This window comes from Cyprinodon variegatus, unplaced genomic scaffold (genome assembly GCF_000732505.1).
Source record: "Cyprinodon variegatus isolate N-32 unplaced genomic scaffold, C_variegatus-1.0 Scaffold227, whole genome shotgun sequence".
NCBI classification, from domain to species: Eukaryota; Metazoa; Chordata; class Actinopteri; order Cyprinodontiformes; family Cyprinodontidae; genus Cyprinodon; species Cyprinodon variegatus.
Window position 1 is genome coordinate 1,006,467 of NW_015150680.1, and position 70,399 is coordinate 1,076,865.

Here is a 70,399-nt window from a genome sequence, read left to right on the forward strand (position 1 = left end):
ACAGGATGTGTCAAAGGTTCTGCTCGGGCCGCTCTCCCCATACACGTAAGCAGCTGTTATCCAAAACTTCCTGACACTCCTACCCTGACAAAAAGAAGGAATTTTAAGCCTGCAGAAAGTTGGACTCTTAGCTGCTGTTCCTAAATTTCTTACTTCATTAACTGAAAGTTCTTCCAATTCTGTTTAAAAAAGTGTTTGGAGTTAAAAACGTGGAATAGGTGTGCAAAGTTAAAATGGATTTCTGTTTCCAGACAGAAAGCCAGCTCGCGCAGTAGCAGGACCATTAAAGGTATATAGTCATGCTGTAGGCTTATACTAAAGACCAAAATCCAGTTGATTATAATAAAATGAGACTTTACTATCCAAACCTCCACCCTGATGGTGTTTAGGTTGTCATTTTTTACTCTAAATACACAAGATGCTGGGGTTCCTATTTAGCCTATAGCCCACTTCCCTGCAACTCCCAGCAAAATCCCCTCCAACTTCCAGCCAATGGAGTGACCCCCTCCTTCTCCTGGGCGTGCATATTTTTTACTCTGACTCCACCCTTTCACTAAATTACAGGGTCTGACCAGTAGATGTCGCTTCTCTTTAGATCTTAATGTCTGCAAATCATGACAGAATATTTTAGTACAAAGATTGATGTTTAAAAAGGAATTGTAGAGCAACCGCCAAGGAAAGTGGGGAAATGTTGAATGGCTACTACTGTATGAGCTGACATTAAATAAAGTGTGACGCCATCTACCTGAGGAACCGTTCAACTACCACAAAGCCAGATGGTCGCTCTGGATGCAGCTTCTCAATAAGTCCTGTCCATGCCTTTACACGGTCATGATAGCTCAGAGGATAGGGCTTAAAAGTGCTAATGTTTCTATCTACTTCTCAGCATCAGAATGCTTTCTGAGCTCTGATCATTAGAGTAAAATAAAGCTGGAGCTTTAGCTTTAGTTTACTCCGATGATCAGATTGTTTTCCCAGGGAAATCCCGGGTTTTTTTCCTCTGGGAGTCAAAAAACCTTCTTGCCCCTTTTCACATACATTGAGTTCCGCACTCACTCGCCTCTATTGCCTCAAGTTCTTGACCAACTGTATGCACACACAGTGACACAATCCCAGTCACAGTACAAATGATAAATATACACAGAGAGGCTACTTTAAATAACAAACTGCGAAAAGAAAGCATAAAAAATAAAACTAAATACGCCAGCAGGATGTTGTAAGTTGTCATAAAAATATTTTATGCAACCAGATTGAGTTACTGGTGTGTAGAATTAAAAAGAAAAATCTAATAACTGTGTATTTTTAATCCAAACAAATGCATGCATCTTTGTAGCTACAGCTCCCCGCTGAAGGATTCATAGGCTTTGAACGTTGTCCTAATTTGGCCACAAACTTCCAACACATTTTAGTGGTATTTTTTGGTATAGATCAACAAAGTATTTAATCTAAATCCAATTCTGTACCTTTATTTGCAGTTATAGGTGCAGATTTTTGTATTTATAAATTTTTGTATTTATTAATTTGAGTAGTGACTTTATACATCTAGGTACTGAAATAAGAATTATTCTTCTCTGCAAAATCAGTCAGATGTGTCTGAAAATCCTTCTTTTAGGTCTTGGCTCCATATTCTCTGGTGGATTTAAGTCTGATGTTTCACTGACTTACTGTATAAGCAGTTTTTGACCAGATTGGTTGTTTCTGCTGGGTGGAAAAATGCATCCTTCTCCTTACATTATGTTTCTATCAAAGAGTTTAATGTTTAGGATGTTTTTTTCTCAGATGTTCAAGGCTCAAAATTTCTTTCCAACCAAACCACTCCTTTATCCTTGATGAGGCTGCTCCTCCTGTTGCTGTTTGATCACTAACTGACCTCTGATGCCTTCATAAACCAGCTGCATCTCAGATTAAATTACAGCAGGCAGATAATTAGCCTAAAAAACACGACTTAAGCGAATTTCTCAATTTTCCTCAAAAAATCCACAAATTCAAGCAAAACTTTTTGTTTGAAAAAACATTTCATATCTTGCTTTTATCTGATAATTTTGCTACGTGTATTGCTGGTCTATGTGATAAATCCCCTCTACAACACTTGTTTGTCACTTGTTTGTGGTTCAATGCGACCGAATAGGAGTAGCAAGGAGCATATAATCTTTTCCAAACCTCCCTTTGTATTTTTGTTTAGAGGCTGAAGCAATCATTGTTTTATGCTTTGAGGTGAAATGGATATAAAATAGAAACAGTTGAAATAATCTGATGAACCACAGAAGGGTTCAAACTGCATTTGGTAGCTTTTCTCGTCATCATAGGGAGCGAACAATGAACTGTCCATTTTCAGCTATCATGGTACCGGTGCTGTGTTCCTCTCAAGTACAGTACTATGATAACTGAAGATTGGCAGTGCCATCACAAAACACTCCCCATCTGACTCAGGTAATGTTCAAAGATTATAAAGGGATGATTAGTGTTTTTCCTAAAAATATTTTAATTTTTGTTTTGAAAAAGTTGTATCCAACAGGAGAAAAAGGAACCTATCATCCCTGCTTAAAGGAGACTCCAAATATGAAGGTTTTTAATGCACATCTGATAAACTCTTTTTCTTATTTATTTTATTTTTTTTAATCATACAGGATCGAGTTCCTGAGGCACATCAGAGATTTCTTCCAGATTATGTTCAAGATCGAAGTCCAGAAGCCTCTAGAAGACGAGCGGAAAGGAGGAGATAAAGTTCTGATGACCTGCGTCGGTGTCGGCTATAGTAATATAAGCAAAACTGTTAAATAAAATATTTTTATTTTGTAAATGTTGATTTTTGAATGTTTTTTTTATTTCTTTCAGCCCGATAACTTAAAAAGTTATGGCTGAAAACACTCAACTGCAAAATGTTAACAGTACAGAATATCACTGAAAATTAAGACCTGTTTAGGGAATAAACAGAATGTCTGGATTATTTCCATTCATTCAGGTTAATATCTGGCACTCATTAGATCTTCTGTTGGTTATGGGTCATCCTTTCTCCAGGCTGTATGTGAGGATATGGATGATTGAAGAAGTCAGTCTTCATGGCCACACAGCTGCATGAGGGCTTCACCGTAATTACCTGACACTTCAGTCTGCACATGCATAAAAATATAAAGAGAAAACAAGAAATTAGTGAACTTTTAATAATAAAAACACAAACCAGACATTTAAGCATTTGAGCTTAATGATTAAACTGAATCCAGCTGGGATACTGACCTCTAACTGGTTGTAGAGGGTAAATCCAAACAGCTTCTTGTATTCCGCTTTAATATCCTTTAAATCGATCTCAGAGCGACTGACCACGATCCTCGTCAGCGTTGACTCTGTGGTTCCAGCTCCCTGAATAAAGCAGGACATAAACTGCTTCAGAAATCTCATTTATATGATGCACTTTGCTTTAAATGTGCAGTTTCATCATTTTTTTTGCTTCAGTTTCCTGCCGCCTTTTTATCAACAGTAAAACATGGCCTAACATTCCTTTCCACACCACCAACCAATAACAGGCTGATTTGGCACAAATGTATCAGACTTAGTTGGTAGCTGTTTGTTTTTAAATAGTTGATTTTTACCTTCATGGCCTTGAAGAGCCTCTCAGCGAAATATGCAGGGGCATTCTTGACACACTTAACTAGATGGAGAATAAATCAAGGTTAATATTCAAAGGATCCTAATAGATGAAGATGCCTTGTATTTGTGCTGTTAAAAATTTCTCACCAATGGCAACAAGAAGTTTCTCCAAATCTCCAGACATCTCGCTCTCGATGCTTTCCTGCAGAGTTTTTTTGCTAATGTTCTTGTACTCGATCAAAGCTGAAGGAACACAATAGAAACGTGTTTTTTTACTTTTCAATATCAGTGATTGGTTTATTAAAAAAGTTGATATGCCTTTAATAGAATAAAAAATCCCTTTATTGTCCCACAATGGGGAAATTGTGGCGTTCCAGCAGTAAAAGGTTATAGCAGAAGTGGTCACATAATTTGGACTTTAGAAAGTGTATAAAAATAACAGAATAAATAACAGTTAGGAAAATAAATAAGTACTGTACAGTGTTTTTACTAAATAAATGTTCTGTATCTGGAGAGTAAATCAATAAACGGCTGTGGACACCTTTACAGTAATGGCTGTGTGAAAAATAGCAACATTAGCTGTGCATAATGACAGCAGCATGTTATTTAAGTGACCAAGAGAGAAACTGCATAAATCAGCATGAATTTAACCACTCTTTGAGGTTGTTGGAAGCAGTGATGGTTATAGTCTTAAAGCTGCTGGGAGGAAGGATCTGTGATAACGCTCCCATGTGCATTTAGATTGCAGCAGTCTGTCATTGAAGGAGCTTTCCAGCTCTGCAACAGCTTTATGTATGGGGTGGGACTGGGAGACATTATCCAACAGAGAGGTTAATTTAGCTCTGGATTTAATTTAGCTTAGGATCCTTTTGTTTCCCACCTCCTGCACAGAGTCCAGAGGGCATCCAATCACAGAGCAGGACTTCCTGATCACCTTATCCAGCCCCTTTCCCTCAGCTACAGATAAGCCACTACAGCTGCAGATAAGCCTTCTGACTTCTTAGTTCTTACAATACTTCTTATTGATAAGAACTATGGCCACCGAAAAAATGACTAAATTACTATTAAACTCAATTGTGCACAGAAAGATCAGGCAAATTGGGTCAATTATAGCAAGGTTGTAAAAAATGCTTCTTGGAAATACCTTGAGGGTAAGCCTGTTTAATTTCCCTTAAAAGGAGTCATCTGTACAGATGAATGTTAAGGAATCATGCCACCACAGTGGAACGCCTTCATATGTCTCGACCAACTTTTGTCGTCTTATGCGACATTGTTGGTCACTGATAATTCACAAGGAACACAGGCAGGTATCTGATTCTTCTCGCTGGAACCCAATAGTTCCTTCTTTCTCTATCCAACCAAAAGGAAACCTTCTTTTCCAGTTAGTACCCTCTCCCTCACTACACGTGACTAAATACAAACAGCTTCTTGGTTCCCTGGGCTGTTCTTTCAGAGTCCTGAATGAATTTTCTATTAGTTCCATTCACTGGCCCAGCTAAATCACTTCTACTTAAATACATTTAAAGCAACATTGATGTAACCTAGAACATTTAAAATGTCCCTTATGCATCATTTTGTCTCTGAGCTGAGAAAAATGAAATTATATCAATAGAATAATAAGAGTTTAGCGTTTTTCACCATTTATATACTATTTATCCCTCACTGGGACAAATAAATGGGATGATCGTCTCAATTATTCTACGCTGTCCTGTTTTAAAAAAGGAATACTTAAATATAATTAAAGGTCAATCTTATTTATAACATTCCTTCCCATGATTTCCATTTTACATGGACGGTAAAAAAATGAGTTAAGCTGGATATTTATTGAGAAGAAATAACAGCTAAACCCACTTTGTCGAAGCTGAGGAACACTCCTGTGGCACAAGATGTCGATGAACTTCTCCTCATCCGTTCCCCATTTCTTTTCTCCTGCCTCATACAGCACCTGTGGGGGACAAGGTTGACCTTTTAGGGTTTCACAGGCTTTGTGGTTAAAAAATTGTCAGTGAAAGCACTAGAGGGAAAGCTACCTTTAAAAGGCAGAAACCTAAGTGAGAAGACATTAATTAAAAATATCAAAGGTTACCTTAGCGTCTGCTTTGGCTTTGGCTGCGTCCACGTTGATGCTCTCATCTCTCTTTCCCTGTAAAAGCAGATGGATGCATGTGGCATTAAATCAGTGAAGATCAATCAAAAGGGGTGGCATCTCTTTCAACAATTAACCTTAAATGGTCTAATATGTCTGCAAATAGACGTGGAGATATTTTCTCTGAATTTACCCTTCTGGTTATTCCTATTAATTTACTGTATCTTGCACAAGGTTAATTTTAAACAGAGGATTTAGATGATAAATTTTTGCGTTCCAAGCATTCAGCAATCAGCCTGTTTGGATATAGTTCCATTCTAGCAATATCTTTGGCAGGTTAATGCATCCCCACCTTCTAAATAAATGTGCTGCTGCAGGGAGTGCCGCAAACACAGCCTGGTTACAGTTTTATCTACAGTACCTCAGCCAAGATGAGAAGTCCTTTGCCATAATCTCCAGATACCTCCGACTTCAGATCATGAGTCATAACTCTTCCAGTCTCTTTAATGAAATGAAAAAATCCGATGAATTTCACATTTTTGTAAAAAACAAAACACATTCTAAACCAGCTATGAAAAATTTCTGAGAAGCTTCAGTGACTAAGTTTACTTATTGACCCACCTTTCATGTATGCGTCAGACATTGCTTTAATCTGTTTGTTGGATCTGGAAGCGAAGATTTCTGTAAGAGTACTCTCAGTGGTTCCTGGACCCTGGATGTTAAAATAAAATGCAATATTTTAGTGAAAACTAAGCCTTAATGAACAAATATAACTTATTTAGGAATAAACTGTGATCATGTGTTCTTTTGACCCCAAAAACCTGATTGAAAACATAGCCTGGTGCATTATATCCATCTGTTAAGCACATTTTGCTCTGATATTGATAAATCTCACCTTCATGGCTTTTATGACTTCATGACAGTCGTAGACAGCAGGAGGCGTTACCAGAGCGACTAACAAGTCCTCAAAGTCTCCATGGGTGTCACCTTCCAGGTCAGCCACTAATGTCTAATAAGAATGACAACAAATGTTCCCCATTAGACCCATAAAACGAAACAACTTTCTGTTTGTTAGTTTTAAATACAAAAACCCTTTATTTCTGTTTGTTCATTTTTATTTTGCCTACTCAAAGAAACTGATACTGCACACTGAAACAAAGTATTGGCTGCATTATGCTGTGGTGAAGCTGTTTAGAGTTAATGGGGAGTTGGTTAAATGTAAGTATTCTGGTTTTAGCCTCTGTTAAAGGCTAAAACCGGGTTGATCCTCCAACAGGGGAACTCTAAACACCCCGGCAGAGCTACAATGAAAGGAGTTACGTAAAAGCAACAGTATATATGTTATATAATTCAATCCAACTTTCATTATTTGCATAAGCAAAGCTACTAGAGACGAAAACAAAAAACAGTTGTAATGTGGTTTAAATGTATTAACATAAATACAAATGCATGTCTCACTTTTAGTTTTTGTGTTTGAAGCATTTTTCCCCATTTATTCACTTATTTGTGTCGGTCTATCCCACCAAAAACCAATATAGCACAAAGGGGTTTGAATACTTTTTTGAGTCACATACCCTTCCGGTGGCTTTCTGATAAGCTGCGCTGATAAGCTGACGCTGGGCGTTACTTCTTTGGGTCAGAACCTCAATCAGGGTTTTTTCTGTTGTACCTATGATGATTAAAGAAACAACAACAAAAATAAAAGATTTTGCATTATTTTATAGAAATTATTTAAAAAAAATGATTTGAACTTTGCATTATGTCTCTTAAATAGGGCCTATGTGTTTCTGAATTGTTACCAATTGTTTTAGTGATTTAGTGTATCTATAAAAGAGCTATAAAAGAGCCTGATGCCTGTAACTTATTAACTCACCAAGCCCCTCTATGGCTTTCCTCAGAGCAGCAACGTCTTCGTCTACCTTAAAATTTGCCTTTTCCTTAACAGTTCCTCTTGCATTAGACTAGAAAATGAATTAAAAAGTTAACACATTATATACAAGACAGGTACCAGTCAACTAAACAATGCAATTAAATACAAGTTGTTTTTTTAGATAAAAAAAGGCTGCTTTGATTCAATAAAAAAAGAAAAGAAAAGCTGCCTCTTCATATATAACCTACATATGTGCAGGGGCAGAGCTAGATGGGGGGCCAGGGGTGGCCATAAACTGTAATACTCTCAAGTGGAATATTCAAAAAATGTTGTGGTTAATTACACACATCAATACACTAACATCAAAGATAATAAGTACAGAATTCCCGCTCTTTTTAGAACTAGATTTTATATTTTATGGGGTGAAGAGAAAGTCATCTAGGAGTCTTTAGTGAAATCAATTTTATGTAGAATGTTTATTGATACAAGTAGGTAAGTAATGAAAATGAAAAATATTTACGCCCAAGAAATCAATTTGTTAGCAAAGGCTGTAGGAAAGTATAGTTAGTCTTTATTTAAAAAATATGGATGTTTTGCACATGTTATTTTTCCTGTTGGAACAGTGTAGATTGACCGTGAGGTTCTGGTGTTTATCTGCTTTCGGACCCCCCTCAGTCTACATTGTTTGATACCTGGCCACCCTTATAAAAAATTTCTGGCTATGCCTCTGCATATGTGGACAGCAAAGTATTTCTTTCAATAAAACTATAAGTAAACTCTGAAGGTTTAAATAAGTAAATAGGTAGGTTCAACTTACAGTTGCAGTCAGTGAGGNTGTGCATAATGACAGCAGCATGTTATTTAAGTGACCAAGAGAGAAACTGCATAAATCAGCATGAATTTAACCACTCTGAGGTTGTTGGAAGCAGTGATGGTTATAGTCTTAAAGCTGCTGGGAGGAAGGATCTGTGATAACGCTCCCTGGTGCATTTAGAGTGCAGCAGTCTGTCACTAAAGCTTTCCAGCTCTGCAACAGCTTTATGTATGGGGTGGGAGACATTATCCAACAGAGAGGTTAATTTAGTAAGGATCCTTTTGTTTCCCACCTCCTGCACAGAGTCCAGAGGGCATCCAATCACAGAGCAGGACTTCCTGATCACCTTATCCAGCCGCTTTCCCTCAGCTACAGATAAGCCACTACAGCTACAGATAAGCCTTCTGACTTCTTAGTTCTTACAATACTTCTTATTGATAAGAACTATGGCCACCGAAAAAATGACTAAATTACTATTAAACTCAATTGTGCACAGAAAGATCAAGCAAGTTTGGTCAATTATTGCACAGTTGTAAATAATGCTTCTTGGAAATACTTTTTGGGTAAGCTTGTTTAATTTCCCTTAAATGGAGTCATCTGTACAGATGAATGTTAAGGAATCATGCCACCACAGTGGAACGCCTTCATATGTCTCGACCAACTTTTGTCGTCTTATGCGACATTGTTGGTCACTGATAATTCACAAGGAACACAGGCAGGTATCTGATTCTTCTCGCTGGAACCCAATAGTTCCTTCTTTCTCTATCCAACCAAAAGGAAACCTTCTTTTCCAGTTAGTACCCTCTCCCTCACTACACGTGACTAAATACAAACAGCTTCTTGGTTCCCTGGGCTGTTCTTTCAGAGTCCTGAATGAATTTTCTATTAGTTCCATTCACTGGCCCAGCTAAATCACTTCTACTTAAATACATTTAAAGCAACATTGATGTAACCTAGAACATTTAAAATGTCCCTTATGCATCATTTTGTCTCTGAGCTGAGAAAAATGAAATTATATCAATAGAATAATAAGAGTTTTGCGTTTTTCACCATTTATATACTATTTATCCCTCACTGGGACAAATAAATGGGATGATCGTCTCAATTATTCTACGCTGTCCTGTTTTAAAAAAGGAATACTTAAATATAATTAAAGGTCAATCTTATTTATAACATTCCTTCCCATGATTTCCATTTTACATGGACGGTAAAAAAATGAGTTAAGCTGGATATTTATTGAGAAGAAATAACAGCTAAACCCACTTTGTCGAAGCTGAGGAACACTCCTGTGGCACAAGATGTCGATGAACTTCTCCTCATCCGTTCCCCATTTCTTTTCTCCTGCCTCATACAGCACCTGTGGGGGACAAGGTTGACCTTTTAGGGTTTCACAGGCTTTGTGGTTAAAAAATTGTCAGTGAAAGCACTAGAGGGAAAGCTACCTTTAAAAGGCAGAAACCTAAGTGAGAAGACATTAATTAAAAATATTAAAGGTTACCTTAGCGTCTGCTTTGGCTTTGGCTGCGTCCACGTTGATGCTCTCATCTCTCTTTCCCTGTAAAAGCAGATGGATGCATATGGCATTAAATCAGTGAAGATCAATCAAAAGGGGTGGCATCTCTTTCAACAATTAACCTTAAATGGTCTAATATGTCTGCAAATAGACGTGGAGATATTTTCTCTGAATTTACCCTTCTGGTTATTCCTATTAATTTACTGTATCTTGCACAAGGTTAATTTTAAACAGAGGATTTAGATGATAAATTTTTGCGTTCCAAGCATTCAGCAATCAGCCTGTTTGGATATAGTTCCATTCTAGCAATATCTTTGGCAGGTTAATGCATCCCCACCTTCTAAATAAATGTGCTGCTGCAGGGAGTGCCGCAAACACAGCCTGGTTACAGTTTTATCTACAGTACCTCAGCCAAGATGAGAAGTCCTTTGCCATAATCTCCAGATACCTCCGACTTCAGATCATGAGTCATAACTCTTCCAGTCTCTTTAATGAAATGAAAAAATCCGATGAATTTCACATTTTTGTAAAAAACAAAACACATTCTAAACCAGCTATGAAAAATTTCTGAGAAGCTTCAGTGACTAAGTTTACTTATTGACCCACCTTTCATGTATGCGTCAGACATTGCTTTAATCTGTTTGTTGGATCTGGAAGCGAAGATTTCTGTAAGAGTACTCTCAGTGGTTCCTGGACCCTGGATGTTAAAATAAAATGCAATATTTTAGTGAAAACTAAGCCTTAATGAACAAATATAACTTATTTAGGAATAAACTGTGATCATGTGTTCTTTTGACCCCAAAAACCTGATTGAAAACATAGCCTGGTGCATTATATCCATCTGTTAAGCACATTTTGCTCTGATATTGATAAATCTCACCTTCATGGCTTTTATGACTTCATGACAGTCGTAGACAGCAGGAGGCGTTACCAGAGCGACTAACAAGTCCTCAAAGTCTCCATGGGTGTCACCTTCCAGGTCAGCCACTAATGTCTAATAAGAATGACAACAAATGTTCCCCATTAGACCCATAAAACGAAACAACTTTCTGTTTGTTAGTTTTAAATACAAAAACCCTTTATTTCTGTTTGTTCATTTTTATTTTGCCTACTCAAAGAAACTGATACTGCACACTGAAACAAAGTATTGGCTGCATTATGCTGTGGTGAAGCTGTTTAGAGTTAATGGGGAGTTGGTTAAATGTAAGTATTCTGGTTTTAGCCTCTGTTAAAGGCTAAAACCGGGTTGATCCTCCAACATGAGAACTCTAAACACCCCGGCAGAGCTACAATGAAAGGAGTTACGTAAAAGCAACAGTATATATGTTATATAATTCAATCCAACTTTCATTATTTGCATAAGCAAAGCTACTAGAGACGAAAACAAAAAACAGTTGTAATGTGGTTTAAATGTATTAACATAAATACAAATGCATGTCTCACTTTTAGTTTTTGTGTTTGAAGCATTTTTCCCCATTTATTCACTTATTTGTGTCGGTCTATCCCACCAAAAACCAATATAGCACAAAGGGGTTTGAATACTTTTTTGAGTCACATACCCTTCCGGTGGCTTTCTGATAAGCTGCGCTGATAAGCTGACGCTGGGCGTTACTTCTTTGGGTCAGAACCTCAATCAGGGTTTTTTCTGTTGTACCTATGATGATTAAAGAAACAACAACAAAAATAAAAGATTTTGCATTATTTTATAGAAATTATTTAAAAAAAATGATTTGAACTTTGCATTATGTCTCTTAAATAGGGCCTATGTGTTTCTGAATTGTTACCAATTATTTTAGTGATTTAGTGTATCTATAAAAGAGCTATAAAAGAGCCTGATGCCTGTAACTTATTAACTCACCAAGCCCCTCTATGGCTTTCCTCAGAGCAGCAACGTCTTCGTCTACCTTAAAATTTGCCTTTTCCTTAACAGTTCCTCTTGCATTAGACTAGAAAATGAATTAAAAAGTTAACACATTATATACAAGACAGGTACCAGTCAACTAAACAATGCAATTAAATACAAGTTGTTTTTTTAGATAAAAAAAGGCTGCTTTGATTCAATAAAAAAAGAAAAGAAAAGCTGCCTCTTCATATATAACCTACATATGTGCAGGGGCAGAGCTAGATGGGGGGCCAGGGGTGGCCATAAACTGTAATACTCTCAAGTGGAATATTCAAAAAATGTTGTGGTTAATTACACACATCAATACACTAACATCAAAGATAATAAGTACAGAATTCCCGCTCTTTTTAGAACTAGATTTTATATTTTATGGGGTGAAGAGAAAGTCATCTAGGAGTCTTTAGTGAAATCAATTTTATGTAGAATGTTTATTGATACAAGTAGGTAAGTAATGGAAATAGAAAAGATTTACGCCCCAGAAATCAATTTGTTACAAAAAGGCTGTAGGAAAGTATAGTTAGTCTTTATTTAAAAAATATGGATGTTTTGCACATGTTATTTTTCCTGTTGGAACAGTGTAGATTGACCGTGAGGTTCTGGTGTTTATCTGCTTTCGGACCCCCCTCAGTCTACATTGTTTGATACCTGGCCACCCTTATAAAAAATTTCTGGCTATGCCTCTGCATATGTGGACAGCAAAGTATTTCTTTCAATAAAACTATAAGTAAACTCTGAAGGTTTAAATAAGTAAATAAGTAGGTTCAACTTACAGTTGCAGTCAGTGAGGAGGGGGAATCTAAGAGCAGGTCCAGATCATCCTGCATCACAAGTTGAGAGAAATTGCATTTTATTCCCAACAAAAACATCAGATTAAATAATAACAGGTATTTTTCAAAAACTCACCCAAACAGAGTCAGACATCTTTGTGTTTGCTTTTTGTTTATTGTAGAGTAAAACGTTTAGACCTAGAAAGAGGAACAAATATCTTATAAGTATCAATATAACTCTTTAACTGATCCGCTTTATCTCTCTTGGTTTAAGTTTTTCAGATAAAAATAAATCCTGTGCAAGATGAGGAGTGCAGGAAATAATGTAACATCGATTTCTCCATACTAGAGAAAGAAAAAAACATCCTTCCGGAGCAGAAAGGCGCAACAAAACCAAACGTGAAACACAAGAAACGCTTAAGAGCGTGAATCTAAGATAAAAATGAAGGAATGGCATCATGTTTTGTTTTGTTTCTTACCTGATTTGAAGGATAAGCTGATGGAAAAGCACGTTTGCAGTGAGTACAGACTGACTGCCACACCTTTCAGAGAAGTTGAGAAAGGGAGCCACCCCCGTTATGTGCTGAATCATAAAACTCCTCCTCTCTGGAGCAAATCAGCTTTAACTCATTGTGAGACAAAACATTTATTTTTATTAGAATAAAAAAAATCTACTTGGTTAAAATGTCAACTTTAACCACGTTGCTTAAGCAAATGTTGAAAAAATTTATTAAATTAATCTATTAATTAATTAATGGTGATTCAGAAACTGGTGATTATTTAATTGTTTTATATCCCCCTTAATTTTGACATCTTTTATTTAATAACTCTGATGTTTCTTATGTATTATTGTAATATTCCAAACTATTTTTATATGTTTTTTTGTATGTTTGTATATTTTATAAAATATTTTTTTTTAATCAGTGGTAGCAGAGTTTGGTTCGTTGTTTAAATTTCCACACCATGTTAATATAATAAAATCCCACGTATAAGATATGTGGGAAATAAATGTTGTCCTCTTTCTTCATTTCCTTCCCCTCCCTCTGTCTGACTCATTCTTGGACCTGCCCTTAGATATTTTTTCTTAGAGTTGGAGCCAACGTTAGAGCTTAGGTGATTCAATTTCACTCTTCTTAAGTAAATATTTTCGGTTCAAAAATACAATTTTTGATATCAGAACCCAAAAGTTTGCAAAGATGCTAAAAAAAAAATCCACGCGATCGAACAATAGTGACACCTTGTGGTTAATTCTCAACACTGCAGACCGGACACATTTTTTTACTAAGCTAAAATTTAGAAACTATTGGGAAGTCATTAAAACGTCCGTTATGTCCCGGTCTCCAATTTAGCATACACGCATTAGCTATTTTTTCCTTTAGTGTATGGCGGCATTCCAATTAGAATAGGAATATTAGTGCCAATGCTGTCAGTAGCGGCCTGTGGGTGCATTCGGTTACGTTTTGCCGGTGTCGTGCCGGGGTGATGACGATGCGGCGTCAGAGGCCATTAATGGTACACGAAGCGGAACGATATCAGAGACAAATTTTTAGGGATTTTATAACCAATGAACTTACAAAGATTAATAGATTATTGGCGATATATAATTTAAGACACGAACATTATCATAACGTTTCTAGACTCATAAAATGCTGCTATGTTAGGCTATCAGTCACATACTCCGGTCAGCCGGGGTAAGCCGCATGACACATGATGCGAACCTACTACCTTTGAACGTACACCCTAAGTATGGTCTGAAAGGGGATCTTCTACAATTTAAATGAAGATAATAGTATCATTAATTATATCTAAACGTAAAGTTGGCGTTAATATCAGAATTAAAGTGAACATGGGGGAAATTTATTGAAGAATAGTTGACGAAAAAGGGGGAAACAGCAAATGTGACGGACTCGCTCCGGTGTTACGTGGCACTGAGATTGCCTGAAAGACAAACTCGGGGCTTAGTTTGCTCCTTCCACACCGGGGTAGCCTGTTGTTTGACAGCTTGGTCTTCTTAGCTTCGCGTCGCTGACTGTAAACCTACCAAGGTTTTTTTTTTATTGGAAAAAACGACGGCAGCTGCATTCCTTTCTCTTTTTTTTCCCAGGATTAATTAGGTCCAACTTATTTTACTTGTTTTATTAATAAGCTTGTTTGCTAACTAGCATGGCTAACGGGCTAGCATCGGGGAGCCTCCCAACAGCTGGAGGAGCCTCTAACTGTCAACCGTTGCTTTCAGTTTGCTAGTTGAGGCGTGTATCTTCTTGTTTTGTGGTTTATATGGTGGTTAGATATTTTTACTTAATCTCTTTCGGATTCTTCACTTGTTTCCCTTCCTTCTTTGTTTACATGGACGTTACATTAGGTGTCCCTATTAAGATTCGACAAAGAATAGGACAACAAAGCTGGGGAGAATGGAAATTGGCAGGTAGTTAAAACTGTGCCATTTTGGTCCCAAAGCAAGAGAATGAGCTGGGATCTGATGGAGAACAGCCGTGCCAGCTGGACTGTTTGATTTGCGTGGGCGTTGGATAGAGAGGAGCTTGTTTGCTCCCATTTAAGATTAACCTTATGTCAGAACATAAGAGGAGACTTGGTGATAAAACTTTAAGGAAACAAAGCATTTGTTTTGCCATCGAGATGATGCTAAAAACGCTTGTGATCACCAGTCTTCTTAGCTGGGTGAAATGTTTAGAGAACCAGAGCATGACACCAGAAGAGAAGACCAACATCAGGTGAAAACCTATGCAAACACAGCTAATCTGTACATAAAAGACCTTAAATAGTTGGAATAATCTGGAAAAGGCGCCTGGTTTCATGTTATATTGTTGTTTATTTTACAGAAACCAAATTCTTGAAATGTTTGACCATGCCTATGGAAGTTACATGGTAAGGACAATGTTTTATTTCCAATCTTTTGTTTACTTGTAGCATCAGAAGCTGCATGACTAAAGATCTGTGTAAGATCACTTATGTTCTGGCTTAGTTTACTGAAGAGGGGAATGTTATTAGATTTTTTTTTTAACCTAGAACCAGTTTAGAGTGTTTCAGAAAGCATTATCTGCATAACTTGGAAAACAACCAGACTGGGCCAGAAACGGAAAGCTACAAATATATACAAAGATGAATGTAAAGGAAAAAAGCAAAGACAATATTTTGGAGAAACATGTAAAGATTGAAACTGGTGAGTTCACCATTATATTGGAAAATCTAGAATATAATACAAATATAAATAATCAATTAATAGTTTCACAAAGCAATCATCTTTAATTGCTGAAAGAGGATTTCTTATTTGGAAATGACACTCCTTAATAGATCACAAACATGTCCCATTTTTGGTGTAATGCAGCACACACTTTAAACCAGGACTGCTTCAAAATTCTTTATAATTTAAGCAACAAACAGCTTACATTAATTTTTGGCTGTTCGGGCATCAGATTAAAAAAATTGTGCCTTTAACTTTTATGCATGTGCAGTTATTGAGGAGTGGGTGTCTTTCTCTTATAATAGATAGATCTTACATGAATTGGTTCAGGGGTAATGACCCCAACTCCTTAATTAGTTGCCATCAGTTTTGAGCTTTCAAATAAGATGTAAATAAGGTCCTTACATTTGTTTTATACAAATAAATAACAGCTATAAGAGTAGAATGCAGATGGGTAATATCCTAAATACTATGAGTAGAATGATTATATGATGGTCGTGGCAACTCTAAATGCAGCTGTTACTGTTGCAGAAATATGCCTATCCAGCAGACGAGCTGATGCCTCTAAGCTGCAAAGGGAGAGTCCGTGGAGAAGAACCAAGCAGAGGCGACATTGATGACTCCTTGGGGAAGTAAGGACACCTATTTTATGGGATTTGATGCCTTAAAATATCAAGTAATGCCTCATGGTTCCTTCAAGCAACAGGACTGTTTGGTGGAAATTAATTTAGTCTATTCAGTCTGTACCGTTTGTCAAATACATTTGCAAAGTTTTCTAAACTTTTTATTGATTAAACGTGTTTGATTAATGCTAAAAAGTGAAAATACATAGTATGATTTAATTAACATTATTTTGTATTGAATATAAAAAACTGAAGAAATCATAATTTAGGGAATAATTTACCAGGGGTTTATTTTTTAAAGAGATCAGGAACCCAGACTAGCAATTTCTTGCAATCTTTTTGCAAACTCATAATTGTATATGACGAGATGAAATCTTGTGGGATTGAAATCAATATGAAGGAATAAATCATGGACATGGATTACCGTAATCAATGTGCTCAAAAGTTATGAAATGTGAGATTATTCAGCAGAAAAGTAACATGACCTCCTTTCACCATCTCATTAACTGCTCTGCATATTCTGCAGGTTTTCCCTCACGCTGATCGACACCCTAGATACACTAGTGGTATGTGTCTCCTTTTTATCTGTTTACCAGCATAACGATGAGTTTATTCCTCTTACTTTCCTTTTGGCGGTTGAGTTATTTTAACTCTTTCACACGTTTGCATTGTGCACAGGTGTTGAACAAGCTGGACGAGTTTGAGGATGCAGTGAAGAAGGCTGTGGAGGACGTCCGCTTGGACAATGATGTGGTGGTGTCTGTGTTTGAGACCAACATCAGAGTTTTAGGGTATAAAATTAAAACTGTTTTATATTTCTGAAGGTCTCTTATCATGTTATTTATCTTATTGAAAATATGTGTCCAGTGGGCTTTTAGGGGGGCATGTGATGGCGGACCTGCTCCGGCAGCGAGGGGAGAGGATGCAGTGGTATCAGGATGAGCTCCTTCATATGGCTGTAGAGCTGGGCCGGCGACTGCTTCCTGCCTTCAACACCACCAGTGGCCTTCCCTACCCTAAGGTGGATGTCACACTTTAGCTGACACCTGTGCTACAATAATCTGATTTATTTAAACCCCTTATTACAAAGTTACTACAAACAAACTTAAACTTTCAGACTTTCTCCATCTCTGTAGTACAGAGATGGAAGAAATCAGGAAATATGTTCCAAATAAATGATGGCTAAAACAAATATCTTCACACTGAATCTAAATTTTTATTTATTTATTTTTTTTTATTTTTTGCTTGATCACCCTCAAAGGTTTAGGGTTTTTGCTTAAGCATTACTAAAATTGAGGCACAGATACAGTTTCAGTTTAGAAATAATTATTCTGAAAAGTTTAGATACACTGTGCGAGGATCAATATCCAAATTTTATTCAACTTGGGATCCGTTTTTAAACTTTGTGGAGATATTGAATGCTTGACTAATTACTTGTTCAAATGCATTAAACTTTAACCTTAAGCCCCCCTTTTATTTATTTATGTATCTATTTATTTATATATATATTTTTTATTTTATGTTTTACTAAATATCAATGTTGGTCGCTATTTTGTTTTTTCTCAGTAAAGTTTTCTTTTGTTTCCCAGGTGAATCTGCGGTACGGCACCTTGAACCCACTTTCTCGCACTGGCACTGAATCTGACACGTGTACGGCATGTGCAGGGACAATGATCCTGGAGTTTGCTGCGCTCAGCAGACTGTCAGGAGAGTCTGTGTTTGAGGTACTACCAGCCTATAATTTGAGCTCTGCTAATGTTTTTTTTTTTTTTTTTGAGTATTAGTGTCCCGTATATGTGTAATTACTGAGGTGTGAGATTAATTTGCCTCCTATAGAAACTTTAAACTGACTGATTATTGATGTTTCACAGGAGCACGCCAGGAAGGCCCTGGATGTCCTCTGGGAGCGGAGACAAAGAGGAAGTGACTTAGTAGGAACTGTTATCAATATCCATAATGGAGAATGGGTCAGGAAAGGTAAGATCATTCTAGCACCAGATTTACATTCACCAGAGTCTGATAAATCCCAGAGTCCCTCCTGTTATTGGAAAACATCGATAAGAAGCCCACATTGTTGTAATTTAACAGCCTTTTTCCGTCTGCTTTTTTACAGATAGCGGAGTTGGTGCAGGAATTGACTCTTACTACGAATACCTGATGAAGGCCTACATTCTTTTAGGAGACAATACATTTCTACAGAGGTTCAACATCGTAAGTCTCCCGCCAGTAAACAACTGTATGCTGCCTTGGTTAACTGTTATTACCAACATAACGTTTTCATACTTGGCCTGTTTACAGCAACAGCCAACAGAGGAAAACATTATCAGGGCCTGGAAGGAAAGTGGTTGATTAGATTTTTAAAAAAATTATAACTAAATTTGCAATGATTAGTCATGCAAAAAGCCCTGAGAAGTCGTCTTGCTCTTTCCATTAGGACACACAGGAATTACAGTAACTATTTAGAAAACTGATTCCCAAAGTTTTGGTCACAGATCAACAAGCATGTATTCTTGAAAACCACTATAGAAATAAAACAAGACCATAAAAATAATAGTGATGAAGGATATCTATGTGTTTAAAGATATTGAAACACCACCTAACCTAATACATTGGTTGTTGATGCTGTTTTTATCGCCTTAGTAACTATAGATAATGGTTTTTTGTTTGTATTCCAAACAATAGTTTGGGTCTTGAGACCATTCTGATATTACCTGTGAGTCTGAGACATCCCTCTTAACACACCATCACTACTATGAAGCATGGTGGTGGCAGCATCCTGCTGTTGGAAGAATTTTATTTTGGAAGGGACAAGAAGGCAGCCAGTCAGAGACCAGAGGTCAATTTTATTTGGATTCATTCAGGAAAACTGATCTCCAACCAATCTGACTGAGCTTGAGTTTTTAATATAAATTGAGTGGATAAAAATGCAAGCCATATATTTTTTTAGATATTTGTTTTTAAGGAATAAAAAGAAAATAATAAAACGGTTTGCTTACCTTTATTTCGCAATTAAGTGCTACTTTGTTGGTCTCCCACACAGGATCCACTGCAAATACTTCTTTAAGGCCTGTGGTACCGCAACACACACCTTCTCATTCGATGTTTTGAACAACTTTATCATGTTTTGTCTGTAACAGCACTACAGCGCGATCATGAAGTACATCAGCCAGCCTCCTCTTCTACTCAACGTACACATGCACAATCCCACAGTGAGCGTTCGCGGCTGGATGGATTCCCTGCTCGCTTTCTTCCCTGGTTTACAGGTCTGATGCTCTGTTTGCAACGACTGGTAAATTAATGATGACAGATAAAGATTGATTTAAAAAAACAAAACAAAAAATGTGTTTGTTTTCATAGGTTCTAACAGGAGATCTAAAACCAGCCATAGAAACACATGAAATGCTGTACCAAGTCACAAAACAGCACAAGTTCCTTCCAGAGGTGTCGGCTCTATTCTTTTATGCTGCAGTATTCGACTTCTATTTTGAGCTTTATTAATATTGTTAGAATGATTATAATGTTTGTCCTCATTAATATAGCTACATATTTCCACACAGGCTTTTACCACGGAGTTCAGAGTTCATTGGGGCCAACACCTACTAAGACCAGAGTTTGCAGAAAGCACCTACTACCTCTATAAGGTAAACATCTTAAACAAAAATGTAACTTAAATCCATCATGTTTACAGTTATATGCTCTAAACCACAAAAACATAGATGATTTAATATTTGGTTTGTTAACACTTTGTCTGCCACCTCACCATGGCAACAAACATGTTGGATGTAATGATTATTACTCCTGGAATTTAAGCTGTTGCTAAAATCCCCAACCAAATAAAAATGCTCCTATCCTCCATAGTTTGAATTTTGTGTTTCTGTTTTTTTTTTTTTTTCGTCTTTTGAAGAGAGGTTAAGGATATAATATGATCTGTGCAGGCCACTGGTGATCCTTACTACCTCAGAGTGGGACAATCCATAGTGGAAAAGCTCAACGCCTTTGCCAGGGTGCCTTGCGGGTTTGCAGCTGTGCAGGACGTCCGTACGGGGACACATGAAGACAGGTGCTGTTTGGGACAAACTACGCCAATCTTTGAAGGAAAGCAATAGATGGATATGTTGTTTTTTATCCGTTTCTTTATAGAATGGACTCATTTTTTCTTGCCGAGATGTTCAAGTACCTCTACCTGCTGTTTACGGACAAGAGCCAGCTGCCAATTGACATAGATGACTACATCTTCACCACAGAGGCTCACTTACTGCCTGTCTCTCTGTCCACAACTCAGGCATCTGTTCGGATCAACGTTACGGTAAAACCTCTCGCTTTAGATCATTTGATCTTGACATAAAACTTAAATGATGAAGAAAACATTGTTGAAATACCAATGAGCTTTATTGATTCTAAAAGTCTTACATTGGATTCTGGTGCATTACTTGGTCTAGGAGGATAATGCTGCTGCTACTGCTGCTGCTCATGATGAGGATCTGTTTACACACTCCTGTCCCAGCATGGAGACGTTGTTTCCCAACAACCCGTCGTTTGCCAAAACCATTAGGGATGGTTACAAGTACCTGACTGGGGTTGGACGAGCCTTCACCCAATTACCCCTCAGGTGGGACGTTGTGCAGGAATCTCTCTCTGTGCTGCGGTTATGTGAAACTGAGGGTTTTCATCACTGTTCACAGGGAAATTGAGCTACCACTCCATGATAATGGCATGGAACCAGTGGAGTTCTTGAAGAGCATGGGCATCTCTCTCACTCCACTGAATGAGATCACCCAAGGCGACATTAATGGTCCCAAGGTATTCAGACTGAGCCTCAAAGTTATTAGAACCTTTAATTAACAATATGCAATTTAAAACTTGGTTACGTTAAAGGTCCCAAATTATGCAGCTTTTACATTTTGTAACAGAAATGTGCCCTGAAGCCTGTTTCACAAAAAAAAAAAACCTTTCCTCTCTATCATAATCTTTCCCCACCTCTTAGCTAATGGGTACTCAAAATGCTGTGTTTGAAAAAGCAATCCCCTTGTTATGTCATCAGGGGAAATTAGCTGCTCAGAGTTGTCAGTAGCAGCCATTAGTCAAGCTACAGTCCTATTTTTATATATTATTACAGGCTCCTAGGCTGTCCTCACGAACTCTGGTTATTACGGTTACGGATTGTGGGGGCGTGGCCCTCATGAGGATGGGGGTGTGGAAAGTCACAAGCCATTTAGAAGAGGGCTAAATAAGAAGATTTTTCTGTAAAAGTTCAAAAAATATCCACTGGACTTGGTTTCCAAGATTTGAAGACGTTTCGCCACCTCTCCAGGAAGCTTTCTCAATTCAAATGTTTGGATCCGCAGTGAGTTTGAGTCTTATATAGACAAGGCCTTGTATTGCTTGGAAACATGCAAATGGTAACCGATGAGTGGGTCGTTTGCTTCCATTGTGAGCCTGTAATATCTAAATTTTTTGAACTTTTACGGAATGACTATGACCTGGATGACTGAGAATCTTCATCAGCAAGGAGATTTTTGGTAAAGGGGGCTGAGTGCAGCAAACTCTGGGGTCCTCCATTATTAAAATTCCAAAAAGTTAAAGTTAAAAAACTGCACTATATTTAGCATTAGACAGTCATTTTAGATAACAGTGTGATATAATGGAGTGCAGTCAATGTCTGTCAGTAAGTGTCTAAAATCAAAACGTACTTATTAACTGGTCACCTAGAAAATATTGTTCTACGAGTCTGTTATTGTGTCATTGAAATACTGGTTTAATAGCGCATGTAGTTTGAATATATGTCAATGTATTTTAGTGGATTGAATAGAACAGAATTTAACTTTATTTTCATAACACTGTCATAAGTACAAAGTAACAAAATGTAGATAAATGATCTTATTAGTTACAAATCCCAACTGAACAAAGAGGGATTCAAATTGATTGTTGTTTGTTGTCCTTTTTTTATTTCGGAATCTGCAGCAGCATAAAGGTGTGTTCCGTGTAAAGCTTGTGGCAGAGGTGAGCCAGACTCCAGAGGAGGAGCTGGTGGTGCCGCATGTTGTTCAGCTCATTTCCCCCCCGTTTCTGGGCAGGACGGTCCTCACTGCGGGACCGGCCAAGTTTGGAATGGACCTCACCAAGCAGGAGCACGGAGTGAGATGCAGCAACTCATTATTAATATAAAGCCCAGAATAGATATGATTTAAAAAAAATGTCTTATAATGAATGGAGAGTTTAAGAAATGTAATTTTTATTATTTATTTTATTGTAATTTGCTTTTTCACTGACCTAAAGAGAATTCCTCTACCACAGGTGAAAGGAACCATAGTGAAAGCTTCCCCCTACACTGCTTGTGGGCCAATAGAAAATGCAGCAGAGGTTAAAGGCCATATTGCATTGGCATTACGTGGGGACTGCATGTTTGCAGCAAAAGCTCGTTGGCTGCAACAAGCAGGAGCCAGTGGAGTCATATTTATAGGTACAGTTTAATGGAAAATTTATTTTAAGGGCACTTTTCCAAGGTTTCAACGTCTGAACTATGTGGGTGCTAAATTGTTGCAAATACTTCCTTCTTCCCTAGACCATCGTGAAGGAAGTAACAGTGAGGAGACGCCACTCTTCCAGATGGTTGGAGATGGCGACTCCACCGAAGACATCAACTTGCCTTTGGTGTTTCTGTTTAGCCGTGAAGGTGCTGTGCTCACAAGCGCTCTGGAGAAACATCACAACGTGGACGTGCTGCTGCTGCCACAGGAGAGGCAGCTAGGACAGGGTGAGGACCAGGAGGAAGTCCATTTAAAAATAGGCCATTGATCTTGTCTGTTTTAGATGCCATAAAGAAATTTTGAACTGGTTAGAAGGAAGTTTTAACAACACAGGAAATCCCTTTAAAAAAAGAGATCCAGTTTAGTTTTACACCCTAAAGCTGCCATACAATGTGAGCAGGATTCCAAGGAGCTTGGTATTGGAGAACTTTAGGAAAGAGAAGCATTTTAGCAACAAGCAAAACCGTTAGACACCATCTTCCATTTAAATGGTTCTTAAGGGGCGATGCAAAAGTAAAAACTTCATCTGTTCTACTATAACAAACATAAATAACTAGAGTTATATAATCTCTACAGGGAGTTTAGCCTCAGCTATGTGACTTATTCAGATAGAACCAACCAGAAAATAAAAAAAAAAAAAAATCAGGAAATTTTGGAATCAAATTAAATATAAATATATACACCTTGAGTCCACTTTTGGGTATAGCAAAGGATCTGTTGTGCTGTGGGCCCAGGGAACTTTTTATACATGCATAGCATCATTGAACGTTCATGAGTCTCTTAAGTTGAAATCAGCTGGACTCTACCAGCGAATTGTCTGTTTCAGTCAAAACATTATCCAAAAGAGATGGCAAAACAAAATCAAAATGCTCCTTCTTAACCTTTAATCCTATTCAAACATTTCTGGGCGAGGTGGTAAGCACTCAGGACTCACTAGACGATTTATGCTAAGATTTGCTAAGAAAAATTACCTCTATCTGCATACTTCATGCTAAATGTTCAAAGACAAAACTAATCATTTTAGATGAATTATTGTGTTAATCTTTATCCCTGATAAATCCAAGTTCCATTTTCAGCTTGTTTTATGATGCGACTGTACTTAAGTGTTAAACAGATAACATTAGATCATAATTATCTATTTGGGCTGTGTTTCCCTTTTTAGTTTATGCATTAAAGTATCTTTTTTTCCCCCCAGATGAATCAGAAAAATCTCTCAGCATGAACATAGAACTCCATCTGAGAGAGGAGGGGGAGCTGGAGGAGAGCGCAGCTCAAGGACCCACCCTGGAGTTGGTTTTAGAGAACGAAGATGTTTTTAAAGCAGAGGGTGAAGAAGAGCTTGGTGGAAAAGGGCAGTCACAGCAGCAGCAGGTCTGCACTCAAGGCATGACTGAACCCTGTTCTACAGACTCAACACAATCTCTGCACACTAAAACTGGACCATTCACAAACCCCTGACCACTGTAGTTTACCAAAAATGGTTTCTAGATGGTTTCTGAGCAAGAAGGGACCCATAGTCCAGCTCTGCAGCACAGTCTGCCTGTTTACAATTAGCTGAGGGGAAGTAGAATAGGCTCCATGTTGATGACATAGTGGAGCTGCTGGGATTCTGCTCTGAACTGGAACATGTAGCTACAAGAGCCTGTTGCTATGATGAGGCATCCAGTAAACCATGATTTAAATTCATACTAACCTAGAGAGAAGCTTAGATGAGGTTACAAAATTTATGCAATTTGCTTTTAATCTACATTGCACCTTTTTAACTTAATCGAATACTGTTTAGTCTATAACCATCGGTTGAGTCTTACATGGCCAGTAGGTGGCAGTAGCTTCCATAACCTCTCAGTTGTACCCTGTGGAAGAAGGAGAATTGCTACGTAGTTTGACTAAAATAGATCTGGGGTCTATCTCAGTCGGATCTACGTAAGCCCCTTGTGTAAAATCGTGTCTGGTGTGATTATTCCTATTGACTTTTAATGGGCGCTAAACGCCACGACACACTTTTCTGTTGGATCGGACATAAAATCAGATTGGGTCTTTTCTGGCCTTTAGGCTCATTTGGAAAGTACTTGTACTTGCTAGGAACTTCAGGGACTTGATGAGTGAATGCTGTATGCAAGATGAACCAATTTATAAAAAATGTGCAGTTTTGATGCACATGTGATGGGGTGTGTTATGCACTTTTTTTTGCCTAATTAAAGCATTAGACTGTGTGAGTGCAACTTTTTTATTAACTAGGCTTTAAGATATGAAAATGCATCATACTCAAATGTGAAAAATCGAATCATACAATTAATTAAAATAAGCAGAGGCAATGAATAACAGATAATGAATACCGATAAGGCCCAGGCTAGAGATTTTTATTTTTTTATCTTGAGAATAAAGTTGTAACATTACGAAAATAAAGGTGCATTTTCTGACAACTCTTACAAGAAGCACTTTCTTCCCTAAAATGAGGAATGTTGAGTACCTTGTGAAGTTAGACTTTGGAATCAGTTTGACAAATAAGGAAGTCTTTTAGCACCAGCATCAAATTAGACAGTATGTCAAAGTGGACTCAGGTTGCTGTTTGATGGTGCTGGTCAGCCATCATATGCTGGTTGGAGTTTAAAGCTTTCTTTCTGAAACAGGTTGTGGTATGATGGCTTCATTCTTGTAATTTTTCAACTTTACTCATAATAACACAATTGTGTTCTGGTAATGTTACAACTTTATTCTCGTAATGTTATGACTTTATTCTTATAATGTTATGACTTTATTCTTATAATGTTATGACTTCATTGTCGTAATGTTACGACTTTATTGTCGCAATGTTACAACTTTAGTCTCGTAATGTTACAACTTTATTCTGGTAATATGACTTTAGTCTCGTAATGTTATGACTTTATTCTCGTAATGTTATGACTTTATTTCACGTAATGTTACAACTTTATTCTCATAATGTTACGACTTTATTCTGGTAATATGACTTTATTCTCGTAACGTTGCGACTTTATTCTCGTAATGTTACAACTTTATTCTCATTATGTTACGACTTTATTCTGGTAATATGAGTTTATTCTCGTAATGTTACGACTTTATTCTCGTAATGTCACGACTTTATTCTGATAACATGACTTTATTCTTGTAATTTTATGACTTTATTCTCGGAATTTTTTTACCTTATTCTTGTAATATTAGGGTTAGGGTTAGACTTTATTCTCGAAATAAAAAAAAATCTCTAGCCTTGCCCTAATACTTCTTGATAATTAATAGTTTAAATTCAGCTAATATATTTTATGCTTCTTTAAATGACTGTTGTAATTAAACAATACATTTCCGAGGTTAAATTTGCATTAGATGAAAAAAACTGGGGGGAAAACACAATTTTTTTTCTGCCCATTTAGTAACCTGACAGGATCCAGAAATGGATTTTACATTAATTGTTTACCAACCATCTTTACACCCAATTGCCTATGTGCTGAGATGCATTTTAAACAAAAACTACACATACAGTAGATACGAGTACAGCTGCCTTGACCCATGGTTGTCCTGGATGAGTTTAGGTTTTACCTGTATTGTTTTACAGTCCAGATCCTACACACTTGACTCACTGTGAACTACTTCCTGGCATTAATACGTGCAATTACTTCAAATACCAGATGTAAAATATTCCTTTTTAGTTACTTGGTATGGCTGGATTTTGTTCCCTTTACTCGCAGGTTACATTTCCTTCATGTTAGAAGTATTAGGACACAGAAACGGTAGTTGACCAGTGGACCATTTTTCTCACTCTGCTGAGATGATTTTTTTTCCAGACATTTAAACTGTTTTATAAGGGCAAGGAGACTTATAAGTTTTAGTGCCAAGTTTTATACCTCAGGTCTGTGCACATTCATTTCATGGTGATAAGAATATCAGAGGGAAAACTGAGAACACATTTTAGTTATATTCTGCATTATTTATTTTTTTGTTCAGCTGTTTTCGCTCAGAGCTGTTGGTCAGTGGCTGCAGCCTAAAATGTGCCAAAAGGGATGTATTAACATCTACACAATTATTTGTTATTTAAGTTGCAAGCAGAATGAGCCCTTTTTAAGAGGTTTCTCTATTTTACTTATATGATTTATATAATTTAGGCTTTGCCATCCATTTTAGCATTGGTAAAATATTTTAGGAGCATGTTTTGAAGTTGAGGATTCCTAATTATTGTCTCCATTCTTGGTTAAGATTAATATTTTGTCTCATTTTAACCAATCAAGGAAATATGAAACATTCTTTTAAGGTGAAATTGAGAATAAATATGTTTATAACTTCCTGTTTGCCTTTTACCATAATTTCTTTGTTCATTTCTTTTTTTTTTTTTCTTTTTTTTTGTTTCTGCTCATTATTTTTTAATTTGGTACTGAGAATGAATCTTAATTTATACATAAACTATTAAGGAGTTATGGGAATCGATTGTTCCTCCGTTGCCATAGGTTTATAAGGAAGTGATAAATATTAACAATACGTAAAAAAACAAATGTAGGAAGCTGGTTACTGCTGTAAAACCAATAAAGCATTTCCCACTGATTTTTAATGAGGGTACAGATAACGTCTGTAATGCCATTATTTTTTTTTTAATCCACATGAAAAGAAGTGATTATTTAATTGCTTTTATTTGCTATGAGATAAACTTTTTCACTAAATAGAAATGCTCTGTTCCCACCATCATCGCAACCCCCACCCCTTTACAGGGGAACATAGCACCTTGGCTCTTCAGCCAGGCCAACAATCCCTTTAACGAGCCCCCTACTTCAAACTTGGAAACAAAGTCCAGTGGATTGTGTTTTAACTTTTTTAAACTACATTTTTCAATTTTTTTTTTAAAAAGGACCACCCTCTCCACAAAAAATGCACATGCACAACTCTCCCAAGAGGGAACGCCTAATAAACGCGTGCGAGAACAAGCGTGCACGAGCCAATTTCTCCCCGGGCAAGCTTTGTTGCAAGTTGCTGTTTGCATCCCTCATATAAGCTTATTTTCAAAAGGAAGATTTGCAATTTTTCCGAATATGTCAGACTCACCACCGGTAAGTGAAAATTGAGACAAGCACGTAAGACGGCGTTACGTAAACATATCACCTCCACTATACTTGCTTATTTGGCATACTGCATCTCAGCCTAATGCATTTTTAATTCAACAACAAGCGTCCTATTTAACCCTGCCTGGATATTTGACCAGTATTCTCAGCAGACCTGGTAAAGCTAATTTAGAGTAGCTTTACAGATACCAAGGCACCATTTAGTCATAGTTCTGGTATATATATTTTTTGAGACCCTCATGAAACTTAACATTAAGCTTTCAATGGCCTGGTTTTAAGTAGGTAAGGCTTTAAAACCTTGGAACAGTCTATACTCACTGGCAAGCATGGTGGCGGCAGCCTCATGAATGAGTTGGTTTCACTGCCGGTGGTAACAGTGCAATCTATAAAATGAATTTAAAAAAAAAGATGAAAGATTAAAACCTGTGCAGTTTTGAGCAAAGCTATTGTAAATAAAGCATTGGACCCTCTGAATTATTGGTAAACGTAATTCAGCGTAAGTAAACTTCTACCTCCAGTCTATATTTTGTTAATTTCTCAATGGTGGTAAGGTTGTCAGTTCTGTTGAGGTGAACCTTACTTCCACAGAAGATTTCGTGCAAGTTTACCAGTCAAAGTGGGCGTATAAAAACTATACTGCTTTCACATCTTTCTGTTACTATAGAGAAAGTTACATCATAGAAGGAAACCTAAAGGTAAGTAAATGCTACTGTGGGGTTGTGGTTTTAGAGTAATGCTGATCTACATGTAATTCATCTTTACTATTTTTTTCTCCCTTAACTGAGCTTTGGATTTCCCCTTTTATAAAACCACAGAGTGATCAGAACTCTTCTCACCACCTATAACCCTTGTTTTTAGGGATAAAATAAATCTCCAATCTTTGCTTTATCGCCACTAAGGTCATTTCAAACACCCCCTGCTTGGTGGAAAATTGCTTCATATGAAAACACTTTAATAATAATAATCGAGAGATTTTTTTCACTTTGCGTCATGAGGTAAACTAATTAGGACGTCATTTAGTAAACTGGTTCCTCCGCGTCATGGCGCTGCTGCCTCTAATCTCCAGTAAAGTGATGCATTCAGGTGCTACGAGAAAGTGTCGGTCATGGTTAATAGGAGCGCTGAGGGAAATTAAAATGAAAGTTTATTGTATGATTTCTGAGTCATAGAGTTGTCACACCATAATTGGATTTTTATGTTAAACCATTTGAGTTTTAATTGTTGAAATCTTCGAGGTTATTAGAAATGACCAACTCAAATTTTTTTTTTTTGTAATAGCCTAAACTTTTTGGAACAAACTTAGCTTTGAAACCTTAAAATGAATTTAACAATAGATCCTAAAAATATTATGAATATATCTTCCATTTTCTGTTGAAGTAATACTTCTCACTTTTATTTATTTAGGTGTTATCTAACCTGTAATCCATAATAAACTAAATGTCCAGTTGCTCTCATTTGCAGTGACAGTTATTGCATTAATGGTTCCCAGGGTAAGCGGCTCATTTTGGGCCCCCACACCTTATTTTCAGACACCAAATATTTATAGGTACATGTTTGGCTATTTATGTTAATTAAAAGGGAGAATTCATGTAGCCTACTATAACTTTATAAATTTCTATGGAGTGCAAAGAGGTTAATCTGGTTGCATTTAATGGTGTGCTCTATTTTATTTCTGTTTTTTCTTTTTTTTACAAGTTGTTTTTGCTGTATTTGTCAGTAAACTTAAGTTTTTTTATTTTTTTTTTATTTACCTTAACAAGACCAGCAACCATTTCTTGAACTGCAGTGTGAAAAAGAGTAAAAGTCCAGGATCTGATGTGATAAAGGACTGATAATTATTTGATGCCATAAGGGATAAGACATAAGAGCGCTCAGAATACAATTAGAATGTTGGAGTTCACTAAAGGGAGCTAATGCCTTAAAACTTGAACAACATGAAGATGGCAAAGGAGTACAACAACGTCTGCTGATTGTGCCCTGTTAGGGTTGTTAAGTTTCCCCAACCTTAACCTATAAAAAATGGAAACAAAGACAGTGTAAGATTTTTCCTGAAATGCTTTGCAAAGGGGAGTCAGTTAGTTTCAGTTACGCAGTTACGCTTAGACATAGCATGAACTTTTAAGAAAGGGAACTTGCCTAGTTTCAGTATATGCTTTACACAAAGTGTCGGGATTATGACTTTTCACTTCTCTGCTTCTCAATTGAAAAACAGGAAAGCATTCTTGCAAAACATTTGATTGTCTTATGACCTATATACACTCTTTTCCAATGAAAAAAAAATCCATGTGCATCTTTTGAAATGGAAATTTGGGTGGAGGAAACTGTCCTCTCTTAGGTTTCATGTTGCCTTGTGGGTTATGTTTTATGCATGTGATGCATGCTTTACAAAAACTCTTTGCATAAGAATGAAATCCATAGGTAGTAAAATGTATAACATTACACATCCCTGCTGTTGAGACATGGCAAGGCCCATGGCTCAAAATAGCTGCAGTTCTGAACAAACTTTTTGGTAAGACAGGTTTGTCACAAACTTGGTAAATTCCACTGTCTGTCTTAGTAGCTCCTTGTTTGATCCAATAATTAGTGGGGCTTGCTCTTGTCTGCTCCTTACAACTTCAGAATCAATGGGAGATTTATCATCCTCATCTTGTGAAACATATATATCAGACATAACAAACACCCCTGATGCTGGCCACTTCTACCTCTGCCTCTGTTTTCTCTCACAAACACTTCTAACTAATCTAGGTAAGTGTAAAACACTTCTCCTCTGCCTCCATTTCCACTTCCCTTTTCCTTGGTAACTTCAGCTGCATGCCTAGCTTACTCCATTATCCTCACAACATCAGCTGTTCTGTGCTCTACCAAATGCTTTCTGATCCAGGAACTAATGTGTGCCTGGAACCCATTTTTTAAACCATTTTTAAGCTGTGCCTAATAAATCTAATCTAATGATCTAATTTTGTAATCATCCACATTTTCTCCTGGTTTTTGTAATACAGTGGACAAATGGGCATAATCAGCCCTCTTTTTAAAATCAGTGCGCATGGCATTGCAAACAGCAGCCCACTGAGGCTGTAAAGCTGTTATTACTGTTCAAGATATTTTAAGTGGTCTCGGTTTATTCGACCCATAAATATTTTTCATCTCCTTTGTGCAAAGATATTTTGCTTCGAGGTTTTCCCATTTTTTTTATCGATTTTTTTAATGTTTTAAATTTTCATTTAGGCCTTTTTTTTTTTTATTTTTTTTTTATTCTTTTTATGTTATTTTATTTATTTATTTTACTACTCTGTGTTGTGTTATTATTATTATTATTATTTATGTCTATTACGGGTTTACACTTCTATTTTGCGCACTCTGGGGACTCCAATCCCATAACCTAGGTATCGTTACGGCTCCAACAGCCTTGTTCCAAAAGCGCTTCTCTCAGGGACTTCAACCCTTTTATTTCCTTGGTACCTTTACCTTATGGCTCTATCAGCCTTGCTCCGAGAGCACTTTTATCAGGGACCTCAACCCTGTGAGTCCCTTGGTACCTTTACCCACTACAGTCCAAAAAGCTCCAGCTCAAATGAACTGCTCCAACCGACAACAAGCAAGTGACAAGTCATGTCATGAAATAAGTTATACGCTAAGTTACAGTAACAGCTTGTTAACAAAATATGATGGATTAACCTGCCCCAGCCGCCTGCCACCAACTGAAGCCACATCCAAGCTTGGGCAACCCCCTTAGAGTGCATGGGACTCTGACTCAAAAAGGCAAAAATCTTGCCTGGTTTCAGTATGTGATTTTTCACTTCTCTTCTTCTCAAATGAACTACAGGAAAGCATTCTGGCAAAACATTTGACTGTCTTATGACCTTCATACACTTTTCCAATGATAAGAGTAACATATAGAAAAACAAATGATTGAGAGCAATATAAAACATATAAATGAATAAAATGATAAAAACAACAGAAATCATAATAACTCCAACATGCCCAATGCAAAATATGTTTTCAGGCATAAAAGGACATATTTTGGGGTACTTTGCTCTACTCCAACATTATTTGGTTTTGGTGTTGCTTACTTTACGTTATCCAGGCCAGTGTAGGGGTCAACCATAAGTGTTGGAATTTGATTCCCCGTACAAAATGATGGTCTTAAGATTTTCTATAGCTTCTTTCCTTTTTCAGGTCACATAAAGAGGAAGTAAAAGAACAAAGACAATAATTTTAAAGGCAATATACAAAAACAAGAATAAACATATTATCTGTAATAATAATAGCATGCAGATCCTTGTTGAACACTAATGATACACTTGTTTGACTGAATTGTTCACTCTAAGAATGGATTGGTTGGAGAAACAACCAATCTAGCTGGTTATACCAACTTTGGTTAGATTAACCACTATAATGGTTAGAAACTGACCAAGCCATTGGTTTTGGATCAAGCAATTTAATTGTTTAACCAAACAACCAAATAAAATGGTAACTGATGGTTTATTACTCCCACTGTTTGGCTGTAGTCAAGTATAGTGTGTAATAGTTATGGACCTAGAAAACAATTACAATGTACAGCATGCAAATCTTTGCCTTTACTTTGGATATAATTGGCTTCTAATGAATTTCAAAAAGCATTAGCAGGAATAGTAGCCTTTAATGCAGGAGTTTGCTTTACAGCCAAAGGGTTGTTGGGTCACTACTGAACCAATATTTTGGTCAAAGTGACCAATTTGTGTTGGTTTTCCATTTTACAAATATAGATTGGTTAAAAACACAACCAAATTAGATTGGTTGTTCTAACTACTACTTGTTTTGTTGTATTGACCTCTCTTTTTTTAGGGTGTACACTCCAATTAAGATTTTTTTTTTTTTTTGTAATTTGGGCTAATTGAGTTTTAATGTGATGTTTTGAATTTAACAAATATGTAGTTTTTTTATATGAAGCACTATGACTTTTTGTAGTGACTTAAATCTGACACATGATTTAAGGGGAGAGCTAGATATTAAGAATAAAGGCTATTATACTTCAAAAAGTGAAGATACAAAAAGGCAGGTTGACTTCTCTGATGCCAAAAAAACAGAGTTTACATTATTTATAACCTGCAACTTTTTAACAGATGTAAAGAAAAAAGGAAAACATAAATAATTTCTTTCCAAATGTATTTGGCTACCTCTTTTAGCTCTTCTGCCAACATCGTTTGATTATCTACAAATAAACTCTTATTTTCCATCAGGAATACACCTCTGGGTGGAGCAAATTAATCTTTAAAATGAATATGAATGATTTTGGGTTTAAACACATACAGCTTTAACACATTAAAACCAGTTTGAAGCCAGTATTCTTGGTTAAAACTCGTATTTAATTAATGGTGACGTTAATGATTGCTGTTTTAGAGGTACAGTGGAGGATATTCGTGAATTTTTGAAAAGACCCTCCCTCTCCACTTAAAAAATTAAATAAATGCACATGCACAATCCTGTACCCGCTCCCAAGAGGGAACACCTATTAATTGCACGCAAGAGCATGCATGAGCCAATTTCTCCTTGTGAACACTCCATTTAAAAGCTTCTGTTTGCATCACTCATACAAACTTATTTTCCAAAAGAAGATTGCAATTTTTACACTATATCAGACTCACCACTATTAAGTGAAGATGGGGACGGGCATTTAGGACGGCCTTACGGAAATATATCACCAGAATGATTGACCGCCTGTAATGATGATCCACCCAGAAAAAGAACATCCTCCACTATCAGAGGCGTAGCTAGAAATTTTTTTATAAGGGTGGCCAGGCATTAACCTATGTACACTGAGGGATTGGCCGAAAGTGGATCGGCGCCAGAACCTGTGGGTCAATCTACACTGTTCAAACAGGAAGATTAATGAGCACAACGTCCATATTTACTACATAAAGACTAACTATACTTTCCTACAGCCTTTCCTAACAAATAGATGCATATATTTCAACATCCATGCTTTCTAGAATAAAGTGGAACAATTCTTTCAGGTTAGAGTTGAGGGGTGAACATCTTTTGCATTGTCCTTACTTACCTACTTTTATCAATAATCATTATGCATAAAATTGACATTTACAAGTACTAATATCTACATAAATTGATTATTTAATAAGTTTTTACTAAAATAGTTATTTATGATTTCACTGAAGACTACTAGATGATTTGCAGACACATTATATTCTCTTTACCCCATATAACACAAAATCTAGTTCTGAAAAGAGCAGGAATTCTGTACTTATCTTTAATATTAGCACATTGCTGTGCATATGTACTAATTTTATGTACTGTATGTCCGTGTGCACGCAGGGCACACAGTTTATTGATCTTAGTGCATGGATCAATAAACCGAGAGCACAGTTTCTCAATCCACGGGCACGGATTAATAAACTGAAAGCACAGTTTCTTAATCTGGGCGCATGGATTGGAAAACCGTGCGCTCAGTTTATCAATCCGCACCCACGGATTTCGACCAGCTGTTTATTTTTTGTTTTTTTTTTTACCCTTCGTAGGATCCACCACAGAAAGGAAAAAAAAATGGTAGGGGGCCATGGCCACCCCTGGCCACCCATCTAGCTTCGTCCATGTCCACTATACCTTTAAATATGCATAAAGGTCTAAAAACCTACATCAGTCGAAATTAACAGAAATATAGGTTTGGAATATATATCAGTGTGCGTGTTATAAATTTATGTAATGAAAAAAAATGGTTTGCTCAAATGAAAGTAGCTTTTTTGTTGGGATTTACCCAGTGCATGTATAATTTTGAATTTTACGAGGGAGTCCTGAAGGCATCATTTCAAACACTTGCCTCCTCCGCCTCCTCCTCCTCCTCCACACTATCTTTAGCCCTGCTGAGGATTACGCAGCGCAGTCCGTGCGTGTGGATCAAACTGCGCTCTGCTTACTGCCTCTGTCTATAAACACGCAAGAAAAAAAACAAGCGAAGCAGACAGAGACTGAAATAAGAGTGATGGGGGACTGACTGCAACATTCTCCGGACCTCCGTCAAGCAGAAGACCCCCAGGATGCTGCTGCGCTCCAGTCCGCGGTGCGGCCACCTGCAGCGGGCCTCTATGCTGCTGCTCTCCGCCGCTCCGCTGCTGTTTCTGCTGCTGCTGAGCTTCATCCCTGTCAGCGCCAGCTTCCCAGGTAAATACAAACATTAAATGAAACCTAAAACTGAGCAGAAATTGCCCTAAAGTAACCAACAGCTGCTAGATCACCTGTTACCAGTAAGAATGTGACTATTTATAGTGGAACACAACCTCAGCCATTTTAATATAACATAGATGATGCATTGTTTTAATTAATGAACATTTATTGTAGTCGTTTGTTATGTAATGGACAGGTTAAACCGCTGCTTACAGATAAGAGCATACGGGAAATGAGTATTCCCTCCCTTGTCACTTTAATCAGTTTCCTTGTAAGCAGATATTAACAGAAAATCTAATTTATACTGAATTAGTTATGTGATTTAATTGGGTCAGCTACAGGAACATATGAGGTTTCTGACTCCTGTTGCCAAAAGAATTTGAATCCAAATAGGTAGAGTTTAGTTTTACTGAGACATTTAGTTGTTAAATTACTTAAAATCTTTTTTTTTTCTTTAAGCAACTGACCAATTGCAGATAAAGAATCATTTAATGCCTCCAGAGTATTTAGATATTTAGTTAGGAGAAAAATAATTCTTAATTAAGAGCTTTACTCTGTTTTCCATCTAATTTCAGGAAGGCTTTTTACAAATTATTCTAAAGGATATATCAATCAATCAATCAATCAATCTTTATTTCAGACACAAAAGAGGTCCATAGTAAAAACAAAAGAAAACAAAAGAAAATATATATATATAAAAAAAAAAAAAAAAAAAAGAAAATATATATATATATATATATATATATATATATATATATACACACCTTTTAAGTATATATTTAAAAAGGTTTAAACTGAGCTTTTTATTTAAGAACATTTAAAGTGACTAAAGATCTATTCAAAAAGATTCTGTTATGCTTTTAGTTGAATTCTGTTGGCTAACAATAAACCATATTGATTACCAAACAAAAATGAAGAAAAAATAAATGAATATATAAAGTGAGGGGTGGTCAGTGATGCTGTTATGCCTGTTGAACTTAACTGGTGCCCCAAACCATCTAAGACTGTCTCTGTGATTTTATAGATAATTATTTTAACCCTGTGAAATAAAGTAACTGCAATGCTGCTCTGTGATTTTTTTATTTTTTATTTTATACTTAATCAGATCATTCCCCTTGAGCTGTGAGAAAATTTAAATATCCATAAGTTTATTTTCGATTGTGCTTTCTGGGCTGTATGTTGACAGACTTGTCAGCCACCATGGGATTTATTAACGCAATTTGCTTCAGGGTATATATAAAATGGAACAGCTCGATGTTTACACAGACAGGGAAGTTAATCTACTTCTCAGCCTGTTAAAAAAAAAAAAATGATGGGAAAAGCAACAGCTGGACCGTCACATTTAATCTTTAGCCTTTATCAGACTCACAGAAACCCCCCCCAGACACGATCGGCATTAGCACTGAGCATTTGGTGACGTGGCAATGACAAAGGCTGTGGTGAATTTACCTCTATTTGAAGCAGCCGTAACTGTTTGATGGAAACCACTGAGGTCGGAAGGACATGAAGGTGAAATGATGTAAAAGATGAAAGAAGAGACCACAATGTACTTCTCTCTTTTTTTTTTTTTTTTTTTTTTTTTACCATTTTAGACACATTTTCACTCATGATATCTGCAGTTTACATCTCGACTCTGATATTTGACCGTTTTCTTCTGGTTCTGCTCTGACTTAATTAGATTTTTCTGTGATGATGTTTGTTTATATATGACCGACTTAAACAAATGCAGAAACTGGAGACTGTAGTTAATTTAATTAATGCAGCATTACTGAGCTGTCCACTGGAAAATACATTTCACATCCCACCACTTTAATAATAAAGCAGCAAATATAAATCATTGTACAAGGGGTTTGCTAATATATTGACACCGTTCTATCTTTTCAAACAAACATAAAGCAACATCAATTTGTTTTTCAGTAATAATATCTGCTAGTTAATTGGATTATTTCCCCACCAGCTTTACACACATAGACTCAAGAATAATGTAAGTGGGTCGAAAGAATCAGTCAGCAGTTATTGCCAGGTTATGCCACATAACAGGTAAAAGTTTTTCTGCACAGATGAAGACTTTGACTAGGCCATTCCATCATAACTCTGGCTCAACGTTTAAAGTTAATCGTTCCAACCTCCTTCCCTGTTTCAAGCCTTCTGCGTTCTTAGTTGAGCATTTCTTCAAATCATCTTTCTTGTGTTTGCTGAAGAAACACATTCCCACAGCATGGTGCTGCCACCACCATGTTTCACTTTAGGAATGGTATGTTCAGGGGGCTGTGCGGTGTTCATAACCTGTATCGAGTGGTGGATTAAATAATGTAGGCAACTAACGATTATTTTGCAAATCGATTAATCTGTCGACTTTGTTCTTAGATTAATTGATTAATAATCGGATTGCAAAAGCTTCCTTAAAGAAGAGTTTTCTTGTAGTTAAACCAGGTGAAACTAAAACTTTTCCACTAGAGGAGTTCTGGATAAAACATATTTAAAGAAGAAAAAGTTTTTTTTTATTGTTGTTTCTTTTAATCTTTAATGCAAAAATATTTATATTTCTTTTTTCATAATTTTGATATAATTACTGCTCTAAGTGAGTTGCAGTCACGTAAAGGCACCATTATGAGTCTCTATCCTTCAGTTAATGATTAGTCGATTACTAAATTAGTTGATATTATTTCAATATTCAATTATAAATGATTAATCTGGTTAATTGTTTCAGCCCTGAAATAATGCTCTGTGAAATTGTATTAATCCACATGGGATTTAATGAAATACATGACATTTTGTATTTGCTATGGGGGCTAATATTAGAAAGTAAAAATAAAAAACTGTTTGAATACTTTTAGAGGTGCAGGACAAGGAAGGATGTTTTCTGGAAGCAAAAAGCTGCAGGATTGAGGGTCTTGTTGCCTTTTCTTGTGCAGAAAATATGCTTGGCCTTGTCTGCAGTCAGAGGCTTTGATTTGTTTTCACCGTGACAACTGTTGCAGTTGAACGCAGCCTGCTCATAACAGCGAGCGGCAGAGCTGCAGTATGTGGGCTATTGTTCGCATATGTTGTGTGGAAATCACAGGAGCTGTCGGGAACGCTCATTCTCCCACCATTTCACTGTGAAATCGCAGCAAAGAAAAGCTGTGTAGGATCCACAGCAGTGCAGTTAGTAAACATACTTAAGCAAAAAGAAAATCCCACTCAATGGTTTCAGGTCTCTGCAGTTGATTCAGTAAAACACTGACCTATCAGTGGCAGCCTAGTGGTTTTTGCATATAGAGCTTGGGAAGCTCAGGTTCTGAATTCGAGTCCCATTCCCACAGACTGCCACTCTCGGTTCCTGAGTAAGACCCTTAACCCCACACTGCTCCCTGGGGGGCGCACAATGGCAGCCCACTGCTCCCAAGGGGATGGATTAAATGCAGACGTAATTTTTTTTCCAATGTGAGATCAAAAAAGTTCAATTATTATTATTATCATTAAGTATTAATATGCCATTAAGATCTTCCTGAACGCTGAGATCTGGATGTGGAAGTTATCCAAAACCCCCATTCAGGCAATTGCCTTCATGAACTATCTTTATTAAATTCTTTAAGTAGCAGATTGATAAAAGCATGCAGGTATTTTTATCCTACAAGCTCACTCTGTTTTGTTTTTGTCTTTTTTCTCAAAAACGTGTATTTTTGAGATCATCCCCACTGTGTCAAGTGTTAGAGAACACCTTCTCCTCAAAATTCTGACTAAGACCAATTGTTGTTGTGCTGCCACGTTTGTTATTCCACAGCCCACTTCAGATCAGGGAGCTTATTACTCAGTGAGCCTCTGCCCGTGGCCTTTTTCTCTCACCAGGATTAAGCTTTAACGAGTCACATCCTTAAGTGTCACACGCAGTCTCCTGTTTGCATACACAGTCGCTTTCTCCTCACAGGGTCTTCATTCACCTTCTCTGTCCTGCAGGCACAGCAGTAATTTGTTTCATGTATTAAAAACTAGGAAAGGTCAAGAGAGAGCACTGGCAGACATTTAAACCCTGGAGAGTTAGTAAAAATGTACATGCATGCATATTTTAGGCATTGGAAACCTTTCTTGTTAAATCACTGTCAAAATATCCTCAATGCAGATGTACATAAAACAACCTATAGCCAGTTGTCTTTATTTTAGAATATAATAAAAAAATCTATTTATTGTCCCACAGTACGGAAATGCTGGTGTTTATAGCAGCAAAAGATTATTGAAAAGAATGGTCACACAAATGTGGACCTTAGGAAAATGTATAAGAATAACATAATAGGGAAAAATTAAAAGATAAACCATAAAATACTGTATTGTAAAGTGTTTTAACAATATATACTTATACAATATAACAAAAATTTATATTCTAGAAGGGAGAAAAGAAGAGATGACCAGCCCTAAGAGACTGATACCCAATAGCGATGGAGAATTTAAATTGGAGAATTTGCCTTAAAGAAAAAAACGAAACAAAACATGATTTCGCCTCTCACATTCTTTCTGTTACAAAATATTTTATATTTTGTGTTCATGCAAACTGAATGTTGTCTCTCCACCCTCCAAGTCATCTTCCCTTCAGTGCACAGCTTGTTTTTCTTGCTCACTTCCTCATGGCTGGTGATCTCTTCCCCTCCAACCCATCCGGGTGTGCTGAATTGTTGTTGTCCACCTCACGATGAACTGACACTGATTTTATCCTTCTTCTCTAGCCTGTAATAGTTAAAGTAGTGAGTATAGAATTGGAAGTGAGCAATGAATAAAAAATTAAATAAGTACATTTATAAGTACATTTATTTAAAAAATGGAGGAACAGATTCTCGATCACATACCTGTTATTTAAGGTATCTAATGCTATTCATAAACCCCTTTAAAAAAAAAAAAAAAGGTTACGGTAATCTGGAATCAACCTGAAACTATGAAGTATAAATACTCTGGAATGAGGAACTAATCACTTTATTAACCAAACAATGAAATTGCGATTTTTTTATTTAAAAAATGTGCAAAGAGTCTGGTTGTTTTGCTTTACACCCACTCCAATGAAGTAATTCTAGATCACTTTAGGATAGAGATTAACACAAATATATTTTTTCTTATTAATATATTTTATTATATATATTATAGAAGGGACTGGGGTTTGAATTTCAATGGGATCAGGAAGGACATCTAGCAGAAAAACTAAAGCAAGTGGTAATAATTAACTATGGCACACTAGAAAAAGGGAGCTGCTGAAAGGAATCGGTTTATGAGAAATCTGACTTTTCAGGAAGTACGGTAAGTCAACAGGCTAAATATAAAAAAGTGGCTGATCCAGTTTTAAAATGCCACTGTTTCTCTGCTTTTTGTGTTTTTTGGGGTTTGACATTGGCAGCCTCATAGAACCTGACTACAATGGTTCCCGCTGCGGCCATTAAATTAGCCAGAAGATTTCTTCAGTGGTATTGAATTATCTCATTGTCTCCTTTGCAGTTTTTTCAATTGAAACTCTTTAAAAAAAAGCAGCAGACAGCCAAGGTTTAAAGGTGGTTCCCCAAACCAGCCCTCTACCCGTTCCTTCTCTAGACATTTTGTCCCCGTTTTCTTTATTATTTCTTTGAGGTGAGACCTAAGAAATGAGAAAGCCGACTTCTTAAACCGCGCCTCCATCCCGTTGTGGTCTTAAAACTCAGAAACGGGGAAGCTCTGTATCAGCAGGTTTCGGTGCTCCAGTTTTTTTTGCATATATACTACGTGTAGCCACATCCTTACCAAGAAAACCGGCGTCATATTTACCAGTCTCTAAATAAAGAGTAAGATATCCGTGACTGAAGCAGTACTGCGTCCTTTTTTGGTCTGACTATCATGGGTTAGAGAAGCATTTCGCTATATAAGGTTTTAAAATTTCCAGGATATCTTATAACCATCTAGCATTCCGGCTAGATATGAACTGTGTTTGCTGTGGTAAAGAGTGCTTAACTTCATTGTTATTAATTCTGCATTGTCTATCTGCTTAGAGTCCTAATTAGCTGACATGATAGGTAACCTTAAAATGAATGGCACAATCACAGACTAAGAATGACAAAAAGCAGACGAGGCCTGAAGGCATCTGGTTTCTCGTCATTCTTCTGCCAACTTGCATTCCTTCACAGCAGCAGATATCTTTAACTTTGTTTTTCTTTTCGCACTTCCTTCTTACCTTCACCTCTGTCTGCTTTTAGAAATATTGTTTCACTTCCTGCCTCTGCCTTTCCTGGGAGGCCGTTTGTATGTATGAGCCTGCTCAAAATGAGCTCAACAGGTGCAAAGTCATGCACCACTTTCCGCCAGAGATCTAAAGCGTAGGAGTCCATTGCATTAGATCAGAAACCACTATTTCACACTTGTATCCAAACAGCACTGACATAAACAGTTTCCGTTTATATACTGTAGTTGTTTAAATAAAGTTTGGGACTTTCCAAAGTTTTATGAGAATTTTTTTTATTTTTTAAATCAGACATTTTTTTTATTCCTATGACAGTACATTTCTTTCTTTTTTTTATTATTTTTTTTCATTGTAGGTGTGTGTGTGTGGATAAATTTGGCTCTGATGAATCGGAAAGTTCATAGATAATTTCCCAGCAGTAGAAACTGGTTTGGCAGAACAAAGAAATCTATCTATGTGTGTAAACATTTGTTGCATGCTTTCATTCCTTGCTCACGTCTATTACAGTTTATCATGTTAGAATGATCATGATGGTTTCCTCACATTGTTGGAAATCAACCTGAACTTAACTTTACATATTTGAATATAATGATTATGAACATTAATGATAATGATAAAGGCTTTGTTTAGGTATAATCTTGCAAAGTTTATTTCAAAGCACTGAGAATCTTAGTGTGTCTAAGAATACTTTGCAGCAAAACAAAGACAAAAAAAACCCTTTGGTTTAGCACCTACCTTGGGTGTGAAATCATTGTAAGGTATGTTTTCCGTTTTCCGTAACTTTAAGGGAAATACAGCACTGTGGCAAAAAAGTTTGCTTCCTTACAGATGTCTACTGTTTATTATTATATATATTTTTTTGCAATTCTAGTAAAAGATTAACTATCGATACCAACTTGCCCTGAACCAATTACGTAATTCAGGGCAAGTTAATCATTGGGGAGATTTTGATTGACTCATCTTTTGGCAGAATAGTTTTAATTTAACCTTTTGATATGTTTTGTGGAACTTCATCATACCACAGCATTTTAACCCATTCGTAACATGAGGTTGTGCTTCAGCAATAGCGTCATTGACAGAAAGCCCTGTTTAGCATGACGAGACTCAGTGATGTGTGGGTGACCAGAAATTCTTGTCTAATGGAAGGAAATTTTTTTTCTGTTTTGACATTTGATCTCAAATTGAAAGATTTGCAAAACCGTTGAATTCAGCAGATTTTATTAAGATTTACAGTAAAAGCTCATCTGCATAGAGTGACATGCACCTGGAAAAGTTGAGCAAGATGCAGCATGTAGGAAAAAAAAATTTAAAATGGCGACTCAGTACTGGGACTGTACAGGGGGTGGGGGTGTTACAGTTTGTAGTACAGCTGCCTTGCAGCAAGAAAGTTCTTGGTTTGACAGAATGGCGACCTGTCCAAGGTTTACCCCACCTCTCACCCATAGACTGCCAGAGATAGGCGCCGGCCTCACCAACACCGTGATGGAATATATGATGGATGGATAGTGACTCTGTACTGATCTGTGGGGAAAACCACAATTTACCCTGTATTTAAAAAATAATAAAATATGCATGTATGTTCAATGCCTAAAGCAAAACTCCTACGTATACAGGTGTGCAGTGGAGGTTTTGCCTCAGCTGAGGCTAATGAAAACAAACACTTTGAAATGGGCCGGTCAAACATTTGTTTGATTTTAGTAATTGGAGACTGAAGTAGAACCTCCAAAAGCTCAACACAAATGTACAAACATGTCCTCTAAAGCCCTTTATCATTCTGCCAAGTGGAAATACACTCACTGGTTATATTAAGTGCAGGGCAACGAAGCTGAGCTCTTTAATGTTTCCACTTGATTTAGAGTGCTTGGCTTACTTCCTGTCTGCTATCTGAGTCAGGAACTGCAAACAATGGGTGTGTTTCCTACTTTTCCTTTAAAAAAAGAAAGAATCTGCTCACCAAAATCATGAGCACACATAGGTGAATATTATGTCATTTATCTTATTTATCTAGGGAACAGCTCAAATGAGCCAAAATAAACATGCTTGCATGTATGTGTTGGTCTGAGAGCTTTGGGAGAATGTATGCTTCTGTTTTGCTCTCATATTTTTTATTTTTTTCCTGGCTAAGCTTCTGCTGAGCGCAAAGCCTGGAAACAGCAGCAGATGGTTAGCAAAGTTGTTTTTTTTCCACTTAAATCCAAGGACTAATTTCTGAGTCCTTGCGTTATGCAATTTGCTCTCACTCTTGTGACTAACCTGAGACCGTACGTCCTGATCTGCATTAAAGAGTTACTTTATATGATGTCTCATCCTCTCACTTAATCGTTTTGTGGTATTTTTTGTGCCATTTATTGAGATGTCTGAATTTGGGAGGCACACATTTCTTTGACTTTTTAATTACTTGTGCTGGTAAATAAATACTTCTACCCGGTTTTTGAATGTAAATGACCCCCTTCCTGCGTTTACAGAGATCTAAATGTTTTAAAATGCACCCCAGCGTCACTCTTGTTTTCTTTTTCTCTGTTGGAAAGCCTCACAGTTTGGCTTGTTTCTGTGTTCCTGATTAAATGTGTCTTTGGAGGAAAATTATCTGCTTCCCACATGAATAACACATGGAGTTCTGACCAGAAGTGTTGAGATTCTCGCTGCATATTAAGTTTCAGCAAAGTTGATATTTATTTTTTTTTTATAACAATTGTTTTCATAGAGAGACTTTGTGATGATGGATATTTTCATAGATTAGAGGTTTTAGCTGTTTCATGATTTTGTTCAGGCAACAAAATCGATCATTAGTTCGGTTTAACCTTAACGGTCATCAAAGCTTTATGCAAACATGCTCAAGAAAAAGGCCAGGAGAATGACAGGGCAAGTACAGCGTTTGACATTTATGTTGGGGACAATCATTCGAAGCCTAGGAGTTTTTATTTTATTGTCATGAAATTTATAAAGATGCCAGCTACAGTTATGTAAGATGGAATAACGTTTTATCTCTCTGGATCATCCTGAGGCCTTGATCTTCTTATATTTTTATTCCATCAGCCCATCTAACACATTTTCTATAAACTATAGGTCTGTGAAGGAAGATTTAGTGTCTAGTTCACCATTTCTGCCTTTATTTGGCCTTATCTCTGAGGTCATTATACTGCTTTCAGTTCTCTATCATATGTTTATTCAAAATACCCTGTTATTTAAAAAAGTGCAAAAATGATTTTAAGTCTGACATTATTCCTGTAGGCCCACAGCATCATAAATCAGTTTCCTTGTTTCCTACTGTCATAATGTGTTTTTTTTTTTTTTTTTGTTATCTGACCCAAAAGAGATTTCTCAGATTGCACATCTGCCACCTGTTCCTCAGGCAGGTCGTCCAAGGACGATGTTATATATAATATCTGACAGTTTTGCTGCTGCCGAGCAGATGATCAAATGGTTCAGGTTTCTGTTCTGTTGTCTGAGGTTTTTTTTAGCATGAATGTTCTTCATTCCTCAGTTTCCCTCAAATAGAAATACAACTGCATGACCAACAAATAATGTGTTTTGGGGTGTGCAGGTGGCGCAGCGGTAAGATGGTCCTACTATCACTTTGGATCTACTTATCTTAAGCAATAAAAATTAGACACTGGCTGAGATTGCACTGAAATCTTATTTTAACAGACAACTGACCAATTAAAGACAGTTTAGGCCATGGCTCTGCAACCTTTACACTAGAGTCATTTTTCACCTTAGTTCAGCTAATAAAGCTCCACAAAATTTACATGACTTTTTTTTTTTATTTCTTAAAGGAAAATATTACTAATATATAATATATATCTACCAAAGACATAATTCTCCCTTTTAACTAATCTTTTTGCAATTTCAAATTTTAGATTTTAAAATGAAGAAAAAAAAACTTGGAAATAATACGAATTAACACATGTTCAAAGGGTTGCTGAAATTGTTGAAAATTACTTTGAAATAAAACAACATTTTTCCATTTAAAAAAGATAATTATATATTACCATTATATTTAGAGTCAATGCTTTTTGAAAAAAGTCACTGGAGAAAGTTGTAACCTGGATACTAACCAGTATTTTTATTATATCTTTCATCAGAAGATTATCTGGCTTCTCATAATTTTTCGCAGAAGTGATAAAGAGCAATTGTTGAGTGTCTAACAGCCACTTGCTGCTCCAGAACCAGCGGTTATATGCATGTTGTGAATCAAAGTGTGTATTTTTGTTGCTGTTTTACTATGCAATTTCACATTAATAGCTAAAGCATTTGATACATTTTTACCCTAATTTCTCAATTATATCAAAAATCAAGTGTTTATCACTTAACAGATATTTTTCAAGAAGGGACTGGTGGGAAAATGAGCAGTACAAGTAAGGCAGGAAATGGCTGTAAGAATAAACTGTTCTAGATTTGCCAGGAGTCACAACCAGTAATCTTTCAGAGTAGAAATAAAAGGACTTCAGTTAATCTCGCCATTATGTAAAGATAAATGTATGCTAATGGAGGTAAAGTGAAATCTCCAAAGCACTCTTCAGAGATGCAAGCAAAGTCTTCAGTGCCTGATTAGAACCTGACTGCAGAGGGACGTGTCGGGTCCAACAAAAGGCTGCAGAACACTGGCCTCCCCTTCTGTCCGTCCTGCTTATATCACCGCATACTGTATCTGTTATGACTACATCTGCACTTGCTGTGCTGTTCACCTTTAACTGGGCCCACCACACAACCCCGCTGTGCTCATTATCAGTCTCTGCCTGCCTTCCGCTGCCAAACACACCTGCTCTGACCTTATCACATCCTCTGGTTCTGACATCTGTGTGTGTTTGTGCATGCATCTGAATTAAATTCTTTCAAATAGACAGTAATGAGGCCAAGTGATTATCTGAGCCGATAGCGAGAACATCAGTCTTTATTTGGGTCTGACCTGATTAAGCCTAGAGGAGGGTCATGATCACAACACTGTGCAGTGGGGAGGCTTTTTTTCGGTTTTCTGTTGTGGTCCTTTCTGGTGAATTTACTCTTTAGACACAAAGCTGAAAAGTCTTTGATAAAACACACCAAAGCTTCATCAGCATGCAATTTCTTCAAGGTGAGATTTTTTTCTTTTAATTCTTAGATAAAAGACGCCCACGAACAAGAAATGAGTGACTTACAGAGCTGAATCACTTCTTATTCAAAGGATTTTTAGTTCACGTCATTCCACACAGAAACACGTTTTTCTCATCTTCTGTGCAATCATTAACAGTTTTGGTTTTTTGTTGTTTGTATCTGTCCCTCAGCTCACAATAGATGCCCTTCACCGTTAGACTGTGCCCAGCAAAGACGCCACCACTGCCAGGTCGGCTCGTCTCACTGCGGCTCCTGCCTCTCCCCCTATCGAGAGAACGATAACGGACGCTGTGTTCTGATGAGGCGCCATAAAAATGGTATGAACGAAAAAAAAACCTATGCAATCCACATTTCATGCATTTAAATGGCACATTGCAGCTGAAATATAGGAGTAGTATTTTTAATTTCTTCATCCACATCCATAAATAAATAGATAAGGGGAAGTGAGAGTGAGCTCCAGAATATCTGTCTTTTGGTCACACTCACAATAAAAATCTGTTTATGGTGAAAGAATTAATGCATTTTCATTTTCTTATACCGCAATAAGAAATAAAAAAAAAGCACTCTGGTGCATTATGTTGTTTGTATTAGTTACAGATAGATATGATTGAATATATTATTTTTATATTAAAGGGACAGTATATGACTAAATTAAAGCATTTCGAAATCCTAGAACAGGATTTTGTGTCTCCAATTTTGATTACAGTTGCCAAAAGAGGATAAACTTGTTCTGGGTTGATAATACTCTTTGGGTAGAAGGAAGGGAAGGTAACCAAGAAAAAAAAAAGAGGTTATAGACAGAAAACATGAGGCTACATTGGCGTAGATTTTACCAATTTCCAGACAGTTCATGAGGGAATTGAATGAACATGGAGGCTGGAGCCTTACTGCTGAACAGGTAAGTTAATTAAGAATAGAAGTAATGTTTATTTTGCTGTTCTGTCATAAACAGGGAAAGGTAGTCCAGCAGCTTGCCTGTCCTCCCGGCAGAGACGGCTAGTTTGTTTGTTAGCCTACACCAGAGGAGCTCCGTTGCAACAGTTATCAGTTAACAGTTACCAGCAGGCAACCGTACATCTCTTTGAGGAATACTTTTCAAGAGATTTTCCATGTGTTTTTTGAGCAGAAAACCAACCACCGTATATGATACCCAATCAAACCTAACTCCCATGGGAGAATATTACAGTATGGATGGATGCATTTATTGTTAATGAGGTAAATATTTACCCATTTTGAAATACCTAAAAGGAAACCGTAAACAGAATAAGAAAACACCTGCTGCACTACACAGTGGAAGCTGTGAGCAAAACAAAAGTATGATGAAACCCCACTAAAGTCAGTGTAACTCCATTTTGCTGCCAAGCTATTCATTCTTTTCTTAGAATATAAGTTTTCCAACTTCAAATATTCCCAAATATTCATGTTACTAAATAGCAGCAAATATTACAGTGGTGTAAAGAAAAAAATTATACTTAAAAATGTATCAATCAACTGGATGCATTACCCCAGTCCACCCAGAGGAGAATATCAGAATAGGAACGAGGTTCAGCAACAACACAGACAATCAGAGACGGAGGAGGGGCTTACACTCAGGCACATTTCTCTAGTAAACAGTGTTTTTACAATCAAATATATCAACAATCATAGAGACATATTTGTGTGATAAAATAAATAATAATACGTATAATACTAATATAAAAGCATGAAGGACTGCTTAAAGATCCCTCTGTCTGAATACTCCAACCTTATAGCTTGATCTTTTTTTAGGACAGGTACTTGATAAAGCTAAACAATGGTCGCCCATTTTTAAGCATTTAAGTGAATATCTATAAAATTAGTCTGCGCTTGATTCTTTGTTGAGCTCTAGCCGTGTCACTTCATTTCTCTGTGTGGTTTTTGCTTTCCCTCCGTTTCTCCAATTGATGCCTCTCACAGCTATGGAGCATTTTCAGCTTTAATCCGGCTCTGCCCCTGCTGTGTTTGCAACACGCACTCACATATATGAACCGCCCCCACACTGGCAAGCTTAATCACTGCGATAACATGCTCCTCTCTCTACTCTTTTGCCCTTCATCTTCATCCCTGAATCTAATATCCTTCAATGAAGTTACCAAGCTCATATTTCTGATTTCTATGGCAGCGTGTGCTGCTTCTTAAGAAAAACACTGAAAGGAAAGGAAGATGTCTTTAGTATATTAAAGTAAAGTGGCTCGCCTTGGTATAAATATGTATTCATGTCGGTGGGAGGCGTTAGGCATTCACAGCATTAATAAATTGGATGGGGTTTTAGCCGCAGGAGAGGATCCAGCAGAAACTTGACTTAATTAAAAGAGAAGAATCCGCTCAGAAAGAAAAATAAATGTTGGATTTGCAAGAGAACAGGTTTTCATGATGCAGAAAATGTATTTTCCTGTGGACTGTACCTAGTGGTTACACAAAGCCAACGGAGATGACCAAACACACTGATCCACACAGAAAAATGGACTCCTGTTTTCACACTTAACAATCAGATCCAGAAAGTAGGTTCTAAACAGTTTAACTCCTCACACGTTCCTCCAGTTACTCATAGTGTCACAGAATGATCTGTATTTGCTTTGTTAGATGCATCTCAGGCCTTTTAAGGAGTCAGAAAATAAGAAAGAGCTTCAGGCCAGCTGCTGACGTGGCAGCTTTAGTCACTGCCTGAAAAATTGGAGCTAATGTTCATGCAGGGTTATTGAAAGGTTGAATCACAGAATGAAAACTTCTGTCACTGTGTTTTGAAGCATGCAGCAGCTAAATTAAAAAGCCGTGCATCTGATCCAGGATGCTGCTCATCATCCATCGAGACACAGCCAGAAACACAGGATGTTCCCTAGCTTCTCAGGCGGGTTGTTATCAGACAAATTCCTGGAATTTATTTTGTCAGACCTCTATAAGTACTGCCGGCACGCAGCTTTAATCCCTCAGAATCCAAACCATTATATCAGATTTTACCATTTGATTTACTTCTGATAAAATTAATTGCAAAACTCATTTTAAAATAAAGAAAATCAACTAATCCATAACCAGAGATTAAAAAAAAAAAAAAAAAAAGCTTATTTGAAAATATTTCATCATACACAGATCTAAAGATTTCCCTTTTCTGAGAAAAAGTAAATAATATTCTGCTGTATAGCAATGCAATATATCTGTCTGCGGTAGTTGAATTCTGCCAGTGTAGAAGCTTAAGGAATAAGATCTCTTTTCTGATAATGATATTTGTTTTATGAAAGCAGGTTTTATAGTTTTATCTCTAAAGTAAATCAGTTGGAATCTGGATCTGCTTGGTAGAAATGCATCTGTGTTGCTTTTTTTTACCTTAACATTCTTTAGTCTTTCAGCAATATCAGGTTTAAAAGATTTAGATCAAGTTTCTAAAAACTAAAGAGAGGAAAAACTAAAACTTCAATACTTGTGCTAAGATGAGAGCAGCTATGTATGTTATAGTCTGATGCTAGCTATAAAAAATGTTGCAGGGAGGCTCTGTCCACTGAGGTTAGGTCAAAATCTTCAGAACTGCAGGTCCGATAAGGTAAGGTGCCGGATGGATTCATCTAAGGCTGAGCTTAATGCCAGAGAGGACACACCTTTAAGACAGAGCTGTTTATGATAGATTTGACAACAAAAATATACATGAGTTAATTCATTGAGAAAAATACAGATCATTAACAAATTAATCAATTACTAGTTAAGGATATTAGGTTTCATTACGTTTATTAATAAAATACAATTTAGTTAAATATAGTGTCAAAAACAAAACCTTCAGAATGGAGGTAGCATTCAATATTTTTGTTCCCATGTATCTAATTGAATTTCCATCTTGAGCAACACAAATATCTGAACATTGCTGAACTATGATCTTAATCCTTTCACACACACCTGTAAGTTAAAACTCCAAGATTCATGTTCAAGAGCACAGAAAACACAGAAATTACACAGAAAACTCTAAAGACTTACATTTTGTCTCTAAATAAGAGGTTCCTCCAGTCCTAATAATGCGTATGTATGGTCTTTACAGATGCTGCTATTTGCCTTTGGCAAGCTATGTTAGTCTTCCAGGCCAAAAGGCCCTACAGTTTTGTTTTTCTAGAGTTGCAGCAAGGACGCTAGAGTTTAGTAAATTAGTTTATCCCCAAATCATTAAATACATCTACTGAGATAATATTAATTTTGAATAATTTGTATTAATTAATTATACAATTTTATTATATAACCAAATAGCATTTAAAGAGACATTACAGAGTTTTCTAAAGATACTGCCACCTTTGGCCAAAACGTAGAACTGCAGCAATCTTCTGCTTGTCCTGAGTTTTTTTTTTTACAGTTTTTCCTTTTTATTTTTTTTACTTAAGTGCTGTCACCATTGGTGTCTAGTTGAACTGGATACCGGTCGCTTCTCAATATCCGCAAAATCCATCTTAAATATAAAGCTTCAATTGTTTTCTCGGTTGGACCTATTTAACATGGACAGGCGTGACGTCACATCCGCCGAAACAGGGCGTAAACTTCAGACCCAAAGTAAATAAAGGAAAATAGGCTACAGCCTTATAGATGCATCAGTGATGAGCTACTGAGATGTCAGTCTCCCCATCAAACGATGTTTAATCCTAAATGATCAAATGAAAAAGCTATTTCAATGATATTGTTCAGTAAAAACTTACATAAAAAGTCTATATATATATATATATATATATATATATATATATATATATATATATAATTGTGCTTAATTTCACTCAGTTTCAGTTGTTTCATGCATTCATGTTGTCAAAACAGCTAAATAAAGTTCATTAAAACATGATCTTCAATCCCTTAACCAAAACAGACTGTAGAGATCCCAAGGGGCTATGAGAAAGTCTGGTGAAGTTCCAGTTCCAAGTGGGTATGTGAGAAGACAACAGGGTCTGCTATTTTACTGCCTATCCCAACATCTAAAGGTTTTTATCCAGCAATTCCGTTCATCACATTCTTTGGCTGTCCTCTATATAGAAATCATCAATTCTTTAAGGAATATTTACACATTTACTGTAAAAAAGTATTTGGCATTAAAAAGAGAAGTGTACAAATGTCAGTTTGCAAAATAATATTTCAAAATAAATCAGAGGAAATAGAAAATAAATGAAATATCTATGTTAGATTAGTTAGATTCCAGTTAGATGCCACTTGACCTTTTTTTTTTTTAATCACTTCTCCATATTTTGCCTTTGCTGTTGGAAGAAAGGAGGAATATTCTCCTTTGAAGATTTTTTTTGTGCTCATATTTAGCTTCATCAGTAGAGAGATTATTAGCGTGCACAGTAGGTGAACAGGTAGGCAGAGCTTGCTTTGTGAGCGGGAGCTGCCTATGTTTGACATGGAGGCGTTCACTGCCATTAGTCAACAGACAATATGCCTCAAAGCCTTGTCCTTTGGTTAAAAGCACAAACACAGGGACAGAGGAGTTATTCTTTAAAAGTGGGTGTATTGCGTTCAGCTAAATGCAGGGTGTGCACAAAGTGGGTTTCAGATCTTTTAAAAAGAACCTTTGTGTCATTTTTACCCTTTATCTCTATCATGCTGAATGTTTTATGTTCTTATTTAACTTTGCCTGATGAATGTTAGGAGTGATAACCAATATCAGTCAACATTCAACTGGAGTTGTTTAACACTAGATCAAAAAAAAAAAAGAACAGTTTTATTTTACTCCAGATCATATAGCTATAGTTTTATACAATTCAATGAAAACCAGCCCTGTATTCAGCCTAAGAAGACACATTACACATAGATATTTTTGTCTTAAGTTCTTTTTTTTTTTTCGTTGATCCGCTTCACTATTTTTAAATTTAACAATGATCATTCCATGTGATTAGGTTTTCATTTACACTTTTGCACAGTTGGGAATTGCTGCTGTTAACAGGCTACATTTCCAGCAGGTATTGTGTCAAAAGGAAAGTGCCAAGTTCATTTCATTAGCACCTCCTAACGACAACTGTCTCTAGGGTTCAGTGAAGAAAGTAAAAGAAAGGTGCAGAAGTGCAAGACTTTTAGGCCTTTGCTGATATCTGTTTTTGCTTGTTTTCTGAGTTAGGAAATTTATTCCAGTCATGTAATGTGTGTTTTTTTTCTTTTCTTTTTTTGTTTTTGTTTGTTTGATTCATTCAGTCATTTAATTTGTGTTGTCTCGTTAGTTTCCCTGAGGCTGCCTATAGAAGGTATTGATATTAAGTTAAGGATTTGATCAGGACTCCTACTGAATCTTTGTAATGATCAATCCATCCATTCATTAATCCATCCATCTATCCATCCTTTCACTCTTGGTTTTTCCAGAAAGGTGTAGTAATTTTGTAAAACAGTAGCTTTTAGGCTGGTTAAGCTATTGGATTGCATTCATTCATGCAGAGCTGTGCACTCAGCTTAGCCTAGCTTTATTCAGCATGTGGGACACTAAAATAGATGTATGGCACTCTCTTCTGCCAAGTAGCACATTTCATTATATGGTGCGCCACTTTTTCACTTTAAACCTAAAATACATTAAGGAGTAAACGTAGGTTTCATTTCTATTTAACTTCATGGTTTTGTAGACATTTTCTGCAGAGAAACTGGAAATAGGGTAAAGATACATCCAAATGAGTGTGAAATACACTGAAAAGTTGGACTTGTGCAGGTAATGAATACTACCGGATGAAAAGAAAATTAGGATCTTCATGAAAATTTTATTTTATAAAAAAGTGTGGACCGACGCCAGCAGATAACACAACCAAAAATAAATCACTAATTGGATGCTTTAATCTCATCCAAATCTGTGCTTTTCTGCACTTTCTTCTGAATAAAGGGCCTTAATTTTCTCTGAACCACTGATCACATACCACTGAAAGTAATTTTCCTGAATTAGCCAGTTTAAAAAATGTCTCAATTTCTTTTGTTTTGCTGTAGGTTTAAACATTTCTTGCGTAATATGGATGGATTTTTCATCACAATCACCCTAAGGCTGCAGCCATTCATGTAATTTGTGCACCTGTTATCCATCACTGTTTTCCTTCCATCAAACTTCCAGTCATCTGATACAATGCTCTGTAAACAGCCCGTTTCTCTAGCAATGGCCTTCTGTAGCTTATCCTATTTGTGCACAGTGTCAGAAACTACTTGATAACTATTAAGTCACTCCTTTCACCATAATTGCGTGGGACCTGACATGGAAATAATATTTCTATTATCTTTTATTTTAGTTTTCATCTCTGTACTTCTACTTTAACTTTTTTAGGAGCTAAACTTTGGTATGTTAGTAGCTATTCATCAACACGAGCATAAATAAACAACTGATATATATCCCAATATTTAGAAGTATATGTTTTGTTTTTGGTTTAAATGGTTTTGATGTACAACCTTTAATATTTTTTTTACAAATCAACCAGTACCATTCTGTTGTGGTAAAATCCAGCAAATAACCCAAAGAAAAAAAACATAACAAAAATTGCTTGTTCCCTATATTCCCACCAGGTGGCAGCAAAACACCAAAGGGAATAGAGAGGGGTGATGCAGAGTGAAACGCAACTATTCTTTCTTTTTGCTAATAAAAATAAATGATTGGCTTAATTTTTTTGTTAATTTTGAATTGATTTTCATCTGACCATCTTCCACTCGAAACACACTCACATTCCCACCTAAACAGAAAACTTTACACTGAACTAAAACTATCGAGCTTTTAAGAAATATTTATAATATAAGTAGGTATTTATTTGATAAAGCTGTATTTTAAATATTTACCACAGTATTTGTGTTGCTTATTTTACATTTTATGAGACATGCATGAGGAAATAAAGCTGTAAAGATGTCATGGTACCTGAAAGAGTAACACAGTTCAGCCTTAATTAATGTCTGATAGGCGGGAAGATGCTAGAACATTCCGCTTCATTTATATCAGATTGTCTGACTTAGAGAGAGATTACGACCACAATATTACAAAAGTCTTATTTCAAAGCATTATAATAAGATATTTATGTGTTAAATATTGTCAATATATGAGGTACAGATGCACCTATTAAATCTGTTAAAGAATTTTTAATTATATTCGCTTAAAATATTCTTATTATAAGTCAAATTAATAAAAGTTCTATAATGTGTTACCTAACACCATTTACCTCAATGCATTTTTTTTTTTTAAGTTTAAAGGCTTATACTTTGTTTTATATTCGGGACAGGCTTGTAATTACTTAATTTTCTGTAGGTTTCAGAAACCTATAACAGCATGTTTTTTTTTTCACTTTTAATAGTTTTTTTTTTTTGCAGAAAAATGGTCAAAATTAGTTCTGCCAGTAAATACTGATGAGTGCATGTTTTCTTTATAATGACATGAGGATATATTGTTGTTGGCTGCGAGTCGTAAATGTTTGTATATCTCAATAGAAGTTGTGTAAATGCAGTGTCTGTGTGTATAGTCTTGTGTTTAGGTGGAAATTGGAGTGTTTTTTAAGTGGTAAACTGAAAAGGCTTACATGTGTTTAACCCACAACCCTCCTGTTTGTTTGATGTACCTACCTGCCACCCCTGGACTCCTCTCTATTGGCTATAGGTCATTATCAGGCCGATGTGCATGCTTACACACAACCAGTGCTTAGTTGAGAGCTTCGCACAGCCACTTTGTTATTTTAAAAGCATTCAAAGCATCAACAACCTCATTATAGTTCAACCTGCAGGGCCACACGTTCTGCTGCGAGCACACAGGCACAGTTGGCGCTCCCAGCCACCTGCAAAGTACAGATGGCACATCCCGCCTCCAGACACCTGCCATGCAGGGTACTAAATGGCCATTAGTGGGGGGGAGGAAAAAACAAAGAAGTCAGTGAAAGTGCTGGTATGTCATATCATACACATTAACTCAGCCAGATGGCCAGCCTTTTGGAGGGAAAGTATCTCTGTATAATCGCCACCGTCATCTAGGTGTATCTATTTGTTACTTGATCGATTACTCCCCCTTTTACTTCCAAAAAAGGAGCATCTTTCTGAAACTTTATTCTAAAAATCCAAACAGATTTTGGGGTTTTTATGTTCTAACTTTACGTCTTTCCCCTTCGCCATTGTTTCTGCTAATAATTTTTACACTTGAAGCTTTATGGAGGGAAATAAGTCTTTGATGACCTCCATTACCAGCAGGCTCTGGGGTCTATTGAGACTGCAGCAGGAGAAGCCCAGTGAGGCCAAGGTTTGGCTGATTGCTCTAGGGGCCCCCTGCAGTGCTCCTTCCCCTGGCCACACACACACTGTGGACCCCGGTCGCCCTGGAGCCTGGAGCTGTCCCACAGGAATGTGATTCGCTGTCTGGCCCTAAGGGCTGTTAACAACAGTTTAGTATTGTCTGCCTTTTTTTAACCAGCTACTCAAACAAACAACACATACAGGCACACTCCCTGACTGTCATTTTAAACGGAAGATCCTGAAACCACCTGTGCATTCATGTATGCATGCTTAAAGCCATATGTTTGGGTTCTCAGAGTGTCTATTTAGCTGAATTTTCCATGTTAGGATAAATCTAGATAATCTTGTAATCCGATAAATCAAGGATCGGTGTAGCTCCTGATTAGACACAGAGGAGGTGATTAAAGATGATGGTCACCCTCAGCCACATTGTTCAGTAGCTGATGCTCAAATTCACAGCTTCTTAACAGAGAGCTTCCTGCTTCTTGTTCGGTTTTTTCAGTTTATTTATATCGTGCCAATTCACAATACATGTCATCTCAAGGCACTTTACAGTTCACCAGATCATACAGTCAAACTGATTAAAAGTATTCTATATAAGGAAAACCAGTTGATTGCATCAACTCATTGACTCGAATGCAATCCCTCACACTAAGCATGGTTGTAGCGACAGTGGAGAGGAAAAACTTACTTTTAACAGGAAGAAACCTCCAGCAGAACCAGGCTCGGTGTGAGTCCAGGAAATACACAGCCAGGCAGATGAGCTCCAAGCCACTCCCATGTTGGTGATTTGTTGTCAAGCTGTTGTGTTTGCTTGTTTTTATTTTTAAATATGTAACAGTTTAATATTATTTGGTAAATATTCAGTCTCAGATAAACGAAAGCTCAACTGTTATCTAAAGTTATATTGGTATAACCTTTTTGTGTTTTCTTTTTTACGTAATACATTTTACTTCACGTTGTTATGAATATTTTAAAAATGACAAGTAGCGCTATTGTGGTCTAAAATAAACACTATTTGGTCTAAAATCCAGTGAATGTTAGCGTACATCGGACAGGATGATGCTTGATCCTCTGCAGTGAAATTAAAACAACCATTTGCTACAATATGAACGGACATTTTTCAATTGATTATTATTCATTTCAATTTGTAAAAGAATAACAAAAAGCAATAAAATAAATAAACAGACAAGTGTTTGTATCAAGATCTAAAATCACCATAGGGAAATAAATCCACTACCTTTTGTATTAACAACTCGAAACTACTATAAACAAAAAATATATGTATGATCATGAACTCTAATCGACAGTAAATAGAAAATGGCTAAAAATATTTGAATTAATGACTAGATAAAAAAAAACCTCTAGTATTAGACCCAAAATATCAAAACCTCTTGAATGATTTAAAGTTCATAATTTATTTACTTGGTTAATTGGTTTTCTGTTGCTGAGCAAAAGTTAAAATACATTTTATTTTGGATTTCTAACTAATATGTAAAGAGATTTCATCGTTACATATAAACAACAGTTAAAGTTGGAAGTATATAAAGATTAGTAAGTTTCCTTCCACTGGTGGGAGGAATGGGAATATAATGTGGTAGTTTTCCACTGGGATTTGAAACTGCTCAGGGGACCAAGGATGAAGGGGCCCCAGACCCAAATATGTAAATGTGGTTGTATTTATCTCGTTCCTTCATGTTGTTATTGACCTCAGCACTCAGAGCTATGTTTCCAATTGATATATTTTAATCTCACGAGCTGCATCAGTGCCAAAGAAATCAAATTAATGTGCATCCAGTTTGTTGAAGCATATCCTGTCCTTAATGTATTGTAATAATAGAAGGGTCTGTTGTTTTGCTTTTTGTTTTGCTGTTGCTTAGGCAAAGTGACGACCTTCACTGATCAGGAAGAAGAAATAGATTTCCTTCACTCCTTTATAGAAAAGCAGGAAGAGTCGAACGTTAAAACAACTAAAATTCAACTGCAAAAAACTGGTAAGAAGTTAGCATCAAAATCACCAAAGTTACATTTGCTTTGCTCTTTCACTCTCGTTTCCTCAGTTGAGGAAATTTCCTTCCTCTTTGTTAATTCGGTCTCTTGTTTATCACCTTCTGCCTCCAGCCTCCAGTTCTTCCCATTCGGATCCTAAGGACAGCAGAACAGGGACATCTGAACAGAGATCCCGGAACCAGGACCAACAGTCGGGGAAAATCCCACGTAGCACCACAGCAGTTCCAGTCCCCGCTGGAACCGCCTCTCCTAACACGCTTCGACCTGAGCCTGGGGTCACCGGAGCTGATGGCCGCTATGGTCCTTTAATTGTGCACCATCCTGATAATGACACCATCTTTGTCAGTGAGTGACGTTTTCTCACTCTTACTAGCATATAATGTTAATTAAGCCTGGTTTTAATGTAGCGTTAATCAAACACTTTTATGTGACAGATTTAGCCAAAAATACCTTTTATAGATTACAATAATTCTCAGTTAGATTTGAGCATAAAATGGCAGGAGAATCAAACACAAAACAATTTATAAAGCCTGTATTCAGACCTTTGAATCTCAAATCTCCTTCTTTGTTTATTTTTCTGCAGTTGTAATCTCACTGTGTGTTATTGTGGGCACCGTGGCTGTGATCTTGGCTTCTGTCTGTTATGTCAAGTAAGTATAAAGGCAGCAATGCAGAAACAGGATGGGATGTTTTTGCTGCTGTTGGACATATAGTGTTTGGATGTTTCTTAAAGCAAACCTTGATGTTGTAAAATTATATGGTGCTTTATATTCTTTTATTAAATTTTAAAAAGTGTCTTTATAAGTTTATTCGTTTTTTTGTTGTTTTTTTTCATATTTTTATCACTGAAGACATAAAGCAGGATAATAATGATTTTATGAAAACCTTTAATTTAAAGATTTGCTAAAAATTTGCACACATGCATAAAAATAGCATGTGCGCCTTGAATGCAACGGAATTTAGTCAAAATCCTCTCAGAAACTATTTGTCCACCACAAATAGTCTTCAAGAAGTTCAATTTTTTTGTTCTTAAAAGCCGTTATTGTTGAACCATCCTGAAATACAAACAAAAGAGAAATTCAGTATGAAATGAATGCACACACAATGAATGGATGCAAATTTCTCACCTGACCTGGAGGCTCTATTGGATGTTTGTTTTGAGCAATATAAGGCTCAATATGTTTTACTAACAGCACAAAAGAAAATTCTCTTTTTATAGTGATTTATTTTGCACAATTGCATAAAATTATCCAGTCATACAATAATAATAGGTATTTTAAATTTAGCTGTATTTATTTATTAATTAATGTTTTAAACAGATTTAATATATAAATTTCTCTAGTAGATTTTTAATCTTTTTAATTAGCACAAGTATTTAGAATTTTGTTTTTATAAAATATGTGAAAATACACTTTATATATCCCATGCACTTGCCTATGCCTTCTTCTTATTTGAGCTCATGTAGAGGGGAAATTTCTCCACTGTGAGATCAATAAAGTCAATCATTCAATCAATAAGTTAAATATAAAAATGAAAGCTTCTGTTTTCATCGGCAATGATTTTAGTGACTTCTGCTGGTAAATATGCACATTGCAACCAACTATGCTTGAAAACTTGATCTCTTTTTTTCACTAGTATTTTCTTTTGAGATTCCAAATTGTCACGAAAAAAAAAGTGAATTTCAGTTTAAACTTTTTATGTATTCCAACCAGATTTTGAATTTAATCAATTTATTATTATAATTGTTTGGATGAAAATTATTTTTTGTTAATTGAAAAATTTATAATTTTAATCTATACTTTCAACTATAGGGATTGAAAATGTATCTAAAACCTTATTAAAGTAAAATTCCACTATTTCTGTCCTTTAAATGTGTGTAATTTGAAAGACAGTATGTGCATGTTGAGTCTTATTTGAATTAATTAAAGTCAAAGGCTGATCATGACTCCCCCTACAGGCTGCGTACAGACTCGCATCTAGCAGAGAAAGTGGATTATCCTGCTTTCAAAGGACCAAGCCTTCCCAACACCAAAGCTAACAGTTCTGTAAGTCCTGTTTTTGTTTTGTTTATTCCATTTCACACTTCTGCAGAAACGTTTATGTATCTACATTTAGGTTTGGGCATAATTTACACCTCTTTCTCTGTTTTGTCCCCAGATGGGGGATAAGACTCTGGCTCAGAGTGCTCAGATGTATCACTATCAGCACCAAAAACAGCAGATGATATCAATGGGAAAGTAAGTTTCCTGTTCTTGTCTCTTCCAATCTTTTTATCTTATTGCTTTAGCTGAAAATTTGTGTTTGTAATTCAGCCACAAACCAGAACAAAAAGGTGTTGACACTGAGGCCACATCAGATGAGGAAGAAGTGGCAGGAGGCTTCACAGTATACGAGTGCCCTGGACTCGCCCCGGTGAGCTCGCTGACACCTGAATACTGTAAAATAGTTTCTGATTGTTGTTGTGTTTTCTTTTTTTTTTTAATGCCACGTCTCTCTGTCCCCAGACCGGTGAGATGGAAGTGAAAAATCCTCTGTTTGACGATTCACCTCCAGAATATCAGGAGACTCCTAAGTGAACGATCAACACCACGGAAACACTCACACATACATAGAAATTTCTCTGCAAGAAAGTTCCTCTTTTCCTCTCTGCCTGCATGGAAACCAAGAATGATGTTGTCGAAATGATTGTTTTATCTTCCGCCTTTTAAAATATTGGCCCATATTGGCTTTTTAATGCTACTGATGTATAATGGGTTCCTTGTTAATTTATTTCTGTCCCTCCTTCTTTTAATTTAATATTTGTTGATTTAAGTCTAAGTCAAGCTAGTGTTAGTGTTTGGTTCTGTTTTAGTGTTTGATTCTGAGTTTGTGTTTTTATTTTTGCAGCTACTTCCAAAGAGTACTATAACAGATAATATATAACATATAATATATATATATAATAAATATATATATTTTTGTTCTTTTTTTTTAACATATACATAACAATACATTAAACTAAAACAGATGCAAACTCTAACTTTGATTTAACTGATTTCATATTTCTGTTTTCTTTAATAATATTTTAGAAAATGGTTGCTGAACTGTACCTGCTGCTGGTGTTGCTTGTGTATTTTTCTGTCCTGTAGGCTGCACATGAAGATTTTAAGATGATAAAGTATAAATATAGTAATATGGGTGAATATGAAGTAGCTAATGCTGTCTTGCATGGTTTGACTCTACTGCTTAAGTCCTGGCGAAGCTTCGATGAATTGTTCCACCTCCGTGTTGTGCATCTTGTCACTGATGGGGGGGGGCCTCCAAGCACTGGAATGAAATCTGAGATTAGCTGTACCTGTAGATGTTTCACTGGCAATCATAATGATCCTGTAGTGTTTCTTTTCTCCATTCTTTGGTTTCAAACTAACCATGTGCTGCAAAATGTACATAAGAGTGAGAATGTTCACTTTTTATAGATATTTGTACATGCAGACTAAAGAGTGAAAATAAAACTTTTTACCACATGTGGAGAAAACTGAGGATTGTCATTTTGTGCTTGTATTTGTTTACAGTTTCTTACACAGTCTGAAGGTTTATAATTTATTCTGTCCTTCTTCCTTGTGTTTTCCTTTCATTCACTCATAAATGACTCATTGGATTAACTTTAAAAATTTTATTGATGGCAGTTTTTCCATCAAATACATTTTTGCTTGCTGAACCAAATCCATATTTATCTGTATGGTGTCATTTTATTGAGTCCGTTTGACACAATTTTTTTTTGTTATACTTTTGATGGGAAATGAATACATACACCAAATCTGAATATCATTTGAATATCAACTTCATAAAATCTAATTAATTTTAACCTATATTTGTTCCTGCATTTAATTAAGTTATGTTAAGCTAACTCATAACATTTAAATGACCCCATGAAAAATAAATTGATTTTATCGACTTAATCGTATTTACTTCAAGAGCAGAAACAGTTTTTGTTAACAAACATGCATGCATGTCAATAAGGTTGACAAAGATAGAGCAGCTGGTGATTCTGGATCTTGGCCTCAAGATAACTTATGGTTCCATCTGTGAGGACTTTGGCGACAACTAACTCCACTATCTCTTTTAGATGCAGTATTACCTACCATGCTGGTCCGTTCTCTGGCAAAATTGCTCCAACAATAAAAATTAAAAAAACTAGGGGAGTGTTCGACTAGTGTTTAGAGCAATGCACTTGTGCTCTGAGAAGGTTGCAAGTACCTGGTTCAATCCCCAAAACATACACTCTTGGTCCCTGAGCAAGACCCTTAACACCACACTGTTCCCAGGCGCCACACAATGGCAGCCCACTGCTCCCTAAGGGGATGGGTTAAAATGCAGAGAATTAATTTATCCTTTGTGTGACAATAAAGGGTTTTACATTTACATAAAAGGAGTAGGACTAATGACAGATTTTTTTTGTGTAGTTTATTCCTGGTAAAAGAAGATAAGATTTTTTTTAATAGCTAATGTAATCCTCCACCTCTCTATTGGCAAGAGGTAGAATTCACCCTGGACAGGTCGCCAGTCCATTGCAGGGCAAAACAGAGGCACACAACCATTCACACACACTCACACACTAAGGAGAATTTAAAGACACCAATTAACCTAACAGCCATGTTTTTGGACTGTGGGAGGAGAGAACCCACGCATGCAGATTGTAGAAAGACCCAGGGCCGAGAATTGAACCCGGAACCCTGATGTAATCCATGGTATAAAAATTCTGTTTTAATTTTTGTTCTTTATCAAGGGATTTTAAATTTACTTTATCTTTGTAAAGTATTAGTGAAAAAAAGTAAAATACTGGAAAATGATTTAAAATATAATTAAGCAATAAACCAGAATTTATTAGATTAGTAAAATAAAAGTCAATATATTATCAGTTAGAGCTGCAGATGATTAAGTTATCCTTGTGGACAAATTAATGGAGAAACAGTCTGACAGACAATTGTCAAATCTTCCACCGGCTCCCTCTGTTCTGAGACCTGAGCAAAAGAGAAGAACCATTGAAACAATGTCGCTGAATAATCTTAAAATCTTTAGATCCTTTTCTTTATAAACTTTAACATTGTAACTTGTTAAAAGAGATGTGTTTCTTTTATCTACAGGTATTTTAGGGTTGGGTAAAGAAGGACAAAATATTATTCTTAGGTTTTACAACTTCTTTATTTATAGTAAAAATAAATGTGTAGGATTCTTTGCATTTCATCTAAAATGATTAATGTACCTAAATTGTGTTTGAAGGATAATGGAAATACATTTTCTAACCCTGTTCCCTACATTACAACAGGCAAGAATAAAGAATATCACCATATGTAAGTTTTGTTTTAAGTGCTAAGTTATGAGAGATGTAACTGTGGAGTATTAATATGTGATCTTTCTTCTAAATATAAATAGTACTTATCGGTATAATGGGGAGGCCATTGGACCATTCAATGCGTCTTCACTTTCAACCTGGTTCTGACTTAGTGTTGCAGCTTTTTTTTTTTTTTTTTTTTAATTCCTTTAAATGTTTAAAGATGGTTCAAATGTGAATCCAGAGGTGTGTTTAAAAGACGAAGTGGAAGTGGGAAACGGGTATTGTCCAAATCAGATTTGTCTTGCATTTTTCTCTGTGTCAAGTTACTTGGATTCTGTTCATCACAATCTAACTTCTTCTCTTTTACTCTGATTCCTTGTGAAATGTGAGATTTTTCGCCATTTGCACAAATGACCACATCCAGAAGGCGTAGATATGTGGTAGCAACTGGTTAAACCAGGACACTGCGAGTAACTGAGTTTTTGCCTTTTTTTAAGTGAACTTTGGCGTTGTTGGGGAGGGGATGGGTCAGGCTACCATCCCCATTGAGCCACATGCCAAGGGCCATTTAAAGCTTTTGTGCTGGTGGACAGTGGAAGGAAGGTGGCCCAACGGCCCTCGGATGAAAATCTGGGTGGGGTGGAGGTGGAGGGCATGTGAAGGTGGGTGTCAAAGACAGGAGTATCATTAAGGAGGAAAATCAGAAAGCCATCAGACTTGTTTGTGGGGGATGACTGTGTTTCACAACAGGAGGGACAGATTCCAGGAATCCAGGTGTTGGTATTTTATCAGATCAGCAGCAAACTCAAAGCTGGGAATCTTTGCCTCAATTTCCAATTTATACAAGAGTTTCTGAAATAAAGTTAAACCTTTAGATGTGTTTAAAGCTCAACTTTAATTAAATTTTCTGTTTTGCTTAAATAACACTTCTAAAATGACATCTAAAAACAATAATCTTATTTGAGGTACAGTGGGGTAGATATAAACCAGGCTATTTCTCTCACTGCACAAAATGGGAAACAGAGGTGAACGTTCTCTTCACTCTGTGGTAACAAGAGGAATACATTTAAGAACTTTAGTATAGCTTTATGTCAGAAAGCTGAGAAAAGGTGAAACTTTTGTCACTTCCAGATTTTCAGAGGCAGTTTCATGGGTTTAAAACTCTGGAACTCCAACATTAGTAAAATAGTCAGAGTGATTGGTATGTCATTAAATAAAAAGGGGCAGGAGAGGAAATAGATCAATACATCTACTCTATCAGTGTCCCCATGCTTTTCTTTTTCATCCCTCACTTTCCCCGCTCCTCCATTTGAGCCCAGATCAGTCCTGCAAGCTGAGGTCACCTAAAACACACAAAAAGACAAGATCTGAGACATCTGTGGGGGGTTTCTGGCTAAATACTCACCCTCCCCACACACATCCCCACCTCACTGTACTGAACTATTCAGCCCCCCCTCGTTTGGTCTCTAGATGAGAGCTCTGTAGTCCCCCTTTTCTCTCTCCCTCCAACCCAGCCTTAAGTCTGCTATCTCTCTTGCTGTTTTCCTTTTGCATGACAATCATCCTCCCAAGTCCATGGCCCAGGACAATGCTTGTAGGGATGGAGTTTGATGCCTTTTAAGCCATTGACGGGGTCCTTGTGGTCTTAAAGAGGATCTCTAGTCACAAGCACTGATCCTCTGTGTAAACTGATATCAGAAGGTCCAGCAGAGCAGTTTTATGTTTAAATACTTTGTAAATCTACTCTTTTTTAAAATACCATTACAAATTAAGTCTTTTGAAATATGATTTGGGTTTATATTTTACAATGGAAGTCATCATGCCTAACCTCCCACCTAGTTTCAAGTATTTTCCATCATTAACATGCATGTGACTTCAGCCCTTTTTACCATCGTCTCTGGTCAGCTTACTGTCGTTTCTGAAGCACCGTCCCTAAGCATGATGAATCCACCAACATGTTTCACCATGATGATGGCATGTTCAGTTCTGCAACGTTCCTTTTATCCAACAAGGACCTTTCCTCTCCCACCCCAGAAATAAAAAAATAATCTCACAGTCTGTATCCATCCTGATCACACCAACCCCTCAGTAGAACACAGTGGTGGCACCATCATGCTTTGGAGTGGCCTTTCTTCTGCAAGAAATCAGAAGCTGATAAGAGTTGTGAAGTGGTAAGATCTACATGATTATGAAAAAAAAAACAAAAAACCTAAAGGCTGCATTATTCTTTCTATAGCACAGTAAGGCAATAATGAAGTTGGAATGATGCATTCAGTCTCTCTGATTTTTTTTTATCTTTTTGTGTGTCTGATTTATCTTGACAGCAAAAACAGCTTTTGATGAGCAAAACTGACTTAAATGGAGTGAATCATTTATTATCACTGTTATCATCACTTTTTCAATTGCACAGCCCTGAAGGACCTTTTATGCAGACAGAAGGTAGCCGAAAAATGCGGAACTGTGTCCCACATGCGTCAAACAGCTGATCCACTTACTGTCACCAGTAGACATTCCGGGCAGTGTGCTTATTGCACCTGCAGACTCATTGGGGTTCCCAGACCAGTTTTGGACCTTAAGGCCAAAAGGCGCTGGACATCACGTAAAGGACCAGGGTGAAACTGCTGCCTAGTGTTTGTTTCAGAAGAGATTGTGGGGTGGGGGAGCTGGGCGAGAGGTGATCGTTGTGGGGTGGAATCAAAGGGTTGAGACTTATTGTTCTAATGTGAAAAGGAGCTAATGGTCGACCATCGCAACTCGGGATCTGAAATCCACGGGGTGCCCGGGGGCCAAGACGTACAATGGCACCCCCTCTCCTTCCCCGCAGTGCGTCTTCCTGCCGCAATCTGCGGCTGACGACCCGCGCGGGGGGGCGCCCCATCTGCAGCGACCATCCAGGCCCAATGAATGAGCATCGATCCATGAGTCCTCACCTGAATGCTCCATCCACCAATTTACCTGTAGCCTTTATTCATTTTAAACAACCGTTAATAAAAGATTGACAGCTTTTCCCCCCCTTTTTCTTATTCTTATTTTATTTTTACAGAAACAATAAGTCTAAATTATGCTTTAAAAACTTTTACCCGCTTTCAAAAATGGAACCAAAAGTGTTTTGAAGCGATTTTAAGACAAAAATAAAATAACAATGACTCTTCTAACTTAAAACAAGTTGTCCCAAACAGCATCGGTAAAATATTTTAAATGGCCAAAGTTTTGTTTGGCACAATGTGCCTGAGCTCTACCAAAACAGACAAATGTCCTCTAACAAAATAAGACCAAGCATTGTTTCTTCCTAATCAAATATGTCCTGGGTAATTAGGTTAACATGTTTCCAGATTAGGCTCACAGGTTTATCTTTTTTTAATGGATGAATTCAGAATAAACTGAAGCATTTTTACTCGGATTATAATACCAAAGCCATCTCCTTAAAAAGGCATAATTTAAACAAACAGCTTTATAATTCATGAATGAGAGGAGCAGCTTGTAGTGTTATATGTATTTACATCGGAGGTGACCTGTGTGTATTTAGCATATTTTGCATTGTAAATGCATTTATTTTTCTACTGTTTTCAGCAGCTATGGTTTACATTATTACCAGTTAGATTTGGCTAAATCTGTAATGGTGATCCATAATATAAGCGAAGACACGCCCACTTCTGTATGGAAGAATCAATTTTTTTTTAACCTTTTTATTTATTAATCCAAAACTTTATTGAAAAGTTGCAAATTACAAAAGGATGACAAAAAATATCACAAGATATAGAACATTATCTCCAAAATTAGTGTTCAATGATGAAGTACAATTAGAACTAACATATAACATACTTTAACTTAAATAAATAACTGAAGAGATTTAAACACACACACACACACAAAAAAAAAAAAAACTGAAAAAAAGGCAAGATATATTACATTTCTCCAAATATTTCCTGAATTACTTTAACAGCGTTTATACATTTTTATTGTTGATTCTTTGGATAAAAGTGAAGTAAATTTTAAAAAATAATTTTCAAACACAGGGAAGAAAGGTCGACCTTTGGAAAAACTTGGTTATGTGCCTATGTGAAAGTTTGCAATAAGAATAATCAAGTTAACCAAGAGTTGCATTTTCCTATCATTATTAGTATAGTGTAAGATTATATCTTTGGCGTGTAATTTAATTGGTGTGTTGGAATGCGACATTATGTAAACCTCAACTTCTTTCCTGAATATCTGTGGAAGAATCAAGGTCATTCACAAATTTGCCATCAGCTGTGCGTAATTGATTGCGTCAGCCAATGGGAGCAGAGGAAGCTCCCTGAGCTGAGATAAGGAAAACCTGTGGATCCACCTCAAGGGATGATCATTTCAGCTGAGAGCTGGTTGAAGGCATGACTATGATGCGACATTCAGGAAACTGAGGCCTTTTTGAAGATTTTTTTTGTCATCGCTGGAATTTTAGTTTACTTCAACCCAGATGGGTACTTTTAAACCAACCGGTTTTTAACTTATCTAAATTATTAGGTCTACTGGAGAGTTTATACACTCTTGGGAAGATGACTGACAGATCGCAAACTCCTGAGGTCCAAAGCAGGCCTTATGACTTTAGTCGGTCTGGTGCTTGCAGCAGCCAAGTTTTGGGTCAAGAAGGAAACGTTTCTTTCCAGCTTCCTCACGGGGTTCTGCCTGACCCGAGCCTCTTCTACAGCAAGGCCGCATATGGAGGGATCACACCTGGATCCGCGCAGACGTTTCTCCCGTTTCCACCCGACTACAGGGGATCCGACCTGCAGGCTGGGGACTTTGGGCAGCCAAAGCATTGGTATCCCTTCCCTGCGCCCGAGTACACCGGGCAGATACCCGGCGTGACTGCGGCCACCCAGCCTACAAACATGAGCCCGCCGATAGCCGAGACTCGGGAGCAAATCAGATTACCCGATATTAAGACGGAGGAGGACACTGGAGAGGGTTATTCTACCGACATGAAGGCTCAGCAGTATCCGACTCTAGCACCTTCCACAGGCATGACCCATGGAGTCTTCTACCCCCCGGCCTGGAACCCCTCCTTCTGGCCTGGGATCACCCACATTGCCCCAACAGGGAGCAATAATCAAAACCCCTCTGCGTCCTCAGCATCGTCCCCTTCCATGTCCCCCTCACCCCCAAGCAACGGGATTCAGGGAAACTCATTTTTTAGCGTAAACTCAAACCAGGTTCCTGCTGAGCCTCAGGCGCAGAACCCGGCCTCCAACGCACGGAGCAGTGGGTCCTCAAGCGGTGGCTGCAGCGACTCAGAGGAGGTAGGTCAACAGTCATTTTCTTTTCATGTAAATACGCAAAAATATAGGAATGGTTATCTAATCTGAAAATATCCCATCAGGAAATCCTCACCACTGAAGAACTGGAGCAGTTTGCAAAAGAGTTAAAGCACAAACGAATTACTTTGGGTTTTACTCAAGCAGATGTTGGCCTTGCTCTGGGTAACCTTTATGGTAGGTTTCCGTCTTGGCACAATTTATAATTTATTTGATTGCAATTTTTTTTTAGCCTTTGCGCAAAATCTAATATTTGAAAACTGTTGGTCTATAATGTTTTTGTACATTGTTTGAACAAGTTTCTTCAGAAACTGAAAGGCTGCTTGTCCTTTTTTTTTTTTTTTCCTCAATGTAGGCAAGATGTTCAGCCAGACAACCATTTGCCGATTTGAGGCTCTGCAGCTGAGCTTCAAGAATATGTGCAAACTGAAACCCCTTCTGCAGAGATGGCTGGATGAGGCAGAAACGTCGGACAATCCTCAGGATGTAAGTGCTGCTTGTAACATCTGCCAACTAGTTTGCAAGAAAACAAAAGCCTGGCCGATGGCTTGATGGAGCTGGGCTTTTCAGGCCTACAGTAGTTAAACTTCCTGCTGAGCAAACATGAATCAAAGCCATCTGCTCCTGTAATGCGCCCCCTAGTGGGGAAAACCCAACTGGTTATCTCATGAACTCAGATTTGTGCTAAATTTGTGATGGCATTTACAGTCTAGTGATGAAGAGTTACTTTTTCTGCCTGACTGTACAGCTCCTCAGATACCTGGTAATACTTTTATCAGTTTTTTGGGGGGAAGGGATGCATCTAAAAGTGACTCTCAATGACTGGGCACAGGCATGTAGAGTAACGGTACAATACATTTTTTAATCAACAGTCTCATCACTGGTTTTCCTCAGATGTACAAGATTGAGCGAGTGTTCGTTGAAACCAGGAAGAGAAAACGGAGGACCAGTCTGGAGGGAGCTGTGCGCTCTGCGTTAGAGGCCTACTTTATCAAATGTCCAAAGCCAAACACCCAGGAAATAACCCAGATCTCGGATGATCTGGGCCTAGAAAGAGATGTAAGTGTAGGAAAATAAAAAAAGTCTAATGATCTTTTAAACAAAGGTTTCTGAACTTGGTTGGTTTAATGGTGAACCTTGCTGTGGCAGGTGGTGAGAGTCTGGTTTTGCAATCGAAGGCAGAAGGGAAAGCGTCTCGCCTTACCATTGGATGAAGAGTGTGAAGGCCAGTACTACGAGCAGAGCCATTCACCATTGAACATGGCCCCTTCCCCCATCCAAAGCCAAGCCTACCCATCCTCCGGCTACACCGGAGCACCCCCTCCAACCCTTTACATGCCCCAGCTACACCGACCCGATGTTCTGAAACAGGCCCTGCATCCTGGACTGGTTGGTCACCTGACTGGATAAAGTGGAGGGTAGTCTCCCAACCAGATCCCATCTAAACTCGACCTGAGCATAAAACTGATCCAGTTTCAGTCGACTAGATGAATAAGAATTGGGAGAATCCAGCTATTTGGCTACGAGAAACATGAGTTAAAGGCCTTGATAAAAAAAAAAAAAGTGAATTGTTGATCATTTAAGCCTTAATTCTTTGCAGCTTTTTAAAATGATTTTGTACTTTTCGGTAATGATGAAGTTAGGCTCAGGTTAAACCTTTTAATACTGCAGGGCCAAAGAGTAGGCTTAATTTAAATGTTTGAGTTACCATTTCTGTTATTGTGCAATAATTTTTAAGGAAATGGCAGCTGTTGGTGACACTGGAAACTTATTTTGTCTTTTTTTGCACATATTTGCAATCTTCAGCAGCTGTATGATCGACTGTTTTACACATTAAAAGCTTATATTAACACGCTTTTGGAAAACTGAAAGTGTTTCACCACTCCTGTATGCCAAGCCTTTTTTTTTTTTCTTATTTTAAAGGTTCCTGTCAGTCTTCAAACCTGTAACTATTTTATAACTTGACTTTTGATCAGCATAATGTAAAAGTTAAATGGCAGTTTTTTCCCCCTTGATTATCTCTGAAGGTGCACACTAGCGTACTTAAGATGTGCACCTTTTTAAATTACAATTTAATGTTCTTGGCTTTAACCCTGTACAAGTCTCAGTTGAATCATCGCTAAACAAAAGTGACTTGCTTTGAATCTTATTCCCCTTTGCGTTTTTTTTTGTCTCCAAGACCTGACATCAGTGCATTTGTAATGTTTGCAATAGCTGTTAGCTT

At 37.0% G+C, this 70,399-nt stretch overlaps 6 protein-coding genes across 6 annotated transcripts in view; 4 read left to right on the top strand and 2 right to left on the bottom strand.

Moving 5' to 3' along the window:
* rcl1 (RNA terminal phosphate cyclase-like 1) overlaps positions 1-2,802 on the top strand; it is a 10,500-nt gene extending 7,698 nt beyond the window's left edge. The window contains exons 8-9 of the mRNA XM_015381007.1: positions 1-45; positions 2,628-2,802. The exon at positions 1-45 is cut by the window's left edge and continues 59 nt beyond it. Coding sequence (XP_015236493.1) covers positions 1-45; positions 2,628-2,781 — 199 coding nt within the window. The 3' untranslated portion in view covers positions 2,782-2,802. The remainder of the gene's footprint in view (positions 46-2,627) is intronic.
* Positions 2,803-2,871: 69 nt separating this feature from the next.
* Positions 2,872-9,038, bottom strand: LOC107088689 (annexin A3-like). Its single transcript, XM_015381009.1, has 12 exons — positions 9,018-9,038; positions 7,545-7,632; positions 7,246-7,340; positions 6,567-6,680; positions 6,293-6,383; positions 6,093-6,172; positions 5,672-5,728; positions 5,437-5,530; positions 3,733-3,828; positions 3,588-3,646; positions 3,235-3,357; positions 2,872-3,110 (listed from the first exon to the last, which is right to left on the bottom strand). The coding sequence occupies exons 1-12, from the start codon at positions 9,036-9,038 to the stop codon at positions 3,051-3,053; spliced, it is 978 nt and encodes a 325-aa protein (XP_015236495.1). The 3' UTR covers positions 2,872-3,050.
* A 467-nt stretch (positions 9,039-9,505) lies between these two features.
* LOC107088690 (annexin A3-like) lies at positions 9,506-13,113 on the bottom strand. Its single transcript, XM_015381010.1, has 10 exons — positions 13,018-13,113; positions 12,675-12,736; positions 12,542-12,589; positions 11,727-11,814; positions 11,428-11,522; positions 10,749-10,862; positions 10,475-10,565; positions 10,275-10,354; positions 9,854-9,910; positions 9,506-9,712 (listed from the first exon to the last, which is right to left on the bottom strand). The coding sequence occupies exons 2-10, from the start codon at positions 12,690-12,692 to the stop codon at positions 9,506-9,508; spliced, it is 798 nt and encodes a 265-aa protein (XP_015236496.1). The 5' UTR covers positions 12,693-12,736; positions 13,018-13,113.
* Positions 13,114-14,515: 1,402 nt separating this feature from the next.
* LOC107088711 (ER degradation-enhancing alpha-mannosidase-like protein 3) lies at positions 14,516-25,103 on the top strand. Its single transcript, XM_015381053.1, has 20 exons — positions 14,516-15,270; positions 15,379-15,424; positions 16,272-16,372; positions 16,890-16,929; positions 17,042-17,154; positions 17,231-17,384; positions 17,953-18,087; positions 18,235-18,340; positions 18,477-18,574; positions 19,501-19,626; positions 19,721-19,804; positions 19,921-20,004; positions 20,299-20,423; positions 20,504-20,669; positions 20,803-20,972; positions 21,046-21,163; positions 22,325-22,498; positions 22,658-22,823; positions 22,926-23,117; positions 24,086-25,103. Exons 1-20 carry the CDS (start codon positions 15,107-15,109, stop codon positions 24,346-24,348), a joined length of 2,625 nt encoding a protein of 874 aa, XP_015236539.1. The 5' UTR covers positions 14,516-15,106; the 3' UTR covers positions 24,349-25,103.
* Positions 25,104-34,807: 9,704 nt separating this feature from the next.
* Positions 34,808-60,499, top strand: LOC107088691 (neural proliferation differentiation and control protein 1-like). Its single transcript, XM_015381012.1, has 9 exons — positions 34,808-35,102; positions 46,539-46,685; positions 57,441-57,554; positions 57,682-57,915; positions 58,154-58,220; positions 59,528-59,615; positions 59,728-59,807; positions 59,883-59,982; positions 60,075-60,499. Exons 1-9 carry the CDS (start codon positions 34,979-34,981, stop codon positions 60,144-60,146), a joined length of 1,026 nt encoding a protein of 341 aa, XP_015236498.1. The 5' UTR covers positions 34,808-34,978; the 3' UTR covers positions 60,147-60,499.
* Positions 60,500-67,289: 6,790 nt separating this feature from the next.
* LOC107088696 (POU domain, class 5, transcription factor 1-like) lies at positions 67,290-70,348 on the top strand. The gene is made up of 5 exons (XM_015381017.1): positions 67,290-68,160; positions 68,241-68,352; positions 68,531-68,661; positions 69,070-69,234; positions 69,325-70,348. The coding sequence occupies exons 1-5, from the start codon at positions 67,417-67,419 to the stop codon at positions 69,583-69,585; spliced, it is 1,413 nt and encodes a 470-aa protein (XP_015236503.1). The 5' UTR covers positions 67,290-67,416; the 3' UTR covers positions 69,586-70,348.
* Positions 70,349-70,399: the final 51 nt, after the last annotated feature.

What these genes read in the sequence shown, in the direction of transcription:
- LOC107088696 (XM_015381017.1), top strand. Translation starts at nt 67,417, where the DNA reads ATGACTGACAGATCGCAAACTCCTGAGGTCCAAAGCAGGCCTTATGAC. An exon ending in GCTGCAGCGACTCAGAGGAG is followed by an intron (nt 68,161 to 68,240) that starts GTAGGTCAACAG and finishes ATATCCCATCAG; the next exon opens with GAAATCCTCACCACTGAAGA. An exon ending in ATCTGGGCCTAGAAAGAGAT is followed by an intron (nt 69,235 to 69,324) that starts GTAAGTGTAGGA and finishes TTGCTGTGGCAG; the next exon opens with GTGGTGAGAGTCTGGTTTTG.
- LOC107088691 (XM_015381012.1), top strand. Translation starts at nt 34,979, where the DNA reads ATGCTGCTGCGCTCCAGTCCGCGGTGCGGCCACCTGCAGCGGGCCTCT. An exon ending in GATGAGGCGCCATAAAAATG is followed by an intron (nt 46,686 to 57,440) that starts GTATGAACGAAA and finishes GCTGTTGCTTAG; the next exon opens with GCAAAGTGACGACCTTCACT. An exon ending in TAATGACACCATCTTTGTCA is followed by an intron (nt 57,916 to 58,153) that starts GTGAGTGACGTT and finishes ATTTTTCTGCAG; the next exon opens with TTGTAATCTCACTGTGTGTT.
- LOC107088690 (XM_015381010.1), bottom strand. An exon ending in GAAAGCCATAGAGGGGCTTG is followed by an intron (nt 11,523 to 11,726) that starts GTGAGTTAATAA and finishes TAATCATCATAG; the next exon opens with GTACAACAGAAAAAACCCTG. An exon ending in GACTTCTCATCTTGGCTGAG is followed by an intron (nt 9,911 to 10,274) that starts GTACTGTAGATA and finishes CTGCTTTTACAG; the next exon opens with GGAAAGAGAGATGAGAGCAT.
- LOC107088689 (XM_015381009.1), bottom strand. Translation starts at nt 9,038, where the DNA reads ATGTCGCATAAGACGACAAAA. An exon ending in GTCTGACGCATACATGAAAG is followed by an intron (nt 6,173 to 6,292) that starts GTGGGTCAATAA and finishes ATTTCATTAAAG; the next exon opens with AGACTGGAAGAGTTATGACT. An exon ending in AAGCCAAAGCAGACGCTAAG is followed by an intron (nt 5,531 to 5,671) that starts GTAACCTTTGAT and finishes TGTCCCCCACAG; the next exon opens with GTGCTGTATGAGGCAGGAGA.
- LOC107088711 (XM_015381053.1), top strand. Translation starts at nt 15,107, where the DNA reads ATGTCAGAACATAAGAGGAGACTTGGTGATAAAACTTTAAGGAAACAA. An exon ending in TTCTACAGAGGTTCAACATC is followed by an intron (nt 18,575 to 19,500) that starts GTAAGTCTCCCG and finishes TGTCTGTAACAG; the next exon opens with CACTACAGCGCGATCATGAA. An exon ending in GCACCTACTACCTCTATAAG is followed by an intron (nt 20,005 to 20,298) that starts GTAAACATCTTA and finishes TGATCTGTGCAG; the next exon opens with GCCACTGGTGATCCTTACTA.